Genomic DNA, 72,089 nt, shown 5'->3' on the forward strand with positions numbered 1-72,089 from the left:
ACAGCTAAGTGATAAATAAATGTTCCTATTCTTCTAGTTGACGGGCAGTAAATATTCAAGACAATGATGAGGGCATCATCCAGTGTGATATTCCGGATGGAAGTCCACACCACGTAAGTTAGTGTAACTCTTGTCTCTCACATGAGCTGAATTTTCAGGAAAGCAGAGAAGTCAGGCAATCAGCCAACGGTCTGTGTTGCTTTCATTACAAACCTGCAAAGCATTTAAATTTTCAGAAGAGAAAGTTTCTGCCTTCTTAAAACCAGCTGTACACCAGCCACTCTCAATGCTCCATGAGGCACCCAGCTCAGAGAATTCCACTTCCCCCTAAAGATCAGTCAGAACTGCTGGGAAAAGCAAGCACTTCAAAGTAACACAGAGGTCTGGTGAATGTTCGGCTCACTTCAGAAAGCATTTCCCTGATCAGAGATAAGGGGGGGAGCTGCAATATTCTGAAAGTTTGCAGAATCATGGCATTGCTCCCACCTGCTTTTCTGTTTCACCCTGAAACTTAAGTCAATCAGGAGGCATGCTTCGTGCACAGTTGAACACAAATAATGACCGTCTGGGAAAACACAACAAAACAATAGAAATCTTTACAATTATGATTTGGGTGCTGGAGCATACATGTGAAACAGATGTGCTACCAAAGACTGTGACTTCCAGAATCTTGAAAGTGTTATATAGTATTTCCGACTACCAATTGTGTAACTGGCAAGTTGGACTTCAAACTGTTTTCTCAATACAGTTGACCCTTGAACAGTGCAGGGGCTAGGGGAAGCAGCCTCTGGTGCAGTCAAAACTCCACATTAATTTTGACTCCCCAAAATCTTAACTACTAATAGTCTACTGTTGACGAGAAGCCTTATGATAACACAAGTGGTTGGTAAACATGTATTTTGTTTGTTATATGTAATATATACTGTATTCTTACAATAATGTAAGCCAAAAAAAGTTAAGAAAATCATAAGGAAGAGAAATATACTTATTATTCATCAGGTGGGAATGGATCATCATAAAGGTCTTCATCCTCATTGTCTTCCCATTGAGCAGGCTAAGGAGTAGGAGGAAGAGAAAGGGATGGCCTTGCTGTCTCAGTGATGGCAGAGGTGGGAGAAAATCTGCATAAGTGAACCCACACAGTTCAAACCCATGTCGTGTAAGAGAAAACATTTCTCTTTCCTTTTTACCTTATCTGTAAATGATAAATTCCCTTTTCTAGAATGACACTAGCTAAAATTCCAATACAACATCTACACAGCTACCTCTAAGGTCTCATCAACGGTGCAAGAGATTAACTGGACCTGGTAAAGATTCTCTCTGGCACCAAGGGACTGACACTGCAGGAATCCAGTTGGCCTCTTTTGTTCCACAGAGTAAACATAGCTTATTTCATTTCATCTCAATCACATACTATGGCAACTATGTGCATAGGTCCCATCTTTGAAGACATTCAAAAGGAAGATATTCTTATGCTACTTGTAGTTTGTTGTTTTCATTTTTTTTTTGAAGACAGAATCTTGCTCTGTTGCCCAGGCTGGGGTGCACTGGCATGATCTTGGATCACTGCAACCTCTGCCTCCCAGTTTCAAGCGATTCTCTTACCTCAGCCTCCTGAGTAGCTGGGATTATAGGTTTACAGTTGCAAGCCACTACACTCGGCTAATTTTTTGTATTTTTAGTAGAGACAGGGTTTCACTATGTTGGCCAGGCTGGTCTCGAACTCCTGACCTCAGGTGATCCACCCACCTTGGCCTCCCAGAATGCTGGGATTACAGGCATAAGCCACCGCACCCGACCTCTGGTTTATTGTTTTCTTAGAATATGATTGCCTACTCAAAACAATTAATTAAGACTATAGAACTGCTTTTAAAAGTTAGCAATGTGATAATTAAAGATAAATCATCATCATTCACATAAGAATTTAAAATAGTCCCAAATGAAGAGACAGCTGGCATTAAAAACAATTTCTACTTTTATAAGTTAAGTCAATGTCATAAGCAAAATAGTTTTCTTTTAAAAAATTATCTGTTCTCTATCTTTAGAATCTTTCTGCCAAATTCCTTTCCCACACTTATCAAGTCAAGTAAATCTTACACAGCCCACATTCTCCCACATCTAAATTATTTGGGTTTGATTGCCAGCCACATGAAATGTTAATCAAAGCAGATAGTTATCACTTGTTTTTAGATAGGGTGACACCTGGCATTTGTCTTTCCTCACTATCTTCTCAAAACCTCTCTTATTCTGATAATCAAACCTAACCCCTTTTTTATCTTCTTCAACAATGATCAATGGCTTCCCTCATTTTTGTTAATTTGGACTACTCAAAAACAAAAGTATCTACCATTTTAATATGATTATTGTAATTGAGGTGCAACTTGGTGTGATTTAATATAACAATACGTTGATATGTAGCATTAGGAAAATATAGTGCAGCTTTAAAATATATATATAGACAATTCATGAGCAAAAATGTGTAATGCCCATTCTTGAGGTTGACTTTATCTATGGATCCATCTGTATCTTCATTCTGTCCATAAAAGTCTCCTAGTTACCACTTCCCACAGCTCTACTCTACCACTCAATCCATAGGAAGCCCGTGTCCAACCAATGACCCCATTTCTCATCCTCTCCTAAATGGTCAAAATGACAACTTCCATTGGGCAGAATTCTTCACTTTGGTGTTGAATGGGTGTAATCGTAGGCAGACTAACCACCAATCTGCCATTTTAGAAAATCAGATTGCCCAGTTTCATCTTGAGAAACCTTAAATCCATAATTATATTTGAAAATAACTTCAAAACCTAAACGATTCCAGAGATTACTTGACTCAAACCATGAATTTTATGTTTGTGTATTTGCCTTTTTCTGTACATCCATGAGTGAGTTCAATTAGTCAAACTCCTTAGCTCATGTCAGAGTCTATTTGTCCATGAAGTTTCCTCACATGTATAATTTTATTCTTCCCTTCATTCTTGATATTATTTCCACTGCCCTCTTTTCTCAATGAGTACCCATGATAGTATGTCACGGAATATCTACATGTCTTTGAAAAAGTAGGCTGGGCACAGTGGCTTACACTTGTAATCCCAGCACTTTAGGAGGTGAAATGGGAAGACTCCTGCAGGCCAGGAGTTCATGACAAGCTGGACAACATAGTGACACCCAATCTCTATTTATAAAAATAAAAAGGAAAGAAAAAGCAGTAGGATACTATGAGTTTTACATGTACATAAATTATAAATTTGTGGTACTAACAGTTTTATTGTATGCTTTTTATTTCATTCAACCCTATGTTTGTTAGGTATAGGAGGAATGTTGTTCTAAATATATCTCATTCATTTTTTTCTTGCAATTAAATAGCACAATTAGGTGGTCTTCATTTGTCTGCTGTGATAAACTTGTGTAATTATTACTCAACTAAGACAATTTGAAGGAGAATATTTACAAATGAACAATTTTTAAAAGATGTAGATAGGGCTTAGGGAAACCACAAAGGTTATTTTGTTACCCAGGGTTAGAAGCAGCAGAGCTCCTTGGACCTCTAGGTTCAAAAAGATAAATGCAGAACATGGTTGCTAAACCCTGAAGAAAAAGAACCGTGCCAAAGTCTACACCTGGAGAGGAGCAGTGGCATCAGTGGAGGAGCATAACCAGCTTAAGCTGCCCCTCAGGTCTCTAGGGCTCTACTCATTTTTCTTCATTCTTGTTTCTTTCTATTCTTCAGACTAGATAATTTCAATTAGCCTATCTTGAAGTTTGCCCATTCTTTCTTCTACTAGCTCAAATCTACTGTCGAGCCCTCTTGCGAAATTTTCATTTCAGTTACAATAGATTTCAACTCCAGAATTTTTGTATGTGTTTTTAAAAAATAATTTCTCTCTCTTTATTGAAACTCTTTTTTTAACACATAAAATTTTAATTTGCCAATTATTTTACAATAAAAATATAATAATCTCACTTTTTTAAAATTATACTTTCAGTTCTGGGGTACATGTGCAGAATGTGAAGGTTTGTTACATAGGTATACACTTGCCATGGTGGTTCTTTACTGGGTGAAATATTATTCTCATACATTCCTTCAGTTCTTTAGCTATAGTTCCCTTTAGTTTTTTGAACATATTCAAAATATCTGCTATTAACAGTTTTCTGGTAACTCCAATGTTTAACTCCAAGGCTTTCCCAGGGACAGTTTCTACTGTGTTTTCTCCCTGCCCTGTACATGCGCCATAATTTCTTGTTTCTTGCATTTCTTGTGATGCTTTGTTGAAATCTAGACCTTTAAATAATATAACGTATTCACCCTCCAGGGTGGTAGAGTTGCTGTTTGTTGCTGCTGCTGATGGCTGTTTGTTTCTTTAGAGACTTTCCAGAACTACTTTTGTAAAATTGTTATTTTTGTTATATGAACTTTTTGTCATATGCAGCCACTGAAGTTTAAATGCCTCAAAGCAATAAACCTCCCAGATTTCACCAAGGAGCTAGTTTGTGTGTTGTGGTGTACCTTAAGTGAACTGCTTGGCAGTTTAAAATTCTCATTTAGCCTTTACTTCCTGCTTGCACAGAACTTCAAGGTTAGTCAAAGAAGAGAAATCAAGAGATTTCTTAGATCTTTCTTGGGCATACATACAGCTCTGCTCATGTGTGCAGGCTTCTAAATTTCTCAGATTATTTTAGAAAGTTTTCAAAGCCCTTCTATGGCTTTTTTTTAGTTCCCAGTGTTTTCTTTCTTTCTTTTTTTTTTTTTTTTTTTTCAATTCCTTTCCAACTTTTATTTTAGGCTCAGCCCCTTGTTTTCTTTTCAGCTGTTTGGTCAGCTTCTTGTTGGTTCCAGCTGTTATCACCACCTCAGGCAGCTTCAACGTTAAAAAATAAATAAATAAAAAAGCATTGTAAATATGTACAAATTTGTGTACCAATAGAAAAACATAAAATTTCCAGTGATTGTTTTCACAAATGCCTCAGGTAGAAAGCCATTCACAGTGAGTCAGTTCTGATAAGGTTAAATAAAAACAAGCCATGCAAGTGGGGATTTGCAGAGAACAGCCAGATAGATCCCATAATGACAATTCTCTGGGGATGGGCTTTTTAGGGAAGCTTTACATTTCTTCTGCTGTCTCCAGTGGCTGCTTGGCAACTGGTGTTCATGATGACTAACATTGTGAAACTGTTGGTTTTCAACGCCACTGCAGAGCTGGGGAGAAGCGGGTGGGAGTACACAGCAAGTGAAATGCCACGTTTATTGCTCCTTCTGCAATTCAGTAACTCTTCAATAAATATTCCTCACATTATTCCAAGCCTTTACTTTATTTCCAAAGTTCTGAAGAAGTTGAGTGGTCATTTTTTTTTTTAACCAGTGTTATTTTTATGGACAAGAGGCTTTCAGATTTCCTTATTTTGCCATTTCTAGGGGTGTCATCACTTACTAATTTTTGACTTTGAAATAGTTTTTAAAATTTCCACTTGTGTTATTTTTCTAAGGTATATTTTTTGAATAAAATAATCATATTGGTTGTGCTGAATGTTCTATTTATGACCCTGCAGATCAACTGTCAATTTTCCACACCTGCTTTGTGACTCATGAAGCAGGCCTTCACGGACTGCCCCAACCAGCCTCTCCAGCTCTCTGGTTTCCAGGTATCCTCTGGAATACCTGGAGATACACAACAGGAAACACCAGCATGAGACAGGAAAATAGGAGAAAAGAGAGATGAAGAAAACAGGAAGGAAACAGGTATTCTCCCAAATTCTTCCCTTCTAAATCATGACTTGGCAGTAGCTGCATCCTTTTGCAAGGTCACAGCTGCAGTTTTAAGTTGTTTCTGAGAACTATTCAGAGCTATGGGTGATGAAGGCTAGTCACTGTTGTTAGCCCCGAGTACTTTATTAACTTTTGTCACTTGACTCCGTAGGGGTGGGAAATCTCCACCTCCACATTTTTAGGGTCCTGTCCAGCCCCAAGAATTAAATAGGCGTAACACAGATCAACAGGAGAAAAGCATAGTATAAGTTTTACATAGCATAGGAGTCCTCATAAATAAATGAAGGCCCAAATAACCATTTAGAGTTTTATATACATATATATACACATATACATATACACATATTTGTATATATATATATCATGAATTGGACAAAGAATAGTAAACTTTGAAAATGTGGCTAAATTATGTGGGGAGGCCTAAAAGATAACAGTTATTCTAACAAGGTCTGTACACTATTTTCTTGGTCTTGACTTCTTGTCCTTGAAGATAAGGATGTTGCCTTGCCTTCTAGTGCAGGGGAGAGTGTCTTTCATATGGCAAGTTCATATTCTGCTTTTTAGAAACAGCACAATGGTCAAAGTGATCTTCTTGCACCTCTTGTTTTTCCAGTGTTTTTACATTGGCTATTTTAAATAGCTAATGTGCCAGAATAGTATATTTTAACCCCTTCAACTCCATTCAGACTTTGCAAATAGTTCTTCCATAAAATGTCTATTCAATAATATTTAGATGTAGTTAAGTATATTTTGTTTTGCTTAGGATTTTATGTTTTAGAAGTCTTAGTTAAAACTCATTTCCCAGCCTAAGTTCAAAGATTTATTTTCCAAAACTATCTGCTATAAGCTTTATTTTATTTTTCATTTTATGTAGATGTCTTAGTCCTTTCAGCATTTTCCACTATATATATAGAAGTAGGTACCTCTATCAGTTTCCTAATGTTGCTATAACAAATTACCACAAACCTAGTGACTTAAGACAATCCAAATTTATTCTCTCATAGATTTGAAAGAGAGAAATCTGTTACTACGCCAAAAGGAAGGTGTTATCAGGGCCATACTCCCTGTGGAGGCTCTAGAGGATAATCCATTTCCTTGCCTTTTCTAGCCTCTAGGGAGGCAGTCCTTACATTCCATGGTTCATGTCTCCTTTCTCCATCTTCAAAGCAAAAAGCGTCACATCTTCCAATCTCTCTGCTTCCATGTTCTCATCACTTTTGCTCTTACAAGAATCATGTGATTATATCATACCCATCCAGGATAATCTTCCCATCTCAAGATATTAACTTAATCACATATGCAAAGTCCCCTTCTGCAATGTAAGATAAAAATTACAAGGTCTATGGAGTGGGATGTGAACAACTTTGGTGATTATTCAGCCCACCATAGTATCTAGCCTTATTTTTCTCCATATGTGAACCAATTTTCTTAAAGTCATCAGTAAATCATTTTCCCCATTGGTTTGTAGCGCTCATTTCATAAAATCATTGTCTGATAATGCTTGACTTTATTTTTTAGCATTCTAGCCCAGTGGTTCTGCACCAGGGTCAATTTTGTCCCCCAGAGGAAATCTGGAAATAACTGGAGAACTTTTGGCTTGTCAAAATTGGGAGATGGGGGGCTGAGATACTATCAAAGATCTGGTAGGTAGAGACCCAGTGTTCTTACAATGCATATAACAGTCCCCAACCCCCACAGCAACAAATTATATGGCTCAAGATATTGATAGTCCTGAGGTTGAGGAACCCTGCTTGAGCCTGTTCCAATGGTCTGTGTGCTATGGCTGCCTCAGTGCCAAATTATTTTTGTTATTATGTATTTCTGTAGTACATTTTCATATCATTTAGGATCTAGGCTCCTATCTTTAATTTAAAATTAGGTAATATTATATAAATTCTATAAATTGTTGAATCCTTAAAAATAACCTTCTGGAATTTTATTTGAAATTTACATTAATTTCTTTAGATTAATATTGGAAGAGTATAGATTTTCATAATGTTAATGATGAGAGGCAACTGCAGATGGCCCTGAAGACATCTTTCCATCCCTCTATAAGTAGATTATCAGAAAGCTGGCTCAGCCTTTTACTGATGTCAGTATTCTTGGCAGGCAAGGCTATTCCCGTGACCCCTGTATGCAGATTTTAGTCATCCATATGCATAGTTCTTAAGGTTGCTTCTTGGCTGGAAGATTTCCTGATATGTTTCCTGATATTTAAAGAAACTAGGTGTTCCTTACTCTTTGTAAGGTACATAGTATAATATATGCATATATGTAATGAGGCTTGGGTGCAGAGCTTGTTCTTGCTCTTGCAGTGCTCTCAATTGTATGTCTGATTCATCAGCAAAAGTAAGCTCCAATCTGTTGGATCGTTAGCCAGTGTGCACACATTCTATCTACATAACCTACCTAAGCCACAGAATAATAATTGGAGACTGCATATGCTCTGCTACTGCTCTGTTGTAAGTTTTCCTCTAATATACTCAATATTGTGTCTGCACCATATGGCTTCAGTGGTATATGTTCATGATCCCTTTACGAAGCAGTTAAGTTAACCTCTTCATAAACATGTTATATTTCTTTGCTGATTTCAAATAATCCTATACATCTTTTAAAAGAGTGTGTTTTTAATAAAGTTCTTGTTCTTTTAGTAGGTAAATTACTACTTTTTATATATTTTTATTGCTATTATAAATTTTTTCTTTTTTGTTATATTTGCTAGTTAGTTTTAGCTTATCTAGAGGAATGCTTGGCTTATATAGGTTGATAATATGTACACCCTTGTAGCATTTTTGTATTAGTAAAAAGAGTATATTAGTAGGTTTTTTGAGTTTTATAAGTAGTTGGTTATATCCTCTCTAGTGACAGTTTTGTCTTTTTTTCACATGCTTTGTATCTTATTGAACTGGCCGTAGGCTTCAAACTCCCATACTGCATTGATAGTAGTAGTGATAACAGGTATTCTTCTTTTATTTATCCCCACCCATTTAATAAGAATGTATTGAAAGTTTCCAATTATACTTTCTACAGATTTACCACACAAAGGATACACTGCTTTAGCTTTTGTCATCCAAAGACAAAAATGACAACTGACCATTATATAACACACCAAATGGAATAAGAGGCCAAGTGGTACAAACTTAAATAAGTATATTAAATACTATCAGAGAGACAAGGTTGCACCCTGAAAACATGAATCAGGAACAAAAATTATTGAAACAGAAAATAAGCATATTAAATATCATGAGAGAAAAAAAGGAGAACTTTCAAAGTATGAATCAAAGACAAAATGTCTTGAAAAAACAAACAACCAGAGGCACTGCATAATAAAATATAGCAAATAAAAAATAAGTAATTCAAAAGGTAAATTGACTACAAGAATGGATATAGCTGAAGAATAAGCCAATACACTGAAACTTTATTGGAATTCTTCCATAAGATATCAATATGATATAAGGAAATGAAAAAACATAAATGGAAAATAAAGAGACCTGAAGGATAAGACAATAAATGCAAACATCCTCTCTCATGGAGTCCAAATAGAACAGAAAAAAATGAAAAGTAAATAAATAAAAAATTTACAAGGAAGAAATAGCTCAAGTAAAATCTATTTTAAAATCCTGAATTTGAGAAAGATGTAAAGCCTCTGTTTAAAGAGATTTATAAAGTGCCAAATTACATAGACTTTTTTTTAAATGAAAAGGAAAAATAAAACTAGACTTGTTGTGGTGCAGTTTAAAGACATTTAAATTGGTCAGGGCTCTATCAAATATGCGAAACCACTATGAGTATTTCAAAATAAAGAATTTATTATAGAATTAGACATTAAACAATTACAAAAGGATCCTGGAAATTAAATGCCAAAAAAGGAATTAAGGCATCAGAGAAGAGTCACTAGCAATCTCTATATGAATGAATGACTCAGAGGTGGAAGAAAAATCTGGACTTTAGATAAGTCCAGTTTCTGGAGAGTGGCTGCTACAAAGTGGACTGGCCTGTAAGTCCCTGAAGGGTTGTTGACTCCTTGTGCTGACCTGTGAATTCACAGCAAAGTATCTGTGGTGGGCCTGAGATCACGCATGGTCATCTGGGCAGCATTTGGAAAGAACAGTTGGTTATAAAACAAAACTCAAGATGGGATTATTATTTTTAAATCCAAGTCTATTTCTAATAATAATTTTACAAAAAGGTATATATCTCCCATTTAAAATGATTAAGAAATGTGTGCAGATAGCGCAATGACACTTGAATCATTCAGATTTATCCAATGACAACCTAATGGATGATAAGAATTTGAATTATCAATGTGTTTGAAAATGTAGAAATATTTTCTGATTAATAATAATTTTTTTTCTTTTTTCTTCAAATACTGTATCTTAGATTGCGACCTCTGGAAACAGATATTGAGACAGAGTTGCATGCAGAAGATTTATTGGGGAGCACTCTTGGGAGATACACCTATAAGGAACTTGATGAAAGCAAAACGGACACAGAGAGGCTGACTCATGATACAGCTGCATCCAGGACATCAGCTGATCTTATATGGAGATAGAATAAACCTTCAGAGTTTCTCAGATTGAGGCTAGATGGCTGAGGCTTTGAATCTCTGCTTCAGCCAGTTACTAGCTGAGAATCACCTCTGGTGGGAGATACAACATTGGGTCAGGCCGTTCTTGGCGGCCCAGTGAAATTCCCGTAAAAGGTACTTCTGTGAGCCATCAGCAGTTGACAATCCTAGCAGCTGGGGGATGGGGACACTGCTTGGAAAAGTGTCCCCTACAGCCCATCCTTTGTGCCATTTATGTTCACTTGTTTTTCTTAATAGTTTGCCCCATTTAGGATAGCTTCTTCAAGATCTGTTGCTGCAGTTGATCTTGAAGCCATAACTGATACTCAGTCATCCCCTTTCTCTGTCATTCATTCTAGATTCTCCTTTCTACAGCTAGCACCAAACCTGGTCTGGGTCAATTTTTTGGTGAGATGACCTAAACCCTTGTCTTGGAAGAGTCTGAATCCCTGGTTACCATGCCCATCTCAGGTGATGCTACTCTGAATTATGAATGTTACAAGAATTATAACACTTATAGTTTGTGGAATGTGGACAGCTCCTTGCATCCTGTGGTAGTACAATGCTTAAAACTTTCACAGGTGGTGAGCTTGAATGGCGTGCTGATAGAAGGGGCCCCACTGGCTGATACAGTATTTAAAATACTAGAAAGGAAACAGGGAAATTGTAAAAAGAAGGGCTGAGAATTGGGTGGCTGCTGCTGAACTGACTTGATTCATTGAAGAGACATAATTGACAGGCTTTCTATGATTAATCAACAATTAAAAGAAAAATGAGAAAGATTTTAAGATAAAATGATGACATTATCCCCACTCCAAGTTTGACAACCAACTCCAGGCATGAAAGCATACTCCAGCCCACCATTTGAGATGACATCATTTCGGCCGGGCGCAGTGGCTTATGCCTGTAATCCCAGCACTTTGGGAGGCTGAGGCAGGCAGATCATCTGAGGTCAGGAGTTTGAGACAAACCTGGCCAACATGGTGAAACCCCATCTCCAGTAAAAAAAAAAAAAAAAAAAAAATTAGCCGGGTGTGCTGGCAGGCACCTTCAATCCCAGCTACTCAGGAGGCTGAGGCAGGAGAATTGCTTGAACCCGGGAGGCGGAGGTTACACTGAGCCGAGATTGTGCCACTGCACTCCAGCTTGGGTGAAAAGAGCAAGACTCCATCTCAAAAAAAAAAAAAAAAAAAAAGAAAAGAAAGAAAAGATGGCATCATTTCTCTGGAACTTATTCCTTTATAATTTAATATGTTCACAACTCCCCAGTAAACTTAGAAGAAAACAATTTTTTCATTTTTTGTTGTAATAGCAGTATAGTGGTTTTAAAATTATGTCCATGAATTCTTTCAAACTCTCTCCTTCAAGAGGTAAAATTTAATTTTCACCTACTTGAATATGAGCTGGATTAGGGACATACTTCTGATGAATGAAATAGGGCAAAAATGGTGGCATGTTCCTACGGAGATTCAGTTATACAAGGATTGCATTTTCCATCTTGAGGAGGACGCTTGCCGGTTGTCTCCCCTGCTCAGATCACTTGCTTTGTGGGACTCAGCTTTTATGTTGTAAGAACACTGAAGCAGCCCATGGAGAGGTCCACATGGTGAGGACTCCAATAAATAACCATGTAATTGAGACTTCTTGGAAGTGGATCCTCTACCACTGGAGCCATAAGTGACTGCAGACCCAGGGAATAGCCGGTTTTGCAAACTCGTATGGTACTCACAGCCAAAACTGCTGAGCTAAACAACCCCTGGATTTCTGACCCTCAGAAAATGTGTGAGATAATAAGTGCTTTAAGCTGCTAATGTCAGAAGTAATTTGTTTTAAAGCAAGAGGTAACTAATACAACAGGACTCAAAATCTTTCAAGGCCTCTACATTCTAAGTGCAACTCATTCAATAGGGAACTTTACCCACCCATTTGAATGGTTCCCAAATTCATATCACTAGATGAGTTATCTCAAATAAGCTTTCACAATTTGTGTTGCTTTCCATTTGCCCAATCCACCCAGTACCACTTTCTACTTCTTTATAATTCTATTTTTGCCCAGGCTAGGAGAAGGAGCATAAATTTCATTACTGAGATTCTCTGCCGTATAATTGGGTTCAGTCAATGGAATACACCAGCAGAAAATCAGAGGGTAAAAAGTGGATGAAATTGGAGTATTCACCTCCTCTCTTGACTGATTGTCTGAGATTCTGGCAGGGGCTGCATCTCACGATGGCCATGTCTTCCCTCTGGCTTCCCCTCTTGGGTGACACCAGTTCTCATCCAGTTCATGAAGCACTGTTCATTCCCTTGCCCATTAAGGCCCAGGGATAAAAACAGCCTCGTACTGTTACTCATCTCTGGCTCCTTTGTCATTTATTGCTGGTTTCCTGAACCCTGCCAACATCTCTGGAAATAGCTCATTTATTAAATTATTTTCAGTGACATCTTCTTGTATGCATCATCTACTTCTTGTTGTGACTCTGATAAGTAGAGTCCTTTGAAATTCTTCACCTGAAAATCCCAAAGGTCATCAGGTCAATTTATCTAAAACTGGACTCAGTCTCAACCCCTAAACCTATTTAATTTCTACTGTCTATTTGAATTACTTATATAACCATATTGAACTGCCAGTATTTGATGATGCCTATCCAACAAGATAACATGAAAATATTATATGGTTCAAACTTAAAGCCTGAAAGTTAACTGTTTTAGTCTGAGTTGCCCCCTGAAGCAGTAAAAAAGAAAGTAGTTTATTTGGGAGGTTATCCCAGGAAATACCAACAGAGAAATGGGGGAGTAAAATAAGGTAAAGAAAGCAGGGAGTAGAATGTGACTTATCAAGCAAACTACCACTGTGGGCAACAACAGCTTTATCCCACAGGAGTTTTAGCCCCCTGAGGAAGTCTGAGAGATGGTATAAAACAAGACTCAGAGCTATTCCAACTAATGGGCAAGGAAACTAGGTATTTATCTACCTGATCTCCCTCCATCGTTTTTGAGGGGTCCAGTGTCCAGACACATTATCCCTGGAACTTCTGATTTGCCCTTTGTACCAGCAAAGTGTTCTCCACCAGCCAGGAAAAAACAAACAAACAAAGAGCTGTCACACAAGGTTGCAGGGATTCCAACAAGTAGCCTTGGACCCTGAGGAGGTGCGTGCTAAACAGATGCAGATAGGCGCCAACTGCTATGCTGCCTCTGACTCCTCCCTCTCACTCATTCTCCACATCTAGTCAATCACCAAGCTCTGGAAAACTTTTTTCCAAAAACATTCCTGAATCTATTCCTTCTTATCTGTTTATATTTTTTCTATTGTGTGTTCACAAATTAAGACACATTTAGTAACAATTTTTTAAATGCCACACATTTGTTATCTCACAATTTCAGTGGGTCAGGAGCCCAGGCACAGCTTCACTGGGTTCTCTGCTCAGGGTCTCACAAGGCTGCAATCAAGAGTTGGCCAAGCTGTGTTCCTTTCCTGAGCTCAGGGTCCACTCCCAAGTTTACATGGTTGTTGGCAAAATTTAGTTTCTTGCAGTTTTGTGTCTAAGGTTCCTGTTTTCTTGCTGTCTGTCAGCCAGAAGACTTTCCCATCTGCTAGAAGACATTTGCAGGTTTTTTTTTTTTTTTTTTTTTTTGCCTCAAGGGCTTCTCTCAGGACCTCTTACAAGATGTCAGATTACTAGTTCAAAGCCAGTAAGTGGGAGTTTCTCACCCCAGTCTACTAATACGAGCCTTGTGTAAATACATAATCAAAGGAATGATAGTTCATCACCTTTACCATACAACAAATACAACAAACGTTGTATTTATTCATTCTGTTTAGATTGTCTGTCCATGCTCAAGGGGAGAAAAAATTACATGGGTGTGACTCATTGTGGGTCCCCTTAGGGTGTGTCTGCCGTACTCACTAATAGTGTCCTATTTTAGATAGCTTCATCTTTCAACTAAAATGCTAAAACAGCTGTCTAACTGAATTTCCTTCTTCAAATATCATTATTTTCAAATCCATTGACCAAAAACTGCCAGAGAAGTCTGACATAAATGGAAATCTAATTTTGCAGCTCTAATCCCAAAGTATTTTGAAGGTTCCCCTTCAGTATAATGAGCCTCAAAGTCCTCATCAGATAAACCAGGTCCTTCATAATCTAGACTCTGCCTGCATCTCAAGCTTTATCTCTCCTCATGTAGACTTTACTTACTAACAACAAAATGCAGGCAGTTTCTTGCACACACCGTGCTGTTTTTCATTTTCTTGTCTTTGCTTATCAGCTGCCGCCTCTACCTGGAATGCCTTTCTACCTTATTTGCCACTTAATTTGTGTGGCTCAGCAAAAGCACCAAGAAATTGATGAAGGCCCCCAAGGTAACTTTAATAACCTTCATTTGTGATATTATTATATCCTATATATATCTTTATTATTGCATTTAACACTTTGTAGAAATTTTAATATTTCTATTCAATCTATTAGACAATGAGTTGCCTGAAGGTAGGAAGACTGTTTATCTTTGCATCCCATTGCACCTGGCACATATAAGTCCTCAACATGTTGTTGTTAAATTAATAAATGGATAAGTAATTAATTGTCATGATAGATTAAGTCACAAACTGACTATCTGAGGCAACTGTAATAGCAAAATATAGTTGAATGATAATTAAAGTCACTAGACATGGAAAAATATGATAAATATTAATTGCAATTTTCATTTAGATTGGTGTTGACTGAGCTTCAGTTGATTGTTTCAGAATCCTTTATCAGTGTTTATGAGGCATCTCCTGTGGGAAAAGGGATCTTCAGTGAAATAAGTAAATCCAATATATGCCATCTAATAAAGAAAAGATGAGGAAGGGATTAAGATCCAAGTCTGAAATGCCAGATGGATATCTGTATCTGATTTACTGATTCTCTAAGACCAGAACAAATTTTTGTCATCATGGCATTTTGCTAGGACTGGAGACACATGAGGCCTGTAGAAGTCCTATGACAAGGGCACTAAGGCTTCCCAAGTTCATGAACCACGTCTCTTCAACCTTGACACCAGTCTTAACAGAACAAGGCCACAATATATTTTTTGGTCTCTAATACCTTGTTATTAATTGTTCAAATGCTTTGGCATAAAAAACAGGAGGGAGGCCATTCCTTTATCCCCTGCTGGTTGTATCCCTCCTAAAGTTATAATCCCTGTGACAATACCCAATTGCAGAGGGCATTGCTTTGATGAAGCTCTTTAACCACAATCCTTTTACATACTGTTTGTAATCTGCACAGCCATACAATTATTCAGCCTCCCTTTCTTTGAGGGCATATTTTCACACTTCAGGAGCTCTTCAAACTTATAATTCAGCTTCGCTGGTGTAAAGGTTAAAAAAAAAAAAAAAGCCTTCTCAACTGCTGTTTAAAATCATGCCACTGTTGACCCTAATCTCCTTCTAAAGCCCTAAAATATAAATTAGGCCTGTATTCATTGTGTCTCAAAGAGATTTCTTTTCTGGAACTAGCTCTCACTGCCGTGGGGCCTCCCCAGCAGTTCACAATGGCCATCTGGTTTTTGTGCCTTCCCAGATGGGCTCAGTCAGCACAGATTCCAGGGTCTAGGAAAAAGGAGAGGAAAGAGACATTTGGTACCAGACTACATTTTACATTTACAATACAGGAAGAAATCTGCATCTCTTTTTCTCTCAGCTACACCATCACCTGCATAAGTTATTCGTGCTCCTACTGAGCTGACACTTTGGTTAACAAACTTCACTTTTTATAATTTCCCGATGAAAAAATATTTGAGAGGTAAAAAATTATTAAGTGTGACTGATTCCTCATGTTTAAAAAAATCTATCTAAAAAAAGTACATGGGTGCTTTAATTATTGGGAAACAGTAAGTTTGAATGATATGTTGTGTCCTGCAATAGAAAAGTGAAATAATGAAGAAGATTTATTGTGCATTCTATTAAGTAGTATTAGAAGACACTTATACAGGGTTTAAAATATTCCAGGCAATATCTTGAGTGATTTTCATCAGGATGAAAAACAGGTAAAATGGCACTTCTAAGATAATGGCTATTTAAAAATCTTAGCAACTGTACATTTTATTGAAATTTTGAGAAAATTGTACCTTGATATGCTATTATAAATAATAATACTGAGAGTGTGCTCTGTACACTTTCCCCAGTTTTCCCTAATGGGAACATTTTGAAACTGTAGTATAATAGCACAACCATGTTATTGATGTTGATACAATCTGCTAATCTTAGATTTCTCCAAATACATTTTACTTATTTGTGTGTGTGGTGTTTAACCTGTGCATTATGTTACATGTGTAGATTCATATATCCACCACCATAATCAAGAAACTGAACAGTTTCATTACTAGATAATCAAGAAACTGAAAAGTTTCATCACTACAGGATCCCTCCTGTTGCTCTGTTAGAACCACACATACTTACAACCCGCTATCCCTCATTTCTGGCAACCACTGACGGGTCCTCCATTTGTAAATTTTGTCATGTCAAGAATGTTATATAAATGGAATTATAAAGCCAATAATTTATATAAATATGTTATATAAATAATGTTACATAAATGGAATTATAAAGCCAATCTTTTAGGATTGGCTTTTCTCACTCAGCATAACTCTCTGAAGATTCATCCAAGCTGTTGCATATATCAATAATTTGTTCTTTTTATTGCTGGTTATCTCATTCAATTTCTTCTAAGTTGTCTAAATTAGTGTAAAGTTATCCATAGCATTTCCTTGTTAATCTTTTAGTAGCTGCACGATTTGTAATTATATCCTATATTTTATTCCCAATATTTATTATTTACGACTTCTTGCTTCGTATTTCTGTGAGTCTTGCTAGAGATTTTAATATTATTGATTGTTTTAAAGACTCTGCTTTCTGTTTCATTGGTTTTCCCCACTGTTAACAATTTTAAATTTCTTTGGTTTTTGCTCTCATCTTTAAGATTTCCTTTCTTCTGCTTTCTTTGTGTTAATTTTGCTCTTCTTTTTCTAGTTTCTAGAGGTAGAAAGTTAGGTAATTGATTTGAGAGGTTTTCTCTTTTCTGATGTAGGAATTTAGGGCCATAAGTTTTCCTCTCGACACTGCCTTGGCTGCATATTATGTATTCTGATAAATTGTGTTTTTGTTTTTATTAATTTTTATGTATGTATTTTTAAATTTTTCTTTTATCTAGGAAGTATTTAGAAATGTGTAGTTTAATTTTTATGTGTTTAGAGATTTTACAGGTCTCTTTCTGTTATGGATCTTTGGTCACAGAACACAAACTCTACATTACTTCAATTCTTTTAAATTTGTTGAGGTTTGTTTTATGGCCCAGGTTATTTTGGCAAATGTTCCATGGTTGCTTGAAATAAATATGTATATATTCTGCAGTTTTCAGGTGGACATTTTTATATATGTCAATTAGATCTTATTTTCTGAAAGGTGTTCAGATTTGCTTTGTCTTTGCTAAATTTTCTGTCTAATATTCCAATCAGTAGCTGAGGGGGAGAACTTGAAGTCCTGAACTATAATTGTACAAGTTTTATTTTTATTAGTATTATTATAGTATAGTGACAGAGTAATTTTTTTTTTTTTTTTAGACAGAGTTTTGCTGTTGTTGCCCTGGATGGAATGCAATGGCTCCATTTCAACTCCCCGCAACCTCCTCCTCCCAGATCCAGGTAATTCTCCTACCTCAGCCTCCCGAGTAGCTGGGATTACAGGCATGTGCCACCACGCCCGGCTAATTTTGTATTTTTAGTAGAGACAGGGTTTCTCCATGTCAGTCAGGCTGGTCTCGAGCTCCCAACCTCAGGTGATCCTCCTGCCTCAGCCTCCCAGAGTGCTAGGATTACAGGTGTGAACCAGTGCACCCAGCCCAGAGTGATATCTTATCTCTAAAAATAAAAAATACAAAAATTTCCATATTTTTGTCAATATTCTCTTTGTTCTCCTTTTCTAATTTTCTCCCCACTCCAAAAAACTGAATCAACAAATATACTCTGTGATCTTAAAAACTGTTGCAATCAAATCTTTTCCATTAATTTTTTAGTAAAATATAATTTTGATTCTTGTGTAGGTATAAAAAGTAATGAAAACTTAAAATTCTGGCCTGTATAAGATTGCTGAGATTATTCAACTACATATACATATGGAAATTTATTATTTTAGAAAACTTAACATAACAAATTAAAATATTGCAGAAAATGCTTACTAATTACGCCTCTAAATGTGTTATTTAAATAGCAGCTAATAGTCCTAAAATGTTGGAGGACATACTTCATTCATTACTAAATGTCAACAAACGACGTAAAAATCTACTATCTTTAAGAAAGAATCAGAATTAATCCAGAAATGTAAGAAAAGTATTAATTGCTATCCTTTAAATGAATGAGAAAAGACTTATGAAATTCTTCAGTTTAATGCTTTGGGACACTAGCACATTGAGTGACTTTATGCAGGATTGCACCCTAAGCAAAACAGGACATATGCCTTTCTGAGGCAGTTATACTCAAACATCAATTTCAACTTTAAAATATAATTTATTGTATTAGTCTATTCTTATGCTGCTATAAGGACATACCTGAGACTGGGTAATTTATATAGGAAAGAGGCTTAATTAACTCACAGTTCAGCATGGCTAGGCAGGCCTCAGGAAACATAGTCATGGCAGAAGGGGAAGCCAACATATCCTTCTTCACATGCTGGCAGGGAGAAGAAGAAGGAGAGCTGAGCAAAGGGGGAAGTTCCTTATAAAATCATCGGATCTTGTGAGAATTCACTGACTAACATGAGAACAGGATGGAGGAAACCAGCCCCATGATTCAATTATCTCCACCCAGTCCCTCTCATAACATGTAGGAATTATGGGAACTACAATTCAAGATGAGATTTGGGTGGGGACACAGCAAAACCATATCATTTATCAAGACTATTCTTTCAGGGATCACTTTTATGCTTTCTACTAGAAGTTTCTCTGAATGTGTAGAGCACCATCAACTATGGGAAAGGGGCACAGCGTTGTCTCCTAAGCATGAAGCCAGCTCTCTGTGTTGTGTTGCTGCAACTGACACTTGGTATTGATGATCATTCTTTCCCTCCCTCAGAAGAATAAGAGGGGAGGATGAAGTCTGAGAGGTAATTATTTAAATTAACTAATTAATTTAATCTAAGGCAGTTTATCAGGCAACAATATGTAGAGATTAAAATGCACATTTGTTTCTATCATCTATAGAAGATACATCTTCCACAGTTTTTTACAGAAGGCTGTCATTTCTCTAAGGATTCACAATGAATATTCCTTGGTTTATACAGTGTATACATCCAGTAATCAGATACATTACTTGACATGTTTTTAAATGTTAACTTTCTTTGACATTTTAATATTTTAATCAGGAATTTCATTTCCCTAGATAAGATAGCTTTCATTATGAAATTGTGCTTTTTCAGCTCATTTGAAGGTGGCATTGTGTCTGAACTTTAAGAACAATGACTGAAGATAAAGATGTTAAAAAATACATCAAGATACAACAGAATATCATATAAAAATTTTTATAAAGTTAAATGACATTAAATGAGAGTAGTAGTTTTAAAATATATCTACTAATTCTTTGACATGCCTTCCTTTAAGAGATGGAGCTTCATCCCCCTCCCCTTGAACGTTGGGTGGATGTAGTGGCATGCTTCTATCAAATAGACTATGTAGAAGTGATGGTGTGTGACCTTCAATATGAGGTCATGCAGGGCCTTGCATCTGTCTCTTCACTCTCTCTGGGATCACTTGCTCTGGTGAAAGCTGGTAATAGATACCATGTCATCAGAACACTCAAGCAACTCCATGTAGAGGTCCACGTAGAGAGGAATGGATGCTTCTTTTCAAAAATCATCAAGGAATCAATGCCTTCTGCTAGAGTCATGTAATTGAACCATCCAGTAAGTGGATCCTGTAGCTACAGCTCCAGTGAAGTTTTTAAGATGACAGTAACTCCAGCCAACACCATGGCTTGACCCTCAGCCAGAACCATCCAGCTAAGCTGCCTTCAAATTTTTGACTCATAGAAATATGAGAGAATAATGTTTTATGTTTTAAACTCCCAAGTATGTGGATAATTTGTTCTGCATCAATAAATAACTATTACAAATACCTTCCCTTATAGACCTTGACAAAAGATCACATCCTTTGATGTCCAGAAGTAAACATGAACTGACATGTGATAAATTCTGGAAACATTATCGGAAACAGAACTCCTTTCTTTTGACAAACCCAACGCCCCCCTACCCACTGCCCATTTCAGCTCACCAATATCTTTACATGAATCCACTCTCCTATGATTTCTTTCTCATCCAGATTATCAGATTAGAATAATAAATCTAGTTCACTTTTGCTTAGATAGACTTAAATCTGTCAAGTTCTCTTATTTCATTTTTTGGTTTTTCAATGAGATTCTACAATAGGGATATCTATTTCCAGAAATCAGATAACTAACTTTTCACTTACAAATAAGGTATTTTTTTATTTCCATACTTCTGAGTATTCTTGTTCTGACCTTGACACGGAATTTCTATATACCTGTGGTCTTTTTACAGAAACTGTCTTGATATCATATTTAAATACATAAAGAATGATCTATATCTTAACATTCTATGCATATATCAGCATATTCACTTTTTAATATAAATATTTCTGTAAAAGTTAATGTCAAATTACCTGGAGCAAGCAAACCTGCTGACTATTAAGGCAAAAACTCGGAGGCAAAAAATGGCTTCCTAAAGTGCAGAATCTTGGGAGTGACATAATTCTGTCACTGGTCAAATTGTCTTCTCAGAAATCTCACTGTTCTGTGCAAGGAACTCCCAAACAGAATATCCTATGAGTAACATTAACATCCCCTGTCAAATCCACTTTCTATATTTTTTTCACCTAACTCATCATAGGTTTTTTGTTTATTCCAGAGTGGCAAAAGTTTTGTAATGTACTAGGGCAGATAATTCTTACAGGAAAAAATAAACTTCATGTTTCTTTCTAAAATAGATACATATTTCTTCCACTGCTTATTTCACTAATGTTATTTGGCTTGGTCAACTACTGCGTATTGCAGGATTTTTTTTCTGGGATAAGTTATTTCAACTTCAAACTTGGAGGGTTTTTAAAAGAAAAACTGAAAACTATTTTTTTCCTAAAAGGGCATGAGAAGGTATAAGTTGTTTCAAATATCCAACTTATTGGTAAAATACTTTTAAAGTCACAAATGATGGCTATACTTAATTAGTTTTCCAAATTTTATAATACTCCAAATTGTGAGTCAAACACAATTTAACAAAAATAAAATGTTTGTGCAAATCCCTTTCCTTACATGCCTTCAAGCATCATACAGCAACACTGGAATGTGTTATGATAGAATTAATAATTCAGAGCGTGTCATTAGGAAAACTTCCCTGAAAGTTGATTTGAATATTATCTCCGTACTAAATTAGAATAAGGTACAACCAGAAAGCCAAGTTTAAAGTCACAGTGACATTTAAAAATTGCTAAAATTAAGTACTGTGGCAATTTCAAATTAAGATTAACAATATTGCCATCACCGGAATCACCCTTGACACCTAAGGCTGAACTGTTTCCTTGTGTTACCAAGTCATGACAATACCAGCTCCTGTCTTATACTGAGAATGAACATTTCAATAGGACTGACAACTGATCCTCAGGAATCCGAAAGGAAATATCAAATACGTGTTACTTATCCACATGTGAGTCTTCCAGGAAGACCCGGGGAATTTGTAAGGCTCAATATTGCTGGAAATTCACTTAATGTACACTGTCCTTCTCCCCAGTGTCTACAAGGAAATGATTTAGGGATACAGGTTGCCATGTCTTGATTTAGAGCTAAGATCTTAATCACAATAAAACCCCTGCCTTGGCAGACCTTTCCTATTATCTTCACGAAGACCTCAGCAATAACAGGCACTCAATTCCTCACAATTCTCACAGAACCGCCTTATGGTTTTTCTGAGAAGCCATTCTGTTTTTGGAATTTGCATTTAGACCAATTGGAGATAAGATCTGGTGCTTTAGGGATCAGGTGTTAAGAGACCCAACAAAAGGTAGAGCTGTCTGAGAGCTGTAGAACAGTGTAGGTTGGAGCAATCAATTTTATTGCAGTACACTGTTTCTCTTGCTGCTAACAGCTGCTGGGAGGATAGCAGGAAAGCCACCCTGCTGAGCAGATTTGAGTCAGAGGAAGGAAAATCCACCTCATTTCCAGGCTGAGGGGTCCCACTTTAAAAGACCATAAAGTTAAAGTCATTTAAATAGTAGCTCCAGGGGCACATTAACTTTGCCTTCTTATAAAATATCTGTTAATATAGATCTCAAAGACAAGTTGCTTGTCATTTTATCATTCAACACAACATAGCAGGTTTTTACATTTGTTTTCGTGCCTCAGACATTTGTGTTTACTGATACGGACACACAGACACACACACAAAGTTTGATTAAATGAACAAAAAAGAGCATGCCATCACCATTTATATATGTGGAAGCCACTATCCACATATAGCTAACACTGGCAATTTGAAATCTTTGCAAAACATTTAAAGTACTGAAATGAACATTTCATCATTACTGTTGGGGAAAAAAACAGAATTTATTGCCATGCATATTGCTGCAAACTTGGTGAAGCTTTAAATTTCCTGGATTGTGGATTTTGGAACATTTCTGCCCTGGAGGGATGCCTTAGAGGAGCAAATATGGATATAAATTGCTCTTTGAGAATTCCACTGAGTTAGATGACTGGATGCATATCGACTTGTGAGTACAGTCTTCATAGAAAGACCTGAACTGATTCAGGATTGACTGTTTCTGCTGCTGTCAGTTGGACATTTCCTTGAGAGATCCCTCGAGAGATGCAGCTTATGGGTGCCATACTGTAACTGTAAACTACTTGGGAAAAAAAGGAGAGAGTGGGATTAAAAACATGTCTGGCAGCTCAAGGGTCTGGTATGAATGCCAAGTAGCAGCTGAGACAACTGTGTTATAGCTTTACATTGCCAAAGGGAAGGAATTTTTTTTTAAGATAGCCCGGTTCTTGTCTACTTTCTTTAAGAATAGATAATGCAATGCTCTCAACAATGTAATTATTTTTGAGTTTTAAAAATAATGTATAACAATGTTTCATATCCAAGGCAAATTAAAAGACTGAATTTACAATCAATGTGCCTGGCTAAATGAAATTATATAAATCTGGCTATGTAACGTACAAACTATTAATGTTGCATCCATATGCTACTAGGATGGATAAAATATCTAGATTATTGTTTTCAATTATTATAGTACCTTGTATAGTATAGATATAGGTGTAGGCAAATTTTTACAGGAAATTTCTGTGTGCCCACAATGTAAAAATACCAGCATCATTTTATTTTAAGCAATCATATTTATTAAACTGTCAAAGCCATTGATATTAAATATTTAAATAGAAAACTAGAAGCTCATCAAAATAGCAAGCTGCCTTAAATATAGGATTATGTGATAATTATAAGAAACAGGACACTGTAAAATAACTTTCATTCACTTTTTGCAATTAAGAAAAATTGGTGCTCGCTTCGGCAGCACATATACTAAAATTGGAACGATACAGAGAAGATTAGCATGGCCCCTGCGCAAGGATGACACGCAAATTCGTGAAGCGTTCCATATTTTTATGCAAATCAAAACCACAATGAGATACCATCTCACACCAGTTAGAATGGCGATCATTAAAAAGTCAGGAAACAACAGGTGCTGGAGAGGATGTGGAGAAATAGGAACACTTTTACACTGTTGGTGGGACTGTAAACTAGTTCAACCCTTGTGGAAGTCAGTGTGGTGATTCCTCAGGGATCTAGAACTAGAAATTCCATTCGACCCAGCCATCCCGTTACTGGGTATATACCCAAAGGACTATAAATCATGCTGCTATAAAGACACATGCACACGTATGTTTATTGCCACATTATTCACAATAGCAAAGACTTGGAACCAACCCAAATGTCCAACAATGATAGACTGGATTAAGAAAATGTGGCACATCTACACCATGGAATACTATGCAGCCATAAGAAATGATGAGTTCATGTCCTTTGTAGGGACATGGATGAAATTGGAAATCATCATTCTCAGTAAACTATCGCAAGAACAAAAAACCAAACACCGCATATTCTCACTCATAGGTGGGAATTGAACAATGAGAACACATGGACACAGGAAGGGGAACATCACACTTCAGGGACTGTTGTGGGTTGGGGGGAGGGGGGAGGGATAACATTGGGAGATATACCTAATGCTAGATGACGAGTTGGTGGGTGCAGTGCACCAGCGTGGCACATGTATACATATGTAACTTACCTGCACATTGGGCACATGTACCATAAAACCTAAAGTATAATAATAATAATAATAATAATAATTACAATAAAAGAAAAAAAAAGAAAAATTGAAGTTAGGTATAATTTTTTTTAAAAAAATCAACTACTGGGGCTGGGCATGGTAGCTCATGCCTGTAATCACAGAACTTTGGGGGCCCAGGCAGGTGGATCACTAGGTCGGAAGATACAGACCATCCCGGCTAACATGGTGAAACTTCGTCTCTAATAAAAATAGAAAAAATAGCTGGGCATGGTGGCACACGCCTGTAATCCCAGCTACTCGGGAGGCTGAGGCAGGAGAGTCGCTTGAACCCAGGAGGCGGAGGTTGCAGTGAGCTGAGATTGCAATACTGCACTCCATCCTGGGAGATGGGGTGAGACTCTGATTAAAAAAAAAAAAATCAACTGCTGATATATTTATAAATGTATGTGATACCTGCAATGAAATTTTTTCAAATTCTTTTTTTAAATTTTCAGTTGCTTTGTTGTTTTATTGTGACACAACTGTTTTGTCTGTCAGATTTGAACAATTTGCCTAGGTGGAATCTTAGTAATTTCTTTGTGAAGAAAATCAAAAAAGTTATTTTAATACATACTCCACTTTCCAGCTTTGAAACAGCAATGTGAATTTCCAACAGAGGCTACTTCACTTTTAAAAACCCCTATCAGCTTTTGGCTAAAGTAAGAGCACCCTGTTTAGGGACGCTTCTCATGGAAAACAATCTGATATGATGTATTTGGTTCAAAAGAGGCATTATAAGAACTTGCTACCAACAGGGCCTGGGGATTGCACCATGAAGGATAAGTCAGCATTCATTCATCTACTCTGGCCATCTGCCCTTGTCTTTACATCTCTTTATATCTGCCTGTCTCTGAGTCCTGTAACTCATCAGCAAGGCAGCAGCTGTTGGACTTTTCTTGCTGAAGATACTGAAGGCTCAAGCCTGAAGCTTCACAGAAAAGGAAATACTAATTTGTAAACATCATCACCCTTCAATCACTTTGTGCCTGAGTCATGGGGAAAACCCAAAGTGATTTGTAAACACACTAGCATACAGAAGTGTTCCCTATTTCACACCTTTTGTTCCATCTATAGGGAAAGCAAGGTCCAGATGCTTATGTAATTCTCACTTTATCTCCACACATTTTGAAAATTACACAGGATGAAGATGGAAAGCATCATATCTGCTTGGGTAGATATGATGCTTACCATATGTGCCAGATTTCAGGTAATTCTCATCAAGCATTAAAATATTCCAAAAATTTCAACATTTGGAGCTAAAAATGCCTCTTCCATATTGACTCTCATGCCTGGAAAGCCATGTGCTTTCCATTTCATGTCTTCCTTCATTTGGAAAATACAGTCCGAGGATTTTGGTAGAAAACTCATAACTCTGAGGCATACCATGAAGTCTCCTTTGATCGAATTAACATGATAATTTAGACTCGCATGGCACAAGCATATTGTTTTGCACATGATAGGTGCTTATTCAATGCTGATTTTGTTTAATTTAGCTCAATGATAAATATCGTATGGTTAATGAAACTGATCATTGTCATTCTACATCCATCAAGAATATAGGCTCACTGAAGTTTAAACTAAAAGTTCATGTTTTTTACAAAATACTTGTGAAACGACAAGCAAATATTTTCTTATAAATAATGAAGATCATCTCAAATGACTGTAGATACAATGACACAGACATGCATAATAAGAGAACACACATGTGACACAACTTCAAGGTATTCAAAACTCATCTAATCTCATGTATGTCCTCAGAAGCTTTATCTTGCACCAGAAATATCTGCCATTTTTCTCATTTCTATTATTAAATATATTGCATTTTCAGAGGATTCTTGTGTAAATTAAAATACATTAAACAGAATGTGTAACAGTTTATCATTTTAGCCTTCATGATTTCTTTTGGAAGATTAGACTTTTTTTGGCTTTCTTCCATAGATTAGGAATATGGAAACATATAACAGGATGAGTAATTTTTGATGAAAGTGTGTGTACTTTGGTAAAGTTCTAAACACAGTATATATTCTGAAATGGCATACATAATGAGGTAGTAGAGAGCTGCCCTTGGGCAGCCAGAGGGCAAGCTCATGAGGACATTGGGTTTCATTTAGAGGTTATTCAAAAAAATGAACAATTACAAAAAGAAGTTTTCTGCTATGTCATTGTTATGGGTTGAATTGTGTTCCTCCTCCAATTCTTATACTGAAGTCCTAACCCCAGTGTTTCAGAAGGTGACTTCATTTGGAGGTAAGATCTTTAAATATGTAATTAAGGTAAAATGAGGCCATATGCATGAACCCTAATCTAACATGACTGGTATTCTTATGAAAAGAGTGGATTAGGACACAGATGTACAGAGGGAAAACCATGCGAAGACACAGAAGGAAAACAGCCATCTGCAAGCCAAGCAGAGAGGCTTCAGAAGAAACAACCCTGCTGACAACTTGATCTTGTACTTCTAGCCCCTGGAACTGTGAGAAAATAAATGTCTGTTGTTTAAGCCACACAGTCTTTGTTATGGTAGCCTTAGCAAACTAAAACCATCTTTTTTTTTTAACGTGTTAGTGACAAAGAAAAGCCATGCTCTTAGGCCTACCGGCATCTTACAAAACTAATGACTTCAAGCATAATTTAAGATAGTTCAATAGAGTCAAAGAAGTAACACAAAAGACATCATAGACTCGAAGTTAAGAAAAGGAAGGGAATGAAGGGAATGACAAAATATGAAGAAGGACTCCAAGAGACAAGATCAGAAAAATTGTGAATGTGATTGCTTAAATCAGAAGAAATGAGACAAGCAAAAGACGTGTGAGGAAACAAACAGTGAGTGGCCACAGTGATAATACTGTGCTGTAATTACAAATGACATAAAGAATATCAAATGAAATCAGATATGATGTCTTCATATTTTGAAGAATGGATATCAGGACAAGGTAGACAAATTATACTTTCAAGAAATGTCATTATAAGACAAGTTTTTTACAAAATTTATTTGGAGTTTTCGCAGAAAGATCATTTGGAATCAGTGAGAAAATTGGACTATAACATATTTTTAAAGCATACAACTGTATTATGTACTTATCCCATATAGATCATCAAATTGTGGCTTAAAAGAGTGCAATCAAGAAAAGAATTAATTTGAATATATATGTGAATATAGTCTGTGGCATACTCATACTGTATGCTCAATTCTATGCTACTAAATGATTTCCAAAAACAGATTTTATTTTCTTAATTTTTCTGATACTTACTTGCCCTATTTATGTTCCTTATAACAAAAAAAGAACTGACAAATTATGGCATTTTTAAATGATTTAATTGATAATTCCATAAGCATGACAATAGGACATGAAAATCAGTATGAAAGCCATGGTAAAAATAAACAGGCGGGAAATAAATACAGTGCTCTGGGTTAATTTAAATGAAACAGTTTTTGAAAGATTTTTTTAAATATGATTAAAGTAACTTTTCTTATAAAATTATTTTCCTAAGTATTCCTGAGCAAAAAAAGACATAAAAGTAGTTAGCTAATCCTAGGAGAGAAAAAATTGACATCATCTCTTTATCTCAGAGCTCATTTCTCTATCATGGCAGTTTACATCCTCTAGTAGGTGATTTTAAGTTTTCCTACTAGGACTGAGATTATTGTCTCCTTTTGAACTTCCAATCTTCAATAGATTCTCTTGCTAAATATTATATTTTCTATATCACCAAAGGGTTAATTAGGAATGTTTTGTGGAATATGTCATTTTGGAAAGTTGAGAAGGCATTGCAATCCAAGATAATTAGGAGGAAAAACAAAAAGAAGAACTAGTGCTGAATGTTTGAAATAAACATTATTCTCAATCATCTACATGTCTTATGAAGTTATTATAATGGAGCTATGAACTTAAACAGAAAAAGTGATTGGGTATGATGCTGATGCTGCTGAGAAAATTGAGGATGATGCAAAAAATCTAGCTATAATAACATGATTACCAACTCGACCAAAAATCTTGGGATTCCTGAGATAGCCTATCTGTCTTTTTAAGGGTACCATTGTTCAGAAGCCTATCATATACCTGGAAGTATCTTAGATGTCTCCCAAAGATAATCTTCGACCCTCAAAAGCAACACCATAATATGGATATTATTTTCTTTGGGGCTAACTGGTAAGTACAAGAAAGATTGTCATCATTGGGAACATTGTATATCTTTACTTTTTCCTGGGAACCATTATTGATTTCTCACTAGACCCACTTTATAGAGTATGAGGGTTTCACTCATTTTCAAAAATACTCCAGAGTTTTAAAGGCTGACTTATTTTCTATAAGTAAGAAAATATAATTTTGCATCCCCCTATTTTGTTCACTGTGTGGCTCTACACAGCATAAACAACTGCAGCTTGAGCCTGAAGATTTCACTGAGAGCCTAACCTCTCAGTATAAACACGGCTCAATAAGATCTAGGACAGAAGTCATTCTTGGTGCGTATCTAAGTGATCCATCATGGGACTACTGAAGTTTCCCTTAAGACAATGCACTTCCTAATAAGAATCATGATTCTTATTCTCAAGTATGTTTTTTAATGGGCTATGGAAGCATTGTTTAAATGGGCTGTTGAAACTATAATGTGTATTCACTTTTTAAAAAGCACTTTATAGCTTCATGAATGCACTTAAATAACACACTAGATTATACCCTTAAAAACCTTCCTTGAGCATATTTATAACACATTTTGAAAACTCTCATCCAATTATTACCTTTACGATAACATTTCTGTCAAGGGGAATTTCTTGGATGCAAAACATAATTTTTTTTCAAATTTATCTTATTAAGTTGTTTGGATTAAGACACTGTTAAACCCTTTACTGAAATTCCATAATGGATTGGAAAAGATAATTTCTCAAAGTGCCTCACCAAACCAGAGTGTGTCTGAAAGCTGAGAGAGTCAGGATCCATAAAATCAAATTGATAAAGACTAAACTGATATTCTTGTAAGTAAAGATTATCAAATTTACCTGCAGCACCTATGAAACATTTTTAAACTGCAATAAGCTTCAGTTTCTTCCTAGGAAAATTTATGTTATCGTGATTGTTTTCACAGTTTAAATGTATTTCTCTGAATCATCATGAATATAATCTAGAATTAATCCAATGCATGTACTAAGAATAGGGGAAATAATAATAAGATGGCTTTATTTTGTTTCCATAATTGCAGTCCACTTCAAGTAACTAAACAAAGAAATGGGACCTCCAACGACAATTAGGCCATATGAAAGTCTCAAGATGATGAGTGCCTCATTCAGCTTAAAGATACCAAAAATAAGTAGGCTGGCCAAAATGAGAAGTTGTAACTACATGACAAATATGTCTTATTTTTGGTGTAACCACTAATGCTGCTAAATATTTAAATGGAGAATATGTGTATATGTACATATATATCAAATTGATAGATGTATAGTCAAAATATTTTGATTAAGTGTTAAAAGATTAGATTTATTAGAATATTGTAATATAATTTAGTAGAATTTTGCCACATTTTGGCCTAATTACTTCTTTAAAAATAACCCAAGTAGAACTCTCAAAATCTCTTTGCAAGTGATCAAATAAAAGAAAGTTGTTAATTTTAACAATTTATTTTCCTACTAATGCTAGTATATCATACAGAAAACTACAATAAGGAAAAAAATTCAATTTTTAGATTGAAAAAGAAAGGCACAAGTTAAATATTTCCCTTTCTATCAAAGTGTCATGAACTTGAAAGGATTTGCAAAGTGGAAACAGGTGTACTCAACTGTTAGAGTATTTTTAAAATTGTTTGACACGTTATAATAGTGGGATCCAAAACTGAAACTTGACATTACTCTAAGCATTGGAAGATCATAAATCACTTTAGACAGCACACCGTGGTCTTAGTTCTTTCACACTGAAAGTATTTTGTAACTGTGATATTAGTATGCATTAGGAAAACAAAAATAATACAAAGTTTAAATAATAAAATAAAAATTTAACTTTTTCCCTATATATGCTATACATGAGACATAATTTCATATTGTTTGTAGAGCAATTAAAGATATTTTTCTGCATTTGCATATTTAGATATTTTATTAAAGGCTAGACATTTTTTGTGTCAACTTAAGGTAGACTTCATGCACTTTCATGTTTCATAGTTGATTTCAGTGATGCATAATTAAAATTGCAAAGGAATGAATACTTCAGACAGAAAATTTTATATTAAGTTTATTTTTTGTAAGTAAGAAAGGACAATTGCATACAAATGCTAAGAATTTCACTTTTTGGAATGTCTTTTTTTCAAGGATTCTAATTTTTTATGGGAATAATCTTATAACAACTTTACTTATCCCCATTACCCCATAGTGACACTGTGGGTATAAAATAATCCAGGTCAGAAAAGTAGCAGACATAATTGTAGTTCCTTCTCCAGCTCTCTACATTCATGTTCTCACTCCAAGTACAACTTTTTGAAAATTAACAATTGTGCTAAATGCTTAAGATTGTTTCATAATGCTTTATATTGATTCAAAAACAAAATGTACTGGCTTTCATTATAAGTAACAAGAATACATTAAACCATTTATTTACATTAAAAGTAGATATTTTAACATGAGCCAAAAATATTTAATCTTTAAAGAAATTTAGTTAAGCAATTTGCCTTAGGTTAACCTAAAACATATATTTGATGACATTACTCATGACATATAGGTTATATCAAATTCTCAAAGAAATTTAGCAATTTTATTATTTAATTTTATTTTTGTCAATGTTCACTTCTTTGGGATTTTCCCCTCTCTGATTTTAAGAGATTTACTCCTGGATGTTTGTTCAAGTTCCTCATTTCTTTTTAATTCTCAGGTCCACTTCAGTCAGATAAACATATTATACCAAGAATAAAATTCAGTCTTATAGCTATTTTTAACATTGAACTATAGTTTCCTCATGCTCGATGATACTAACGATACATGCTATAATTTAATGTTTTCTATTTTCTAAAGAATCTCTTCCTGTTATTAATTTTTCAAGATCTGAACACATTTCACAGATTGAAGGCATCCAAACAGTCTCTAGCAGGAAAATATATAACACACAATCCTTTAAAAATACTTACAATAACAGCTGCAATTTATAACAACAAATGAAAGGAAAGATGAAGGAAATATACAAATCATAAACTTCAAGAAACACATAAATCTTTATGAAGTCTTATCATAACTCAGGCAGAATGTTATCCTTTCAAAATCTGCTAGATCACACCAGACTTTATATCCAGTTTGAAAACTCAGGTGCTTTGAAGCTGTTATCTTTGAAGTCCTCTTAGCGTTGGGGTTTTGGTCAGTCCTCAGATCACAGCAATTTAGGCATTAGTTCTATATGGTCCTATCGTTTCCCTATGCCAGTTACTGTTTCTTTTTCCCTTTAATACAAAAGCACATAATTTTGTTCCCCATGATAAATAATCTGAAAAATTTAAACACTGTTGCATAAAAAATGTTAAATGTATAAGCTATAATAAAAGACTTGGTTGATTTGCACAGAAAAAACAACCTCTTTTCTTTCAAACTACTGTCTTCATTTTTTTTCTTTCCTTTAAGAAAATCACAGTCTGTACTGTACCCTTCAAACCAACTCCTCCTACTTGGGTTTTGTTGCTTGCAGGTAAGATTTTGGCCAGAATATGCAGACTTTCTGGTCTTCTCATGTTCATTTGCTTATTCTTTCAAATGAAAATTGGTTCGAATGTCTACTAAGTGCCAAGCAGTATTCTAGGTGCTAGATACATTAGTGAACAGAATCACAGATAACCAAGAAACTTATATTCTAGTTGAGGAAAGCCATCAAAAGTGAATGATTCTAAGGAAAAAAATAAAAATAATCAAGCATGGTAAAGAAGATGAGAAGGCCGGTGTTAGCAGTGGGAGGCAGCAGGGAGGGATGGAAGGGGCAGGCAGGACTCAATTACGGTGAGGGCAAACCTCATTGAAATGGTGAGATTTAAACAAGGAGATGAGTTTAGCTAAATAGATATCTGGAAGACGAACATTTCAGAATAGATAGAGCAAAAACCTTAAAATGGGAACATATCTGGTAATGGTCACACATCAAGGCAGCCAATGTGCTAAAGCCGACTGAGCTTGTGCAAAACGGTTGGAAGAGCCCAGGTGGGGGAGCGGCAAAAGACAGACCATGACAGACCATGTCCGCCACTTTATTACATATTTTAAAAGGATAGCTATGTATCCAGGCAAGAGATTGTGGTGATTCTGAAAAGGGAAATAACAGTAGTGGATATGTTTTAAAGATGGAGTCATCATCATTTCCTGAACAGAATGGATATAAAATGTAAGAAAAAGAAAAAAGATAATTACTGCTCCAAAGGTTTCCTCTTAAACAGCTACAAGAATGGAAGTAAAGCAGATTTTCAGGGAGCAGGAAGGAAGTAAAGGAGCGGTATAAGGAAAGAATATTTGAAATTTTACAAAGTTTTAAACATGCTGCATTGTGGATGTCTATTAGACAGTGAAATGGAGATGTTAAGTAGACAACTGAATATACGAGTTTGTGGTTTGAGAGCACAGTCTGGCCAAGGGCGTTAAAAATTCGGAAGTCATCAGCATTTAAATAGTATTTAAAGTTATGAGACCGGAGGAGATGACCATGGGTCTGTAACAGACACAGACACACACCCATACACACACACACACATACACACGTACACACACACACACACACGCACACACGCACACAAAATCTAAAATCTGAACTTTGGGCCATGGCAGTGTTTTAATGGGTCAGGCAAAAAAGAAGGAACCAGCAAAGGCAACTGAGAATGAGGAATCAGTAAATTAGGAATGAAGTCATCAAGCGCAGAGTTCCGGTAATAAAATTTTAAAATATATATAAGGAAGGGAGAGAGAACAACAATATAAATGCTGCTGATAGGTTCAATACTTCCAGTAAATATGGTTAGGTACTTTTAGAAGTTAGATATATGAAAGGGGTTCTATTTTGTTCTGAAAAGTGATGATCAAGCTACCAACTAGCAAAACTTTTAAAGGAAAGGGCTATCAGAAATCATTATAGATAGATCATGATAGGGTTTCTAGCAGTACTCTACCGTATTCTGAAACTCTGATTTTGATAAAATATGTCATTACACATATGTGACAGTATTCAAGTTGGATTTCAGCAGCCAAAACTTCAATGATACTGGTGGCTACTGAATCTGAATGTACAATTTTTAACATCCTCCAAATGCTTTTTGCTCTTGAATAGAAGAGATTTTGGAGTAAAAACAATCTTTAGCTCATTCTTCATTCTCTGAAACCTTAGAGGCTGTTCCAACATATGTTCAATAGCATATTTATGGCTGTGACTGACTCCAGAAAACTGATTGTATTTAATCCTCTCATTATTACCTTTGGGAATAGTACACAAGTACGTACTTTGAATTTTTTTCTATTCCTGAAACCAAAAGGATCGTAACAAAGCTTTGACACAATAAAGGATGTCTGCCAAATGTCAATCATTTTCCAAAGGGGTCTTTGGGGGAAGTTACTGATGAAAACACTTCTAAAATGCTTTCTAAATATTAATAATGGAGCGTTAAAAAAAAACACTAAAGGCATTCTTAGACCATTTGGAAGCATGAATTTATGCTTGGCACACAACCTTCACTGATTCTCTCTCCCCATGGACCATCCTAAGTCCAAGATGTCCAGACAAAATCTTGCCATATCAGCAAATATTACATAATTAGATTTTGTAATAGCCCTTCTAGATTTTACTTTAAAAGATTTCTCAATTAATACTAATCACTTAAAAGGCTCTTTTTAAAAAGGAAAACATGAATTCTATCATAAAATCGGTATAACTTTTGGTAAAATAAAGATTATTTTTTAATAAAAATCATGGATATAATAGAAAAAAGCAATAGTTACATTTGAATAGGAGGCATTAATATCATTTATTAAATATATGGTACATTCAGACACTGTCCAAAATCCTCAGTATACACATCTCAATCAATTGTCAAATTATCCTTTGCTTTAGATACAATTATTATGCCCACTTTATAGAAAATCAGTAATCTTGCCCAAGTCACACTTAATAGTGTAAGTGAATACTGCCCCTTGGAAAGCCACTGTGACATTTGTAGCTCCAGAACATTAGTGTCAGTCCTGAACTTGACATTTAATGTTTATATCATTTTGAAAAATGATTCAGTTAGCCACTCAAGAAACTTAATTTCCTCTTCTATAAAAGTGATATTATCTTTAATTTTAAGTGCATTACTGTTGAAAAATATAAAATGTAAAATTTCTAATTAAAATGGCAAAATACAAAATCCAAATACTGCTGAAGTATATAAAGTAAAATTTTTAATTCTTTATTGTGGCAGACATTGTATTATTTAGACCTCTCCAGAGAAATGAAGCCAATAGGGTGTGTATGTACAGGTAGATTAACCTTAAGGAATTGGCTCACCTGAGATTTGGACTCACTGTCAAGTCTAAAATCTGCAGCACAGGCCAGTGGCATGGAGACCCAAGGAAGAGTTGATGTTGCAGTCTTGAGTCCTAAGGCAGTCCAGAAGCAGAATTTCTTCCTCTTTGAAGGACTTCGGTCTTTATTCTTAAGGTCTCCAATTGATGGATGAAGCCAGTCACTTATTTTGCAGGGTTATCTGGATTACTCAAAGTCTACTGATTTAAATGTTAACCACATTTTAAAGATACCTTTGTATCAACATCCAGACTGGCATTTGACCAAACGACTGGACACTATAGCCTAAGTTAACACATAAAATTAACCATCAGAGTCTAACACTTGTCAACTTGGCAACCACACACATATCCTTAAACCATACTTAATTGCACTTGATTATTAAAATTCTCCTTTGCTGAAGTCATACTTTAGCGAGCATTCACATAGGACACACATATTTTTATGTTTTTCTCCTATTCAGAGAGGTATATTGACATATCCTTTCCCCAGACCTCCTTGTCATCAATTTTCTGATTATGTTACTTTCAAGTTTCTAACCATCCATCTGAATCATTGAATCCATGTACAATCACATATCTTGCCATTTCTCTTTCCAAGCAAAATGAATAACCAGGCACACTGCTTAAATTTCTGCTCACTGGAAATTTTTTTTTTATTATCATCCTTCATGGATGTTCCAGAAAGGGACTTTAGTGCTGCATCTGTCTCCTTTCAGGCGGTGCTGAATATCATCCAGAACCATCTGTGACCCAGGCCCCAGTGTTCTCTTCCTGTGTCAACTGATCACAGGGAACTCCTCATCAGGCCATAGGTAGAGGCTGGGAAAGACAGGGCAGTGTAGCAGGAGTGGGGACCATGAGCATTCGGTCTATTTCTTTAGACAGCTTATGCCTTCGGGACCTGCTTGAGCCCAGTCTCATACATTTCTTGCATTTGATGATGGAGTGCTACTGTGCACACTCAACTTTATGGCTTGGTGGGCCCATTTCATGAGGGCAGCCTAAATTGCATGGTAACTTGATGGCCCTTGTTTAAGTGATCAGTCTCTACTGATTACTTACAGTACTTACAGTACTTACAGTAGCTTACAGTACTTACAGTAGCAAGCCAAAAGCTGTTTTTCAAAAGGAGAGTAGTTATCCACAGAGGATAGCAGGATTTTGCTCCCAAATCTGAAGTGTTTGCACTGTAATTCACTTACAGGGGCCTGATGAATGCTTCAAAAAAAATTTTTATCTGGCACTGGTACTTTGTGCACCAAGAACATGCTGGATAATATGGTCTAAGAGGCGCAGCAGATGGCATAGCACTATGACCTCCTACAGACACTTCTGTTCTAGGCCCCACTCAACACTAACAGCTTTCTGATAACCTGGTAAGTCATCTAGAGAAGCACACTCAGGTGAGGAAAACATTGCCTCCAAAATCCAAAGAAGCTCACTAGGCATTGTGCCTCTTTCCTGGTTGTAGGAGAGGCGTGTTGCCACAATTTATTCCTCATCTTAGAGAGAATATCTTTACGTGTCTCATACTACTGGATCCCTAGAAATTTCACTGAGGCAGAATTCCCCTGAATCTTTGTTGGATTTATTTTTCATCCTCTGACATGCAAATGTCTTACCAATAAGTTTAGAGTAGTTACTACTTCTGACTTACTAGTTCTAATCAGTATAATGTCATCACTGTAATGGACCAGTATGATGTCTTGTGGAGATAAAAGCAATCAAGTTCTCTGAAAACTAAATTAACAACCTAGGGCTGGGAAATGAGTATACTCTGAGGTAGGACAGTAAAGGTATATTATTGGCCTTGCCAACTGAAAGCAAACTGCCTCTGGTGGTTTTTATTAACAGAGATGAAGAAAAAAATTATTTGTCAAATCAGTAACTACATATCAGATACGAGAGGATGTGTTAATTTTCTCAAGCAATGAAACCATATCTGGTACAGTAGCTGCAACTGGAGTCACTGCCATGTTAAGCTTAGAACAATCCAGGGTCATTCTCCAAGATCTATCTATTTTCTGTTTAATAGGCAAGTTGGTTGGGGATACAGTGAGAGTCACCACTCCTGAATTTTTCAAGTTTCTGATAGTGGCACTAATCTCTGTGATTTTGCTTTTGAGTTACTATCTTCTTAGGAAGAGGAAGTTCTAGTGGCTTTCAGTTGGCCTTTCCTACCATAAAAGACATCACCTTATAGGTCAAGGAAGCGATGTGTGGATTTTTCCAGTTGTTGATTATATCTATGTCAATTATGCATTGTGAAACTAGGGAAATAGCCACAGGATAGTTTTGGAGACTCACTGAACCCCACTGTGAAATGGACATGAGCCAAAGCATCACCTTCATAAACTCCTACTCTGACTGGTGGATCGCCATGGCATTTAGTGTCTCCTGGAAATTGTATCAATTCAGAGCCAGTGTCCAGTAATTTCTGAAGATCCTGATTGTTCTCTTCCCTGATACACAATCACCCTGCATGATGAAAGGCTTACATCCCTGTTGGGGAAGGCTGGAAGAATTATTGGCAGTGTAGCTGGGTGTTTCCTCAAAGTTATCCCACCTCCCTTCTTGAAGAATTTGGGCTTTATAAACTGACTCAAGTCTGAGAATTGATTGAGGGGCCATGACTGTCTGTTCTTATGATTCAGGCGAAAATTTTGTTCACTTGACTGTAGTCCTTATACAGATCAAGTACGAATTTAGTAGACTTCCAATTTATTTCACTCCTAGGAAAGCGATCAACTAGCCAACATCATAGATCTCTGTGAATCTGGGCATGGTTTTCAACACTTTCTCCTTTAGGACTACAGAAGATAAGGTTTTCTTTTGAGGCAGACAATATAATCTTTCAGGTAATTTATGCAGTGCTTTAGCTGGAAATTCAACCCTTTGAGCTCACAATACTTTTGTGTATCCACTTTTTCCAACGCAATTATGAACAACCAGCCAATTCATTTTACTTGTTAGTTTGATAAAAATCTTCTAAGGTATCAAATACATAGTCACCCAAAAACTTGCCTCTTATAAGTATCTAAACAGGAATATCCAATGATGATATTTTGCATATTTCTATGGACACATCACCCCATGGCTATTAGTGTTTTTCCTGCTAGAAATAGTGCCTTTAATAACTAATAACTAAAATAGTCTTATTTTAGTTACTGCTTTGACTCTAGTGTCCATTATAATAACCACATCTACCTTTATTTTAATGATTAAGTATCACCACTTGGCCTCTGACACAGTGAGATCCAATAATTTTCATTGAATTTTAGTTTCCCAATTTAATGGCAGCAGTTCACACTGTAATTTCTGACCTGCAAAGAAGAGTGATCACGGAGCTCTTCAGTGAGGCTGAAGTTCCCCTTACAAGTTTATTTCTCATGTTTGTGGCAATAAGTATGTCCTCTGGACTCTTCCTATGGTGGGTGAGGAGGTCTTGCATGATAAATTCGCTCTTCTATTCCTATTTTCCCAACCCTTTGGATTCTTTTTTCTACTGTATATGAAGGCAGTTCTGGCATGTTAACTAATTAGTGTAGGTCACGTTTTATTCATGTTTCAGCTAACCAACTAAACAAACTGTTAGAGGCTTTTCTAACCCCCCAAGATGCAATATTAAATCAACAATCTCTGTTTAGTTGGCTTAAATCAATAAATTTGGCTTGTTTCAACTTTATGTATTTTCTACCAATATCCCACACTCTTAATATTCATTCCCACACACATTTTCCATATTTCTATCTGGATAAATTTTTCAATCATATAATTTTGTTTAGAGTGCAGCACACCTCATGATCACAATTTATATCTGCCTTAGTCAATTTTGGTTGCCATAAGAAAATAGTTTAGATTAGGTACCTTGTAAACAATTGAAAATTATTTCTCACAGTTCTGGAGGCTGTAAAGTCCAGGATAAGGGCATCAGCAGATTGAGTGTCTGGTGAGGGCCTATTTGCAGGTTCATAGAACAGCACCTTCTCAATGTATCCTCATGTGGTAGAGAGAGAAAGGCAGATCTGGAGCCTATTAATAAGAGCACTAATCTTATTCATGATGCCTCCAACCTCATGACCTAACCACCTCCCAAAGGCTCCACCTTCTACCACCACCACATTGGTGATTAATTTTAACTTATTTAATTTTGGGAGAACGCAAACATTCAGATCATAGAAATACTTCACCTTTCAGGGCCTTCTGGAACTTGAGTCTAGTTATAGACTAGAAGCAAAGCAGGGTTCTGGAACTGTGTCTAGAGGTAAATCAGCAGTATCTTATAAGCAACTATCTCAGAGAAGATCATTACAGTTTATTCAGGCAAATTAGTGTTAATCTCCTCTGGGGGACGGGGGAGGTGAATAGCTACCTCTACTGGTAAAGAAGACCCAGCAGAATTTAGAAACTTAATGTCCTCATCCTCATCAGTATTTTATAATACAGTATGACCACATTTTCACTTTTCAGGATCTTATTCCTTCCCAATCAATGCCCTCAATTTACCAGTAGATACCTTATGAGGTTGGGAATTAAATTTGTGTTATATTTCAGCCACTAACAGAATGAGAATCTGGGTATGGTTTTCAACACTTTCTCCTTTAGGACTACAGAAGATAAGGTTTTCTTTTGAGGCAGACAATATAATCTTTCAGGTAATTTATGCAGTGCTTTAGCTGGAAATTCAACCCTTTGAGCTCACAATACTTTTGTGTATCCACTTTTTCCAACGCAATTATGAACAACCAGCCAATTCATTTTACTTGTTAGTTTGATAAAAATCTTCTAAGGTATCAAATACATAGTCACCCAAAAACTTGCCTCTTATAAGTATTTAAACAGGAATATCCAATGATGATATTTTGCATATTTCTATGGACACATCACCCCATGGCTATTAGTGTTTTTCCTGCTAGAAATAGTGCCTTTAAATCTAATTGAATGAGATAACTGATTCTAGAAACCCCAGAACCAGTTCGGAAAACTCATCCTTAAGATTTAGTTTTTCTAAAACCAATCTCAGTACCAAAATTTGTATTAGTCTGGGTTCTCCAGAGACAATCAATAAGTTCTATCCAAAATCTGCAGAGCAGACCAGCAGTATGGAGACCTAGGGAAGAGTTGAGTCCCAAGGAAGTTCAGGGGCAGAATTTCTTCCTGTTTAGGGAAACTCAGTATGTCTCATAAGACCTTCAACTGATTGGATGAGGTCAACCCATGTAATGGAGAGTAATTTAGGTTAGTCAAATTTTACAGATTTAAATGTCAATCACTTCTAAAAAAATACCTTCACAACAACATCTACACCTGTGTTTGACCAAAAAACTGGGCACCATAGCCTAACCAAGTGAACACATAAGGTTAATCATTGTACTATCCAATGTTTATTTTTCTTTTCATTTTTCTTCTTACCAAGAGAACCTACATTTTGTGAAGAACAGGCATAAGCCCAACTAAAACAACTATATCTCCTAACTCTCTTCTATTGATGGCCAATGAGATTTCATCAGGAATTTCTGAGTACAAATTCCAGGAAAGACCTTTAAAACTGTGCAGAATCTATTGGCACAGATTTTTGTCATTTTATTTTGCTTTTCTTCATGCCAGAAGTGCAGAGGCTATGTGTGTGAAGGGAGGTAGGAAGAAGGAGGAACTATCTTTTGAAATAGAAAATGATAACATTGAGAATGAATGCCTCACAGAAAGTATGGCAGAGCAGAAAAATAGAAGGAATGTGAGCCTCTGAGGTCAGAGTATACCTGCTCTCAACTGTCAATTTCTGGTCTTATTCAGTGTGAGAAAATTTAAATTTGATTTGGTTAACCTCTTTAATAGGGTCTGTTAACGCACAGACAACCTACACCAGACACTCGACTATTTCATCAACAGCCTTAATAGTTTATTTTTAAATATTAGTCAGATAAACGTTTTATCTTCTCTTTGAGGAAATACATAATTATCTTATAATCAGGGTTTTCTTATATCTAGAAATATAGCTTAGCTGCAAATAATGTTAATATTTTCTTTGAATGGTGGTTGTAAATATTAGTTAATAAAATGCAAAAGGTTTCTTTTGCAAAGGTAAATTTGCATTTTATTAAATAACATTTACAAAAAAGTCAATAATAATTTTAAATGCCTATAAAGGAGAAAGAAATTAATTGATAACTTGCTCAAGGTCCCCTACTATATGACTGAACCAGGACTGGAGTTCAGGTTCTCTGATATTCACTTCAGTGCTGTCTCAATTTGTTACATTAATTTTCTAAGAATTAAGGCTCTTCAGAATTTTTTATTTCTTAGGTAAATGATAACCCGATAGCTAGGTCACAAGAACAAGAGAGGAGAATAACAGAGAGGGAGACTATTAAGAGATTAAATAAGTTATTAATATATAATTTAGATATATTATTTCTTAATCACACATAATTATATAATTATTATTTCTATAACTTAGGGAATTAATATAGGGGTACAATTTTATTTACAGTTAGAGAAGACTAACCCTATGCTAAAAATGTTCCTTAAATAACTCTTTTCAAACAAGATATCTTTGAAGTCATGAGGTCTTTGTATTGTAGGGTCAGGAAGGAAGATCAGGAGCTCTAGAACAAATGCTGTGGATATTTGTTGCTAAAAATGTCCAAGAAATATCACTTTGTGCAACATATTAAACTTCGTGTGAAAAATTAAGTGCCATGGGAAGATTGTTTCTTAGATTATTAGAAGTACACAAAATTTGAGACTATTAGAAGCCATTTCATCAAATTGCATTATTCCTAGGGATCCTGGATTCCACAATATTAGAAAGATGTCCTAGGTTCTATCTCCCTGGCTCATTTCTCATAATATGCATGAGACTATAACTCCCACAGAAAGGTGATAGCTCTCTGAAACATGAAAATTAGATAAGAAGGTATATGTGACATAAGTCATCCTTGAGCAAAAGAGAATATAAATAACTCCTTCGAAGAAAAATGAAAAGCCAGAACAAAATTTTCTATCCACAAGAAGGTCCGGCTAAGTCCAAGTTAAATTAACAGAAATATTTCTCCTTTTGAAGGGGGTGAATGTCCCACATCAGGTACCAATCCCTGTTCTGCACTCTGAAGTTCTGAATAAGGAAGGGCAGAAAGAATTGGAATGAAGAAGTATACATACAGCAACTAGAGTAAGCATTTTGAAATAAAAGATTGTTTCATATGCTGCTTGAAACCTTGTCAATAGCTTCTCATTTTACCTAGAGTAAAAGCCAAAATGTTTACAATGCCTAATAGGGTCCCACAGGATTTACCCCCAATTTCCACTACGTCACTGACATAACTTCTTATTAGTTACTGCTCCAAACCAAAACACCTCTAAACTATTTTTAAACCACACTTTATTCGTTCTGATGAATCCAGGATTCAGCTGTGCAGCATCTGCAGTCAGCTGGTAGGTCAACCAGGGCTGTCTGGTCTAGGAAGGCCTCAGCTGAATGACTCGGCTCTTGTCCCATAGCTTGGAAAGGGCTTGTTTCATGGCAGAGTCAGGGTTCCAAAAGAAAGGGACTTTTACTAGCCACCCTTTGAATCTATTTTGCTGCTATACCATTGTCCAAAGCAAGTCACATAGCCCAACCCAGAGTCGGTATTTTGCTAGTCAGTACTATAAAGGGTATGGAGAAAGAAAGCTTAAATTATTATAGCCTTTTTAAAAAATCAACCACTCACACTTTTTACTACTGTTTTTTTTTTTTTTTTTTTTGCTCACCTAGCCCCAATTATACTAACTTACAACACACCCATCCCTGTATTAGAATCTTAACTTGCTGGTACAACTGCTGGAAATGTTGTTCCCTAGATATTGACTTTTTACTCTATCATTTCCTTCAAGTTTTTTTTTCTAACTTTTCTTTCTTAATGAACTCTTGTCTACATTATTCAATAAGACACATTGCAATGATTCCTCTACTTGTTCTTTCTTTTTCTCACAACATACCTGAATTTCTAACATAGAATTATGGGAGTTTTGTTTCATATATGTATTTTTTTTTATTAGTATGGTGGTTTGTTTCTTTCTTATCTATCTCTCTCTTAGTAAAATATAAGCGGTGAACTTTGCTTATTTTATTTAATGATGTATCCTAAGCCTATTAATAGACTGCCTGGAGCCTGATAGGCATCAATACATATTTGTTAACTATATTAACATAGATTTCTGCTTCTGTAACTTAAATATAAGAAATATGAACTTTTTATATCACAAAGTGCACAACAATCAGGAACTGAATGAAAAAATAAACTATATAATAAATAATAATAAATTACAATAAATATAATAAATAATAATAAAGAGCTCTGCTTAAAAACGTAAAGTCTCTCAAAACAAGTAGCCTTAGGATTGGAGAGAATCACAGCAGGTGCAAGCCCAGGAGGTAGAAGCCAAAAAAAAAAAATCATTTTATCCAAACTTCTTATTCAACTAAGGAAGATAATTAAGCCCAACGAACTTAAGTCTATTGAAAAATGTTGAAAAGTCAGCTAGTGGCAAAACTAGGATTAGAGCCAAATCTTCCAATTACCACCACTATATTCTTTTCACTTTCTCAAATTGACAAAATCACTGCTCAGACAGAATTTATAATGCTTAAATAAAAGTGTGAAAGAAGAAATTTCCAAAGTTATTGAGTAAGTAAAACCATAGGGCTTTGAAAATTAAGTTTGGAGTTTCTAATTTCAACAAATTGAAATCCAATAGGCTGATATATTTGTTTCTCAAAGAAAGCATAGATGGCTGTGGTTTAGCTTCTCTGTATGTAGAACTGTAATAGAGGAAAGAGACACCTTACTGAATCTAAATTTACAAACTTCCTGAGCTAAATTATTGGCCTTTACCAGTGCATGGGAATTTCATTTTCAGAATCAAAATGAGCATAGTAGAAACTATTCTGAGAAAGGGAAAGATTGTATCAACAATGATGTGAAGGAAGTAGAAGTTATCACTATATGGAGATTTCTCTTTAGTCTATTTTTCTCTTGAATAGTTCCAAAGAACTTTTTTTTTTTCTATTTAAACAACCAGAGAATTAATTTAGCTCAGAGAAAAGCATCTAATAATTGTGGTTATGTTTCTACAGACTGACTTTTACCAGTGGAGTAAAATTCTCCCACAGAGTTTTATAGAATAAGAATCTGGGTCAGTGTTTTATATTACTGGCCTCTCCTAACAACAAAGTAATGTGATACTCCCTCATTGCTGGAACCGAAGACCAGGAAGTTAATAACTTTGTGACAAAGTTTATAATTTTCTTTCCCAGGCATTTTACTGTCTTTGTCTTGTGACTTCTCTCCCCACTTCAATGTTATAGCTAATTGAGATATATTTCTATCTGATGAAGGCTGAATGAATCTTCCCTGGTGAAAATTTTATACATTTATAGCTATTAGTGTCCATTTATTCAATTCCCACTTCACTGGGAATGAATTAGTTATTAGGTTTTCTATATGAATTGGTAACAAAAAGTTCATAAAACTAATCATTTAAAGGTCAATGTTTATACAGTATTTAAAAATAAAATCTAGACAATCAGTTTAATTCCCTACTTTGCATCAATTAAGGAAATATTCTTATACTCAGCAATCACTATAAGTCTATTCTTTAAAATAAAATTAGAATTTCAGCACTATCTGCAAATTCTCTCACATTGAAAGTTAATTACATTGTCGTTAAAATGATTTGTTAAAGCTTGAAAATGATGTGTGTTATAGTAAGAAGACAGTCTTTCAAACTCTGGTATCAGACTGTTTCCATTTTCAAGCAAAACATTGCTTCATTTATTCAAAGTAATTTGGCTAACTAACTGAAATGGCAGGACTCGTTACCCCCATGATTGTATGAGCATGTGAAATTGTCCCTCTGGGCCAGGCACGGTGGCTCACGCCTGTAATCCCAACACTTTGGGAGGCCGAGGTGGGTGGATCACCTGAGGTCGGGAGTTCGAGACCAGCCTGACCAGCATGGAGAAACCCCGTGTCTATTAAAATACAAAATTAGCCAGGCGTGGTGGCGCATGCCTATAATCCCAGCTACTCGGGAGGCTGAGGCAGGAGAATTGCTTGAACCCGGGAGGCAGAGGTTGCAGTGAGCCAAAATCGCTCCATTGCACTCCAGCCTGGGCAACAAGAGTCCATCTCAAAAAAAAAAAAAAAAGAAAAAGGAAAAGAAATTGTCCCTTTGAGAGTAAATAGTTTAAGATAACTATTTTCTAAATTTTAGAAACTAGCAAAATCCTCCTTTTCACAGTAGCATGCATTCTTACTTGAAAAACTCTACTTCCCTTCCAAGTACTTCAAACCTTATTTAAATGTAAATAGTATCCTGATATATGTTCCTTCTATGTACAATTCTCAAATGGAGACATAAGCAGTTTAATACACATTTAAAAAAGAAAGAGTCTGATATTCAATTTATTAACTGGAAATTGTGCTAAGTTCGTGACCTTCCTGAAACTACTTTACTCCAAATATATTTTGTACAATATAAATAAAATTTTTGGATTCTATAAAAAGGAAAGCAGACGTAATGACTCACCAAGTCACCAGAAACATAAACATGGTTGTATTCTCAGCCTTTTGGCCAGTTTTTACTTGACTCCATGAGTCTCAATGGGTTATCAGTAACATTTCAGTAAGGGGTTAGATGCAAAAATAATTGCAGAAGATTTTGCAGTGACTTCCCAGGAAGGAGAACTGTGCCTAGCATTTTCAAATCATGTGTGAATCATTTATATAAAGATGCTAGAATTGTCTTAAAACTTTGAAAGATTGAAAGTCCCCTTCAGTGCCATATTTTCTTCTTGGCTGGGCAATGAAGATTTTTGTATTCAATATAAAAATATTCCTAAACTCACATATCAGGTTTTCAAATTATCTAACTTCTTAGTTCTTACAAAAATGGTTTTTAAAAACCCTCATTCTTTTCTTTAAGAGTGTAAATTGTTCTAAAAAGTAAATGCCATAATAAAAATGTCAGCATAACCAGATCAGCTTTCAGCTTTGCCTTTGAAATTTTTTTAAACGCCTTAGCAACATGAGAAAATATTGTGAATTTTCTATATCTCCCTGTTTCTATGATCTGGAACTGAAAATGTTAAGATGAACCACTGCAGACTAGAAACATGGAACATATTTCCATTCCAAAAGGACAGTAACCAAAAGTATATTTTTAAAAAATAGAAGTCTACAAACCTGGGTCATCTGGTCGTCCTTGCCTTGAGGCATTTCACACAGAATGCAATTTATTCTTTAAATTGAATAACAACCTCACAAGAGAATAACACTATAAAAATAGATGATACCCCTGCCCTGTAGGACCTCAATATTTCTTGTTGCCAAATAAGAGAAAGTACTCAAAGAGAGAACAGAAACCTATAACCAGAGTGGGAAATAATTCTGAAAGTATGTATTTCTCTACAAATGAGTAACAAGAATACAGGGAGAAAGAAAATCAACTCGACAAACTGCTTCAATAAGGAACATGCAAACTACATGGTCAGCAATAATCTTTAGGACAATAAGCCTACCAGTTTCATATGGAAGGGGAACTGGAGCTCAAGATCTTTGGGACAAGCAGGATATGAACAAATGTTTGAGAATTTACACATTTATTTTCTTATTTTTTATTTTTAAACGGAAAGTTTTGTGGCTTGCAACACTAGAAGAAGCCATTAGCAAGTTATTCACAGGCTCTAGGGGTTAGATTGTCTTTTTTTTAACTAACAAGTATTTTCCACTTCATTGGTCATGATGGTACGCTCAGTAATGTTGACCTAAGACTCTACATGTAGAATTAGTGATTATAAAATTTTATTTTACAGTGACACTATTAACATTAAATAACAAGAGCTAATACTTATTAAATGTGCACCATGGGTTGAGAGGATGCTATTCTAAGCACTATATTTTTTAGCTCATGTGATTCCTTATAAAGTAGTTATTCTTTAACCCATTTTGTAGATGAAATAATAAAGTACAGAGAATGTAGTGATTTACCCAAGTTACACAGCTAGTAATATTAGAGGTGATACTCAAACCCACTTAGGCTTACTCCCAGGCGCACCTGCTTCAACACACCACTGCACAGTTCATTATTCCTTAGAAGCTAGGTGAACTCAAATTGAAGCCTAAAACAGATTCTAGCTATTTATAATTAATTCTCTTTATTGCTTTTCTTTTGTGATCTCTTACATTATTGTTTCTTCTGTTGTATTTTAAGCTCAGAATACAGCTCTGCCATGTAAAGATTGGACAAATGTTCATTTTAATAGAGGCCATAAAGATACCACTAAATAATCCAACATCTTCCTTTCTTGCCTGTATTTTGGGCAGTCCATCTGGGTCCAGAGTCTTACCAATGACTGGTGCAATTATTTGGCCATAGGGCTAGGACCGTGATTCATTCTTGCCATCCCGACTTTCCCAGTCTCCCTGTGGAGTGGATACCAATTAGGGAAAATGACTTAGAAATATAAGAGGCACTCGTTTGACTACATTGCTTACTGCCCTATCATACTAGCTTAATTCTATGACTTTTCAACATGGACGTAGAACAAGAATATTGTGTCTTATAAAACACTATGCCTGGCCTAACTGGGTGCCCTAGACCTGCCTAAATTTGGAAGATTTGTAGCTACTGAAGCCCAGTTTATTTGTCTCTCCCTATTAGCATGTGTTAGTGAGAAATCACATGAGCTAACACAAATTGTGAAAGTTAACGATCATCTTTTTCACATTTTGTGACACTTTTTCCAACCTTGAAAAATATAACAAATAAATTATGAAGCAACAAAGAAAAGAAGGAAAACATCTTTTGTATTAATGTATGAGTGTGTATACTGCGTTTGTGTCTCTTCAGCATGGTGGGGGAGGTGTGTGAAGTGAGGGAAAGGTACTACAATAAAGCTATTTAGAAGAACGTGTATTTAGTGAAGAAGGAAATGAAAAGTAATACTAAATCTAACACTCAAGTAGATAAAGCTTAGACCATCTTCACAGGAAATAAATGAATAGTGCTAATAGCTGGATCCAATTTATAAGGCACTAAACGGATATTATAGGAGGAAAGGAGATAATTAATCTTCAGCTAGAACAATGAAAGATCAGCTGTGGTATTATCACAGTGCCACCTTCCAAGACTCTGGAGGTGTCTTGCTTTCCAATATATTAATCAAAGATTCTCCAGAATTAAGACGTTTAATTATTTGCAAGGATTCTTTGTATATTTTTTATCTCTGCATGAAGTCACTGATTACTGTATATAAAGTTTTCCTTTATCTACTGCATTGAGACTATAATGACAATCTTAATAGTCTCTGTGTATAGGAATGAAGATATTTGGTTTCAAAATTATTTAACAAAGCTGCAGTTTTCATGATTATTTGATAAATATGTGGTTTCACATTTATTAAACAAAGCTATGGTTTTTTGGTGATTATCAGAGTACTTCATCTATATTTTTAAAATCTTATAATTTATAGCAAATAGCTTTATTCTTCTTTCAGTTGATACAAATAAAGTTATAATAGTTGTATGCAGGAAAAAATGTCCAAAGATAATTTCATTTTGCAGGATATTATTTTAAACATGTATAATATTGGGTATAGACAATAGTTTTGTATAATCTATACAATTTCTACAGTATTTACAAGTGCATAAAGCAGGATGAGAGAGTGGAAGGTCACAACATCAACTCAAGGGCATTCTTTACCTTGCAATATTTAATAAGTTTATTTTTAGATACTTTGTAAAAAAAATCTCTACCATCATAAAAGTGACATCATCATCAATGTGAAATTGGTTGGCCATTTTCCAGCGAACAAATTTTAAAACATGAGTGTCATTGTTGAGTTTTTTCCTGCTCCTCTTATACAGACACTTTCCCATTCAGTTTCAAAAGACTATCTCTAAAGACTCTAATAATTCCACTCCTTTATATTACCTTGACCCTGCCCTCTAGTATATTTCACAAGTATAATTTTATTTTCCTTTTAACTGTCTCTCTAACTTCAATATTTTCTTCTCTGACATATTATTTTACAATAGCCAAGAAGTTTTATCATATGCAGATTGATTATGCCATACTTTTATACATGAATCTTTCAAGTTTTCCCTTTAACTTAGAGATAAAGCCCAAACTTCTTAGCGTAAGTTATGATACTTGGCATGGGGCTTGTCTTGGGCTGGCCGCACTCACCTACCCAGTTGTACCTCCTGTGACATTCTCTTATCTGTACTTCATTTCAGTGAAGCTACCAAATATTTCCAGAAGTACCCTGTAGATGTTTGCCTTTACTCACACTTCTTATTCATGTAATTTTCTACCTCTCTCAACTGTATTATCCTTGGAAAACTTACACTCTACTTTCAAGACCAAAGTAAAGACAGATGTTCCTTACCTGATTCTTACTACTCTCTTCAGAGTTAGTACCTTAACTGAAACACTTCCATATCTGTATTCTTGTTAAAGGGCCTTATAATTACTTTATGTGCCTGCTTTCTAGCTTTTGTATGTCCCCAAACAAAAGCAGTGTTCAATACATTGTAGGTGCTCAGTTGCATTATATATCGCAATGCCTTACTAGTAGACTAGCGTGCCCCAACCACTTGTAAACTCAGTTGCCAGAGACCCATTACTCTGTACTCATATACTTAAGTCTAGCAAGCCTACTGTTTTCACATTCTTCTCCATAACAGCTCTACTACGATTCATGTTTTTATTGAATAAAATTAAATGGAGTAATTTTGTGTTAAGAATATTAAAAGAAAAGGTTATTAATTGTAAGAAGTGTTTGTTAGAAGATGATTATCCATGAGTCTTTAGCATGTCTGCATATTTTGAAAACAGAGGTGTGTACTGCCCTCTTCTTCCAAACTACTTTTTCAAGTATGTTTACATAGAGACAGCCTTGGGAGATAGCATGTCTCTTCAGAGAAAAAGGTGGATTCATCATCCAGCATTAAAAAAAAAAAAAAAAATGCCTTCTTCTACAGCAAAAGTTGGTCAGATTTGCTTGCAGCCCATCATAAAAGATACAGGTTCTCTAAGCTTGGTGTCCTTTACATGTGACATAAATCACCTCTGTGAGATTTTGTTGCAGCGTGGGAGAGGGGAAAGGTGCACCATTGTGAATAGGAGGGTCATTTTTCCTGCTAAGTGCCCCCTACTGTTCTAACCATTCATGAATTTCTAGAGGCTGAGTGACTGTCAGGAACTAAGATTGAATCGAGCTACCCCAATAGTGATGTGGTTGTCATTGTCCTCTAGGCAGGGGGAAGTAAGAATGTTATCATGGCATTGGTGCAGCAAGCATCACAGCCCTAGATGAAAGGCAGTGTGGCTGTGGCTGAGTCAAAGATTTCTCAGAACTGAAATAGATGCTGTCAATAATGGTGAACTCGCCACCTGATCTAGTTATTGAGTAGGCCAAAACATTAAAGTATTTTTTAGTTAAGGCATGGGCTCAACTGAAATCAGTTTCAGCCAATTTACAACCAAAGGTAAATTTTCCATGCCTAGTGATGTGACTTCATTTTATCTTTTCGTATGCTCCATCTCTCTCCCCATCTTTACCTTAAATTCAGTTGCTTTGTAGAGAAAGATAATTAGAAGTAGGATCAGGTTTTCCTGTCCTCAAGAAGTACCCAAAATCATATGTGCTTGTGTAAATACACTGGAAAACTTCAAGGACAGGAGAGACTCAAACTTTATGGCTCTGTTGGACATAAGCACCCAAGTCACTGCCCTACAGAGTCCTGCAGGGAAAGGAGACGGCAAAATTCAACTGCTGCTGCCGTTTGGACAGGGTTTACAGTGAGGGAAGAAAACTAATCTGACTTCGAAGATGGAGCCTTTTGGGTCAATTCAATGGACTATTGTTGACGCTCTACATCTGAATGTATGGTAGGATTGATGTATTCTATGTTTCTACTTCTCCATCCCATAAGCACCATAGGGGCTTCTTCCAATCAAGAAAGAGTCACAAGTAGTGGGACAAACTCCCTTGCAATTTTCTACCAGTGATTGAGTCAGAAATTAGCATGCATGCCTATAAAGTAACGTCCAAAGCTTTTACTATATAGAGGATGTTCTGAGGTTTGGAAAGTTAGAAACCCCATCCCAATAACCCTTACTGTAATGTTTTCACACCAGTTCAGCAGGAGTTACTGCTAAATCCTGACAAAAGTATGTAGGATCCTTCAAACCCAATACTTTCTTGAGATTATTTAGGTAGACTCACAATGCTCAATGCATTTAGAAATCAAACTATCTTTTCAGATTCCTCATGACCAAAAAGGAGATAGTGTTTCCTCACTTGAGGAATTCTACTTAATTCTTTATGTCAGCTAATCTACAAGTCAGCATCCTCTGGGTGGGGCTCAAACAACAAGTTGTACTGGAACCTGCCCATCCAGCTACAGAACCCTCTCCACTTTTGCAGTCCCACGACATTAATGTCCTCTTTGATTATGAATCTCTGTGACTGAATATTTTGTGTATTATAGGCTGAAGCAGAGGAAAGCAGCCTTCACACAGAGGAGCACCTCATGATTCTGGGCTCATTGTCCCTTTGGTACAGCTACTAGGAATTTTTTTTTAAATGCAGCTATGAGGTTGCCACTGAGAACTTGCCCAAAATCAGTGTCCTAACTCACAGAAGCTTTATGATTCTCTGGCCTGTTATTTCCATTTTGAGGTGAGTCAACTTGTACTCAATAAGTAGAGAGGTCAGAAGGGGCCAACAAGCCTCATCTATCAAGTGGAAATGGCAAAGTCAAGAAAGCAGTAGGCTGGGCTCCAGCAATATCTCAGCATTACATTAACAAGTGGCAACTCCCTCTACTTCCTGCAGCAAAGCCACTGACTCATCATGCCCTTTACTCACAAAGTATTCTGTAAAAGCCTAGTCTTGATTCACTGATGAATTTGGTTCACTCATCTAAACTGAGTCAAGTTATATCCACTGGTCTGCAAAAGCTGCTCAACCTCAGTACCAGCTCTACATAATCAAAGCTGGACATGGTTACTCTGCTTAGTGGGGAGAATTCAAGGCCATTCTTATAGCCCTGGCCAGTACTTTTCTTGAGAAATCTTGACACTTAATTTACATTTATATTTCTACAGACTCTATGGTTTTTTTGTGGACTATTTGTTCTGCCATTGGGAAAACTACAAGCTGGCAGATTAATGACATCATTCTTGAGGACTACAAACAAGTTTGTAGAAACAAACAGCAGCTACTTATCAAATTGCCTGAGTTGCTCAGATAGATTCCTGTGATAAAGGCCCATTATCTGACAAGTCTGACTGAAATCAGATTGCTGATCAAGATGCATTATCCAGATTGCCACAATTTCTGCCTGCATCCATGATCGTTCACCATGATGGAAATGCATCCACTATCATAGATTTCACACAAAGTAAAAGATTCTGTATTTATGATGCAGAAGCTACCAATGCATTTGTGACTCTTGCTAAAAAATTGACTGTCTTATGGTAAGATGTATGGCACAGGATATTCCTCTCACCCACTTCTGCAGATTCAACTTCATCTCAGAGCTATCAGTGTTGCCTCACCACTGTTAACAGATTTTTATGTTACAGACTTGTTCTTCCAGTGTACTCTGGCTACAGCTTTCTGGCTTTTGAAACTAGTGAGTGATTACGATGTTAAGCCTGTGGACTTCCCTCACTTCTGCTACCAACCCTTAGGTGCAATAATTCACTAGAATGATTCATATCTAACTGGAATTTCACATTCTAACATGCGAAAAATGTTATATTCACAGCATGGTTTATTACAGGAAAATGATACACACTCAAATCGGCCAAGAGAAGAAGTACATAACATAGAGTCCAAGAAAGTTCCCAATATGGAGCTTCCAGTTGTCCTTTCCATATGGATGTATGGGCAGTGTAGCTCTTTCAGAATAAATGTTACAATGTGCATGGTATATTTTTCACCAGGGAAGCTTATCCAAGCCTTGGTGTTCAGAGTTTTTATTGGGGCTTGATCTTCTAAACCTGGTTGACCACCCACATGGCTGACCTCAGTCTTCAGCCCCTCAGGAGGTTGACAAATACCACATGACCCAAAGTCCCCACCCTAAATCGTACTGTGGCTCAAAGCCCCCAGGTAAATAAAGACACTTTTATTAGGCAGGACATTCCATGGACTTGAAGATTACCTCTAAAGGACCAAGGGCAAAGGCCAGACCTCTCTTTCCAGATCATCTATACTCAATGGTGTACCTCTGACTGCAAAAAACATTCAAGGGTTGGTTAGGAGTCAAGATATTCAATGGACCTTCTACACTCCCTGCCATGCCTAAGCATCTGGTATCACTTAGTTTTAGAATAACTTTCTCTAAAATCAAATCAAAACATTATCTGTTTTTAATTTTAACTTATTCACCCTTTCTGATCCACACACCATAGTCAGGTAGTTTGGTCACTAAATGAGGGCATCCCAGACAGGAATAATCCCCTCTCAGTTACTTCCTGGGTGATAATGATGAAAAAAAGAATAAGGGGTAGCTAGATCTACTTTGAAAATTTGAGATTCTTTCCTGACCAATTCTGGCCATGATGCTACTTTGTTTTTCCAAAGGAAACCCCAGGTTGGCTTGGTTACCTGTCTCTGTGATATCAAGAGAGAGACTTGGCTGCCCATCCAAAAGAAGATTCAAACACAATTCAGGTCCAGCTACCTGGATCTCTTGTTGTCTTGACATGGTCTTAGAGCATCAGGATAATGACTATTGGTACTACACTGCTTACTGAGTTCCTACAGTAGCCCATACGGGACAAAGTGGGGTACATATGGGTACCTGAGAGTTTTATAAAAAATGCCCTTGCCTCTTTTGCACATGATCCTTTTGGACAAAAGGGAACAGTTTGAGTAGGGGATGATTGGAAAAAAGATGTCATTATGGCTACCGGAATATGCACACTGATTTTTGTGGTGATGAAGGGAAAGCAACAAACTTGGCATCTGAGGATGGAACAGATTTCAGGGAGAATGCGGAAGAGGGAAGATGAACAATCATTTTTTTCTTCTGTAGAGCCTTTCACATGAAGAAAATATCCCAGTGTAGATCTTCAAAACTTAACTTTATAGGTCAGTTATCCCTCTCCAAATGACTCGACCATGATTTGGCTTCCACTTCTCTTAATTTTCTCAAAATATCTATCAGAAATAGAATTGGTTGGCTGTAACTCCCAAAATACCAGCAGATGTTTTCCCAGCCATTCAGTGGGGCAGAGAAATGCCACACAGCATGTAGTGTGGGAAAACTGGTGGTTCCTCTAAAATAAGGCATACACTTAATTATGCAAACTGAACTTGGAACCCTAAAGCCTACAGTCTAGCCAAGAGACTACATTGAAAATACATTAAACCTGTGCCCCAAGACTCATGTAGATTCTACATGAGGAGCACCATCAGTTGTAAACAACACTGTCTTTCCAGGGGCACGATCAGGATTCGTTAATGCCTGTGGAAGGCAGGCATTAACATGCTTCCCTCCCAAAAGCATGGATGTCTTTACTTTAGTGGTGGTCATAAGAGACCATCAAGTGTTTAAGGGACCACCACCTCAACCCAGGAGGGCATGCAAATCAGCCTGAACTCACTGCTTAGGGTTGATATAAATGAGAGGAGTGTCCTAGACTCTGTTCTTGCAGGACAAGGGGGAAGCTGGGCAATCTTTAGTACGTCTTTCTGCACTTTGCTTAATGCCTCAAGCCAAGTGAAAAGGTCAATACAGAAACTTAAAAAGAAACCATTTGGCTTTCTAAGGGATACCATAATGGCTTACGAATGAATGGTTGAGGTAAATAGTGCATGTTGGTCCTTCTGCTTGGAGTCTTGTTGGGAATAACCTCAACTGAGTGTTGTGTGAGACAAACTAAACAGATCTGGTCTCAGTTTCTTTCAGTCAGATTAAGTAGAGTGTTGTACTCTTGGAAATATCTGCCATAGCAAAGACAACATGGAAACAAGAGATGCAAGTATTTGGAGATAATTCTCCATAGATATCTCTCACAGCTACACATTTTGTGAATAAGCACACTAACTAATTTTGTTCCAGACTACTTTCAAGGATGTCTGTAGAGCAAACAGCCTTGGTAGATATATTGTGTCTCCCTCTGAGATAGTATTAACAAACACTCTAGTATACTATCTCCCTACAGGGCAAAGATTGCACAGGTCTGCTTTAGCTCATTATAAAATATCAGGAGTCTCTAAGCTTGGGGCTCCTCAGCTAAATTCTGTGCATGTAATAAACCTAAACCTGAGCCCTATTGCATCTCAGCACTGTAAGAACTGCGGGGGGAGGGAGCACTGGTGCATATATCATACTGCTTGCTGCACTATGAGTAAAACATCCTTTGTCCTGACACAATACCCTCATGTTTTCTGCCAGAATTCATACAATAGCAGGTTAACTCATTAGCTTAAAAGTTGAGTCAAATCTCAGACCCTTATACAATTATTGATAATGATCAGCATATTGAAAGCAAAGGTGTATTAGCTAGCATGTGGAGTAGGGAGATATCCCGAATAAGGGAGAAAAAACCCACATATGATTTCCAAACTTTTATTGTTTGTTTATGCACTTTTTACCCCAATGGACAAACTTCCCCTCTCCATTAACAGAGGCAATATAAAATAACACAGTTCTCACTATCAAACCTTCAACTGAGAAAAAATTCATGTACTGTTTTTCTTAATTTGCAATTAATTAAGACAGGCATGCTTTCAGTTCATAGTTGTTATGTGGGAAATTTCTATTTTTCAATCAAATATTAATATACTAAATACAGAGTATTATTTATTTAGGAAAATACCTTGTAGAAATTATCATTACAGTGGGATTATAAATCTTAGTCTATTGCTTTGCCAAATGAGCTGTACAAAATGTGTGTCTATAATGAATCATTCATACCATTTCAAAAATACTAGAAAAAGAAATACTACAAGCAGGATGGAGTCCCACGTCAGTTCTATTGAACTTCATGAGTGCTGTATATTTCTGTATTATATACAAATATGTGATCATTTAAATTGTTCTATGTGTGCCTATTTTGAAGGTATAATGTGCCAGTAAGAATGTGGGTAGTTAAAGGCTGTTATGCTTTAGATAATCCATATCCATAAAATTATAAAACTTTTGTAATCTGGATCTTTTCCAGAATTGCTGCCAATTTAAAATGTACTTCATCTTTTGGGAATGGATAACAAGAATATGTGTTCTGCGACATTTGAGTATAAAGTCCCAAAGGGGACATGGGCCTTGGGAACAGCTGTTTTTTGGCCTGACTTCTTGTAAATATTAAATCTAATTTTTCCCCAATTACAGCCAGCACATATGGATGTAATACTAGTAGGGGCATCTCATTTAAAAATATCAATATAGTTAATATATGTGGGTTCATTTAAAGTTTACAGTCAGAACAACATGAGGATAAGGATTCAAACTTTCAGTGTCTGCTATTGGCAAATATCCAAGTGAGATAATTCAGTTGGTTGCTGTTTTTATATCAAACAAGTCTTATAACTGATTCTTATTACTCTATAATAGTCAGAAATATTTTACAAATATAATTTAAAGAATATTTCAGATCATAGAAATAATCTGTCCTCATATGCATTCTTATGAAAATATTTGTGTTAATTATTTTAATGAAACTTCAACATTAGAAAATTATTTCACTTCTTATATATCTGCTAAATTTATATATATTCCAAAATGATATTTAAAATCCAAATTTTTAAACACTGTATTAGTTTTAAATTTCTGAAGTACCATTTTGCTGTCACATTCTAATTAAACATCAGCTTTTTAAAACATGATTCATGAATTTTAAAGTATAAATTCTATGTCACCAAATGTTATTGTATATGTTTGCATTAGACTTTGTAAGGCAAAACTTCATTTGATTAATGAGTACCTGTTTATGGCACCAACAGTTCAATGAGTCCATCATTCTTAACCTGATGACAGATAAGTCTGTTGGATTGTTGAACTTTCTAAAAGAAAAAGAGGAAGAGAGGGAGGGGAAAGAAGGGGAAAAGAGAGAGAGAGAAGGAAGCAAGAAAGGGAAAAAAGGAAGAAAACAAGGAGAAGGGGAGATGGAAGGGGGAAAAGGAAAAAGAGAAAGAAGGAAGGAAGGAAGAGAGGAAGGAAGGAAGGAAAGGAAGGAAGGAGAAAAGGAAGAGAGAAAGGAAAGAGGGGAACTAAAGAAATACAAAAATGCTATAAACAGTCATCCACCAAATAGGGGATATTATTTAATATTTATTATTTAATATTTATGGTAACTAGAATAGGATTATAAAAATAATATGCTTCCCATCAGAAGTCATTGATCTAAGCAGAAATATTTAACTTTATGTTTAATTACCCATGCCCACACTTCTGAATGGCATGGAAGTTCAGGTGTACAGATAATAAAGGAGAAAAGAATATACTAAACGAGAACATGGAGAGAATTTGAATGTGTTCCAAAGAACTATTGCCCATGAAACCCGTGTTTGATTAAAATTTCCTGTTAATCTTTAAAACTAAGAGTATTTATGATCTTGATCTTGACATTCAGACATGGAATAAAGAAAATTACCTGCCCACTCCTTGAAAGAAAACATGTTTTCTTCTCATCTTTTATATCAGAAGAATTCATTTCCTTGGGAATCTGATATTTCTTTTTATGGTCACATTACCTAGCAAACATCCTTACACAGAATAAGTATGCATCAAATGCTTGTGTTATAAAGGCATTTTTAAAAAAGAGTGACTTTTTATACATTTTTTTTTTTGTAGCTGCGGTCCAAACTGCCAGTGCTGAGAGCATAGTCAATAATTTATTTTTCCTGTGAGTCTGGGCATAATTCTGGATGTCATCATCAGTCACTGTGTGTGGACTAGAAGCATCAGGGTAGTAGTTAAAAGTATGATCCTCGTAGCTAGACTGGCCTAAGGCTAAATCCTGCTTTCTCCATTTCTGTGTAGCCTTTTGCAAGTTACTAAAAGTTCCCATGTCTCAGTAGCCTTACTACAGGATTACTGAGATTTAAATGAGTTAATCCACATAAGGCACTCAGAACATTGCCTAAAACATGGAAAACACTGACAAACAGTAGCCGCCATCATCATCATCATCATCATTTTATAATTTTTATACCCAACACTGAACTGTGTACACAAAACCTGAGAAGTATCTATTAGCTTTCTCTCCACTTACAAAAAGAGATAAACTTTCCCCCAAAATATAGAAAGAATCAGTTTCTTGTGCCATAAAAGGATGCAGAAAAGAGGGAGCTTTTTATTTCCCTTTTCTCAAGCAGACAAACCCTTTTGCGTAACCTTAGTAAAACTGACCAGTCAGATATGACCTCCAAAATTCCCCTTGAAAATCTTCCATGCACCATATTCTTCTGCCTATTCCTGGAGATAGTTACTGATTAGTAATCAGTATCCCATTTAATGAGAAAAGATTTCTCACAGCTTTCTATAACATGTCTCACCCAATGAAGTCCAACAGAACTGGGTTCAGGTCAGAAAATAGTTTTCATCATTTTTTCCCAGCTTGAATTCAAGCATATGCCTTCCTACCAGGGGCAAGCTTGACAAGACAGTGATGCACTGCATTTTATTAATTAAATTCCCTTGATAAATGCATTCCTGGCAAAGGCAATATGAGGGATATTTTTACATGGATATTTATCCTTAATTTTGTGTTTTGACCCATAATGGACACACGCACATACACACACACACACACACACACACATATCCATTATCTGATGGCCAAGAGAAGCATATTACACTCTGTAACCTGACTAGATTATTATTCTCAACCATGTGCTGCCACAGAAAACAGAAAAAAGTTTAGGCTTGCAGAAGCAAAAGACTGATCTATGATGTATTTAAGAAGTAAGTAGCCCTACTACATTAATAGAATTCTAATAAACCTCATCCAGGCTTATATGGAACTTGTAACGACAGTATATTTAAGGGAAATTAACTCAAGATATGTAAATTGATTGAGTGCTGAACTCTACTGCAGTTATTAGGACTAATTTCCCCCTTCTGAATCTTACACTGACATTTATACCATTTTAATAAGAACTCATTTTGAGTCTCATTTTAGGGGAAGGGATTCTATTAAGTGAAAGTAACCACATATGTATCCAAGCAAATGCCAAGGAGAGCAAGAAACAGATTTTAAATGGAAGTTAAAATTCATAACAGTAAAGAATGATGGTAATACCTCATATTTGTATAATTCTTTTCTTTAACAAAACCCTTTCAAATACTCTGTCTCTTTAGTTTTCATAAAACCCTTTGTTAAAGAAAGATATTTATCTGGAGTTCAGGCCTGACATCCTATGGATTTCTATTGCTGTTTGACAGTAGAATCTTGTAAGTTGGGATTTTATCAAGGCAACTTTTAAGAATAAACCATGAGAATTTAATTAGTCATTTTTAAATGTTCTAGAAAAGTTAGTTGGCATTGGCACTAAAGAACATTACATTCCTACAATTCTTTTCCTTTTAGAAAACACGACTAATTTGCATGACAGGCCAGGTGGTCAATTTGCATAGATAAGACCAAAGAAAATGTGTGCTACACTCTGGAAGGTTGAGAGACACAGGAGGGAAAGGAATAATACAGAGTGTGCCTTTTATTTTTAATCTTTTATTTGCTGGCTCAGGCAAAGTCTAAATGGATCAGTGAGGGCCACAAATCACTTTGTTCATTTTTTCTAACACCTGACCTCTTTCAAATGAAAAAGATAGTATTTATATTTTAGATATACTTAACAAAGTAAACAATAATAGAACAAAATAATAGAAAAATACAATAGAAAAAAATAGTTGATTTAAAAGTTTAACTGTTTTAACTAATCAGAATTTTTTCTTGATTATACTTACTTTATTCTTCCATTTAAAACATATTATGAATCAGATTTATATCAGTTGCAGAAATAATACTTATTGTTTGCATAAAAAATTGATGGCAATGAATAGGAAAATACCTCAAGCTTCTGATAATAAAGCTGATACAATTGTTCCACCTTCCTAAAATGGACACTAGGAAATGATAATACAAAATGTAATATAAACTGTAATCAAAATTGAAAAATGTAAACTGTAATTTGCTATTCACAAAGCATACATTTATATACTATATAAAAAACAATAAAAATCTAAATTATAAAAAATAAGCAATGAGGCAGAACTTTGGAAAGAATTCAGAATAAAACAATTATTTAGAAATGAAGACTAAAGAAGAATACAAGAGAAATGAACATAATAGGCAATGCCTTATTTTAAGCAGAAGGTCAAAAGAAATGAAGAGAGATAAATAGGATTAAAGGAAAGTGATGATTATTGAAGATAGAGAAGATTCAAGGAACAAATAATAGGAAATCCTGAAGAAAACAAACCAAGGATATTACACAAATACTAAAAACTGAGTTCTAAGAAAAATTTTCAGACACTTTAAAAATAAATTTGAGATTACACACCTCATATGTACACACTGAACATACCTTTTACCTGAGACACCGAGACATATTCTAGGAAAATTACTAGACTTTAAAGAAAAAGAAAAAAGTATTTGGATATTAAGGTAAAATGAACAAAGGAAAGAAATTCTGGTTCTTTTCAGACTTTTTGGTGCAATGCTTTATGCCAGAAGAAAGGAAGTACCATATTTATGCTACTGAATGAAAGAAAATTTGAACTGAGGATTGTATATTCAACAAAACTGACTTTCGAACATAGATGTATCTGTTCTCTGCCAGGCCTATGAGCCCAAGCTAAGCCATCATATCCCATGTGACCTGCACATACACATCCAGATGGCCGGTTCCTGCCTTAACTGATGACATTCCACCACAAAAGAAGTGAAAATGGCCTGTTCCTGCCTTAACTGATGATATTATCTTGTGAAATTCCTTCTCCTGGCTCATCCTGGCTCAAAAGCTCCCCAACTGAGCACATTGTGACCCCCACTCCTGCCCACCAGAGAACAACCCCCTTTGACTGTAATTTTCCTTTACCTACCCAAATCTTATAAAACGGCCCCACCCCTATCTCCCTTTGCTGACTCTCTTTTCGGACTCAGCTCGCCTGCACCCAGGTGAAATAAAGAGCCTTGTTGCTCACACAAAGCCTGTTTGGTGGTCTCTTCATATGGATGCGAGTGAACACTATCTGATTTGGATAAAGAAAAAGGAGCATTAACCTTGACTATGCCTTTAGCTCCAGCCACCTTTTTAAGAGGAAATTGCTGGGCAGGTGGGGGAGGGCTAGTCATGGAACAAAACTGTAAGCAGTACTGGGTAGAGGAACAGAGGTTGAGGAAGAATTGGGACCTAGCTTGGCCTAGCAAGGAGGGGAGAAGTCAGATGGGTCTGTAGAAAAGGAAGATTAGAAAGATTCAGTGATGCTTGGGGTGGGGACTGAGGGGACAGGCAGGAGGGAAAGAAGGAAGATTTGGGATGAGTCGCATTGGGAACAGAGAGTAGGGAGGGACCGATGTGTAAAAGAATGCCTGGACATCAGGCATCTCAGACCCCTTGCCCATTTTATGACAATAATTATTTAGATCTTGTAGGATGGAAAAATTGAAAATGCCATTTTCTGGCTATTTGGAACCACTGTTGAGTTTGTATTGTGGTCAAGCGGCATCGCAGAAGAAAATAAGGCATTTAGGTTTTAGGTCAGGTTTGAGTTGAAGAGGTTTTAGGTTTTTAAGAACACAGGCTAAGGGAGAAGAAGGGGGAATGGAGGGCAGAAGCTTGCCCATAGTGAAGGAGGCAAGCCCAGAGAAAAGAGAGAGTAGAGACAAGGCGAGAAGGGGTGGGAGGTTCTTGCCCCCCAGAAAAGCAGAGAAGGGGTCTGGACACAGAAATAAGGGGTTGGGGCACAGAGATAAGAGGTCGGGGCATGGAAATAAGGGATCAGGGCACAGAGATAAGGGGTTGGGGCACAGAAATAAGGGATGGGGCACAGAGATAAAATGTCGGGGCATGGAAATAAGGGATCAGGGGGTTCTTGATCCCCAGAAAGCAGAGAAGGGGTAGAGACAGGGAGAGAAGGGGTTGGGGTTCTTGCCCCTCCCCCAGAAAAGTGGGACTTGCCCCTAGGGGTGAAGGACCAAGGCAGGTGTCCCTGCATAGTAAGGCACCTCTGAAACGTGAGTGAATAATCAGAGAGGCATCCCTGCAATGATTAAACACCAAGGGAAGGCTGCTTTCCTGAGTCCATGACCGGCACTGGAGTTTTGGGTCCACGGATAAAACTTGTCTCCTTTGTCTCTACTAGAAAATGAAAGGAATTGAAATTAAGAGAAGGGAGAGATTGAAGTGTGGCGCCAAGATTGAAAGGAGAAAGTGGTTGAGGGATAGTGAGAGAGGTTGGAGAAGAGAGTAAGAAGAGGCCGCTTGCCCACTTTAAAATTGGTGAGATGTTACTTGGGCTGGTGGGTCTGAGGACCTGAGGTCGTAGGTGGATCTTTCTCATGGAGCAAAAAGCAGGAGGACAGGGGATTGATCTCCCAAGGGAGGTCCCCCCATCTGAGTCACGGCACCAAATTTCACTTGTGTCCATGTAAAGAGACCACCAAACAGGCTTTGTGTGAGCAACAAGGCTGTTTATTTCACCTGGGTGCACCTGACTCAGCCCGCCTGCACCCAGATGAAATAAACAGCTTTGTTGCTCACATAAAGCCTGTTTGGTGGTCTCTTTACATGGACGTGAGTGAAATTCTCAAAATGCAGAAATTTAAGGAACAATGTTTCTTTGAGCTCCTTCTGAGGAATCTACTAATGAACAGCTTCAGTCAACGAAAATAATTAGAGACACTGGTGGTGAACATTATACACTCACATGTAGACTTAAGAGTAGCTAGCAGTTAAAAGAGATGAAGTATAATACATAACAGCTGCACACTCTGACAGTGTAGACATAGTATGACTATTAGAAATAGGAAATGAGGACCACGAATACAACAAAAATATTTAACTGTTTTCAGTCAGTATATTGGTGGTATTAGTACTGTTATTCTTAGTAGTTAAAATATAAAGTGGATGAAACAACTGAATAATTCTATCATCCTCTGAGCCCCTATAATTAATGATACTGAAAAAAACAAATGGAAGAAAGGAAGAAAAAGAAAGGAAGAAAGGGAGAGTTTAATAGAAAGAGAGACGGGAAAACGGGAAAAAATTATTCACCTTAGGAGAATAACAGGAAACAAGAAAACAAATTTATTGAGAAAACTAGTATAAATTATCCTTGGCCAACATTCTGGAGAAGTTTCACCCTTGGCATCCTAGGCCTACACCCTAGGCTTAGTCTACTTTCTAGAGGACATGAACCAAAGCCTCTCTCGCTTTTTTTTTTCCCTCTGTCACCCAGACTGGAGTGCAGTGGCATGATCTTGGCTTATGGCAGCCTCACCCTTTCAGGCTCTAATGATCCTCCCAGCTCGGTCTCCCAAGTAGCTAGGATTACAGGCATGAACCACCACGCCTGGCTAATTTTTGTTTGTTTGTTTGTAGAGATGGGGTTTCCCCAGGTTGCCCAGTCTTCTCTGGAACTCCTGAGCTCAAGCAATTTGCCCACCTCAGCCTCTCATAGTGCTGGGATTACAGGCATGACCCACTGTAATCAGCTTAAAGCCACTTATTTAGTTCTCACAACAATCCCATAAAATAATTATTATTATCTCTATTTTACAGGTGACAAAAATGAAGCTTCAAGAAGTTAATTATTTGCATAAACTCTCACAGCAAGTAAACTTAGCTATGTTTTAAATCCAGTTCTTTCTAACTAAAGCTCAGCGATTTTATCATGGCACATATGCACAAAAACACAAAATACAAGAGGAATGAAAAGACTACTTTCCCAGTTCCTCCAGTAATTTCCACTGACTTGAATTTTTTAATTTGTATTAAGGTGTAAAATACATATGTAAATGTATAGCTCAATAATTTTACAAATTTTGTGCATACATATATATGGCTACATGGATATATATATGGATTACATAAATATATATATGTGCAAATATATATATTTGGGGAGAATATTGACTATGAGGAGCCACGACAGCCTACTGAGATGCTTAACAATATTACATCAATAATTACATGGATATATATATGGATTACATAAACATACATATATGGATTACATAAATATATATATTCATTTTGTGCATATATATGGCTACATGGATATATATATGGATTACATAAATATATATATGTGCAAATATATATATTTGGGGAGAATGTTGACTGTGAGGGGCCATGAGAGCCCACTGAGATACTTAAAATTTTCAGTATTGCATCAATAATTACATGGAGATATATATATATATGAATTACATGAATATACATATATATTAATTACATTAACACATATATATGAATTACATGAATATACATATATATATATCTCTCCATGTAATTATTGATGCAATACTGAAAATTTTAAGCATCTCAGTAGGCTCTCATGGCCCCTCACAGTCAACATTCTCCCCAAAGCTAACCAAACTTCTCTCAAAAATATACATTTTGATTCTTCATGTGCTTTATAAAAATGGTATTGATTACATGCTCTATTTTGTCTGGTTCATTTTGCTCAACATTGCATCTTTGAGATTCATCCTTGTAGTTGCATCTATGTAGTAGTATCCATGGATTTAGTCGAGTTTGTTATTTTCCATCGATGTATTCTATTGTATGAATATGCCATCATATATTTATCCACTTTTCTGTTGATAGACATTTAAATTGTTTCCATTTGAAACTATGGTGAATAAAGCAGTAATAAACATTCTTTTGTATGAATTTTGATGATCATAAGCATTCACTTTTCTTGGGGATATTCCCATGGTATGGTTTATGGATATTCTCAGCTTTAATCAAAGCTGTAGTATTTTTATAATCTAAACAATTCTGTGTTTGGTCCAAATCACTATAGTCTCTTAAAGGCATTTGACTTGCTTCCCGTTATAGGAAAACTTCAAACTTCTTACAGGCAAGTAGGAAAAGCCCTGGCTGCACTTTTTGCTGACTACTTTTCCAGGTTTATCTATTGCACTACTGGTATTAAACTTTACTCACTGAAAAGAGAACTACTTGAAATTCCTTATACTGTTACCACACTCACATCATTGCTAGCGCTGAGCCTTTCGCCTAGAGAGTTGTTCCCCTCAGTGATCACTTTGTCACATCCTGTTCATCCCTAAAGATGTATTCATGCTTCTTACTATTCTATCACACTGCAAGGTCTTTCAGAATATTCTTTTATTCATCTTTATATTCTTAATCTCCAGCATAATATCTGATACACTTAAATAAATGAACAAATTTTTCTGGGAAACATTCAGAATCAAATAATTTGAAACAAAGATATCTTGCCTAAAATTACAAATATATTGTACCAGCTGTCTCCCCTGATTCTAACCCTAACGGCATGACTCATCTCTCAAGATACAATAGAAGATTAAATAAAGAGAAAATTAAATAAAAAATTCAATAGACTAAATGTGAATATCTTAAATCTTTAAGATTAATCTATAAGGATATTCAAAGTTTATGATCACTCATTTTGAGCACAAATATAAAGTTAAAAATCTTAAATTGCTCTGTACAACTTTCCATGATCTTAATAATTTCAAGATGATGTTCCAAATGGAGCTTCCATAACAAAGACTATAAATATTATATTTTCATAATTTAGGATTATGATTTCTGTACATCCATAAAAATTGATCTGGAACTAGATTGTACATCTGGAAACATTTTGTAAACTGGATTAGAATCTCATGAGAAATCAAAATGCATTACAGACCTAGTCTAAAATTTTAGCTTAATTATACTTCTCATTCCCCATAAGAAGCCATGCTTTAAAATTGGATTGTCATCAAAGGCATATGGTTAACCAAATGTGTGAAGAAATACAATGTTTCAGAGTAAAACATTAGCAATGTATGTACAAATGAAAGTGTTGTGTGTGTCTATACCAAAGTAGGCATTTGCTTTAAATAGTTACCACTTCTCTTCCTCATCACAGAACCATTTCAGTTTTATGGAGTGTTGAGTTTGGGAGCTCAATAGATAAAAATTTGTATTAGCCAAAAAGAAAAAATCTTGATACATTAAATCTCTAGTACTTTGCATGGCAGTTTGCATTCCAAAGGTCCAAGGGAAAACCATATCTTTCCTTCTCTATGTAAGGTTTACAGAAGATATCTGCTTTTTAATTGATTTCAATTATTGCTGCAAGAAAAAAAAATTTGATGTCTGGGCAACATGCTTTATTAGCTGATGTTAAACAAACAATTAATTCCATGTGTTGATCCAAGGGTGGAAGGTCAAAACCTCTGCCATTATATAAATATGATGAAATCTTTGTTCAAGAATCAGATATTACAAAATATATTTTCATCTTATATGTAACGTAAATGTTTTAAACTGTAAAATATTATAAAGAAATACATATAGGTTGTATTTATGAAATGACTTGTAAAGAGATTTTGCTTCCAGATGTCAAAATGATCATCTCATGGAACTTGGAGAAAAATAGAATGATGACAGTTTACTAATGGGTTCTAAAGTCTTAGGCATTGTCTTAGTATTTTAGTACTTTTTAATCCTTACTCATTTTAAACAACTTTTCCCATATAGATTATTATTAAACTAGTTCACTGAGGGAAATTTTAAAATATAAAAAATCAAAAAGAACAAGGAAATGTTTATCTCTACTTCCTTCCTTCTCCATTGTTAACCATCTTTGTCTAAAAAGATGGAAGCTAGGCCAGGCATGGTAGCTCATGCCTGTAATCCCAGCACTTTGGTAAGCTGAGGCAGGTGGAACACCTGAGGTAATGAGTTCAAGACTAGCCTGGCCAACATGGTGAAACCCCGTCTCTACAAAAATACAAAAATTAGCTGGACATGATAATGGGTGCCTGTAATCCCAGCTACTCGGGAGGCTGAGGCAGGAGAATCATGTGAACTTGGGAGCTGGAGGTTGCAGTGAGCTGAGATCATGCCATTGCACTCCATCCTGGGTAACAGAGAGTGACTCTGTCACACAGAAAAGAAAAAAAAAAAACTGGAAGCTGTCATTAAAAATATAATAAAGGTCAGCAATTTCTTAAGAATTCTGGATTTTATGAAGAAAATAGACAGAACCGAGCTTCTCCCAATAATATTTGATCAATTCTTCGGTATCTCTTAGAATAATTATACTTTAAGCAATTGCAACTGAAAATTCTAGAGGTCTGAAAACTCTAGGATCATAAGCCATGTGTATATGGAACCAATTAAACCCAGGAAGTGGTGATGAATAACTACAAAATAGGAAAAACTCACAAAGATTGTTAAGAAAGAGCCAATGAATAAATAAATTTCCAGAACATCACCAATGTCAATGTCAGCTACTCTCCTTGGGCAAACACCTTCAGTAGAGGAGAACTGAGTAGTTTATTGGAGATGTTTCAAATCTTGATCCAAGATTTTGCACATACTAGAAAACTGTAGGGCTGGGCTTGAGAAAGAAGAGGAAGAGTAAAAGAACAATTTTGTGATGCTGCTAAATCCAGTTATTATTTCCTCTAGCCTTACTGCTTCCCTTGTCTAGGGTTTAGGGACCAGAAGGAAAGGGAAAGGATGAAAAGAGAAGGAAAAGAAAAGATAATGGAGAGAAGGAAAGGAGAGAAAGGGAAGAGAAGAGATGTGGTGAGGGAAGGGAAAGAGAGAGGGATATGGAAGGGGGGAAGGAAGGAAGGAAGGAAGAGAGGGAGGGAGGGAGGGAGGGAGGGAGGCAAGGACAAACAGTGGGAAGAAAAGATGTGCAAAGATTTCTGCTGGATTTCTCCTGAAAAACTACTGAAATTACAACAAAAAAATGAATGCATCAGAGGTCCAAGCACAAACAACCAATCACAACAGAAACCTGAAAGAAAAAACCACCAGAGAGACTACAGATTGTTTTGATCTATTCATTATACTCAGGAAACATTTATTTTTTTCCTTTTCTTTCTCCTGTGTTAACTTGAGAAAATCATCACTTGCCACTTGGCCACAGAAGCCATATGCTCATAACAACTTAGGCCACCAATATCGATAAAGTAATTTCAGGTTATTGCAAAAATCCTGTCAGTGTGAGAAGTGGATTCCAACATACCCAGGCTGATCTTCTGCCCTTCAGTATTCATTTCTTAATGCCATCTTTCCCCCAAGGCTGGTGGATTACAAACTAAGGAAACTGCCTTCTCTCTTTCTTTCCAAGAATTTAAAAGTGGGTCACTGACCAAAAGAGTGGTCTGATAATAAGCAAGTGCTCTTATCATCAATGGTCCTCATCTGTAGATGACAAGTAAGGGTTAACAACAGTAGTTCTAGTACCTGGAACTCTCCACTCTGAGCTTCATCCCCTTCTATTCCCAAAATTTACCAAGAGAGACACAAACTAAAGTTTGACCCTCAGTGTTTTCTAATATACATTATCAGCAGAGTAGCTGATAAACCCACAGGCTAATAAACAGAAGAATAAAAAAATTAAATTATATATAATAATATTGTTAAATATATGATGAAAAATGCTAGCAATATTAAATAGGAATAAGAATTTGAAGAATGAATCAAACATTAGGTACAAAAATCACAATAGTTTAAAGAAAGAAAAAAGATTGAATAAACAGCATGATATACATAATTTAAAAGCAAATTACTAAGCAGGAAATAATATTTAGGCAATCTTCCAGAAGGTATAAAAAATTTAAAATGACACTATGTGTAAATTAAAGAGATATACAGAGTTCTAGTGCTGGTATCTAGATGATGGGAATCTCTAAAATATAGAAGGTACAAAAGAAAAGAAGAAACATTGAAGATAAATTTTCTAAAATTAGAAAAAGGTGAAAGATGCCAGATTGAAAGGCTTCAGAGTGATAAATAAATCAGATAATAAAAAACCTCACTTTTAGACACATTATTGTGGTATTTAAGAATAGCAAAGATAAGAATTCCAAAGTTTACCAAAAGGAAAGGCAGCTATCATCTACAAAATGATAAAAATCAGCTGACCTTAACTTCTCTGTAGCAAGGTTTGACTGTATTTTAAGGAAATAATGTTATTGTAAAAATTATACATCCAGCCACCTTCTGATTTAAATATTAAGGAATGCCGAATCCTCTCAGGCATATGAAGCCTCAGATAATTTGCCACCATAAAGTCACTGAGAAAACAATCTTGAAGAAAGTACTAAAATAAGAAGATAAATAAAAGTGGTTGTTGTAAAAATTTTATAAACTCAGCATTATCAAATATCTTGACAATATTTACAATCTAGAAGGCTGAACCAAAGGAAAAAAAAAGAGAGTACATCTGTAATCAGCCAGAAATAAATTCTGATAAACAGCCACACTCTGGTGAATTGGTCATTACACAGGACAATAAATGAAATCAATAGGCTAAACTATTAGAACTATGAAGAAATTGACCAAGATTTCCTGATATAAATCAAATTGCAAAATTCAATAGAATCTCTTTTTACAAGCAATAAAAATTTTAAAATATGATAGAAATGTGACATTACTTTCACACTATAAATTTCTAGAAATTATTTCAAATATAATGCTCAAAGCTCTGAGGAATTTCAAAACTCTGAGGTCAGGCATAGATGAGCTGAATAACTGAAGTGATATTTCATGTCCTTGGGTAACACAACTTAAAAGTTGTCTAAATTAAATTAATCTATAAATTTGGTACAATCCTAATACAGTAGTAATTTTTGAATGCATTCACACTAAAATTTATATGGAAAACAAAGGTCTACAAATAGCAAAGTGTATATTTTAAAAAAGAAAAATTTGACATACCAGATATTAGTACATACTATACTATAAAGCCCTAGTTAAGCAAAATACTGCATTGACAGTATATTATTGGCACAAGAATAGATAATGGTCTAATATGATAAAATAGAGAGCTCAGATAAAAACCCATGAGCAAAAACACATGATAAAGGTGCCAGCACAACCACCAAAGGGCAAATGGCAAATTTTTTAAAAAAAGAGTTGGGACAGTTGGCATTATATAGAAAAAAATAAAACAGGACTTCCATCCACATCACATGTAAATGTAGACTAAATATATTAAGGATTCAAATGTGTAATATAAAGTTATGAAGTCAATAATAGAAAATACAAAAGAATAACTTGGGGACAGATAGGTGGGAAATAACTTCTTAAACCCCAAAACAACATACACATACACAAGACACAACTTCTCAAACTAGACTTAAGGGTTTTGTTCAAGAAAGGACCTCATAAATAAAGATCAGAGAAAATGGAAGAATGAAAGTTTTCACTAAAACTATCAAAGGTCTAATACATAGACTATCCTGAGAAAATCAAAAAGGTGAAAACGTAAATCCCAGTTGAAAACTGGGAAAAGTATATGTTCTGTCAAGTTACAGACGAGATGGTCTACAAAACCAATTAGCACATAAAGAGATGCTCAGATTTAATCAGAAAGATGTGTACTGAAGCAATGAGACATCGTTTTATGTCCATAATGAGCAAAATTAAAAGCTAGATAACGCCAAGCATTGGCAGGCTTGTGGGATCACAAGAACCCTCAGGAACCACGGGTAGAAAGGTAGATGGCCTAGACATCCGAAGATGAATTTGTAATACAGTGATAACATCAAGGAACTGTGTCGTTATCGTATGGTGAAGACCCATTACAGTGCACTGTTAGCCAGAAGCAATGGAGTATATTGCTCATGGCCACAAGGAAAAATTGTAAGAACATACTTATGAATTAAAATGGTAAGAACACTATCTATTCCGTTACTATTTTCATAAATTAAAAATAGACATATGTGAAACAGCAATATACATTTTGTAAGAACATAAGAGCAGAAGGATATACAGTATGGTGTCTTTTGTGGAGAAAGGTGGTGAACAATGGGAATAAAGGAAATCCATCAATGACTAAGATACGAGCAGGACTTTGTTCAGACCAGTGCCTAGCATATCATATACACTGAGGAATATGGTGAACTTAACCTTCTTGTGTAACTTTTAAAAATAGGAAGAAGAAAAAGTGTAAGACAAAAAAAGACCTATAATACTATAAAACTACGAAACTCAAACAAAAATAATGCAGAGTAGGGGTAGTGTTCTCCACCTTTCTACCCTCATGAAGAAATGCAGAGCTCAGCCTTTTGAGAGAGCAGGTGTGATGCTATACTTCTTTCTTGTCTCAAGCACTTACCCTGAGAAAATTGAGACTTATTTCATTTGAATAAGAATATCCTGTGATGTTAATTTCCTTAATGGAAATTGTAGATTATAATAAACACAATGATGATGGTATATTTTCTTTTTCTATTTTTTCCTTTCTTCAGGGCACAAGGATCATTATATAACAGAATTTTTAATGATTTAAAAACTTAAAAATGCATATTCTTGAACTATCTAGTCATTCATTCCTTGAACAAACACATATTGAGGGCCTATTTTATATATATATATATACAGAAATTTAATAAGAAAACAATGTACAACAATAAATTAAGATGAATATTTTCATATATTAAATACAGATCATTAATAAAGAAATCTTAATTCTCAATTTGAAAGTACTATTCTTGATTTATTAGGCCATGTGTACTTGTATATAGAAAATGTATGCAGTTTACACCATAATTGTGTCTCAATGCTACATTGTCATTGGACCAAAATTAGCCTTT

General features: G+C 35.8%; 2 non-coding genes across 2 annotated transcripts; both read left to right on the plus strand.

The window, feature by feature from the left end:
- The first annotated feature begins 19,257 nt into the window (after positions 1–19,257).
- On the plus strand, positions 19,258–19,469 carry LOC112132974 (small nucleolar RNA U3). The gene has a single exon (XR_002914664.1). It is a non-coding gene; the product is annotated as a small nucleolar RNA U3 (small nucleolar RNA).
- A 4,450-nt stretch (positions 19,470–23,919) lies between these two features.
- On the plus strand, positions 23,920–24,026 carry LOC112132786 (U6 spliceosomal RNA). Its single transcript, XR_002914508.1, has one exon. It is a non-coding gene; the product is annotated as a U6 spliceosomal RNA (small nuclear RNA).
- The last annotated feature ends 48,063 nt before the right edge of the window (positions 24,027–72,089 follow it).

The sequence above is a fragment of the Pongo abelii genome, chromosome 2 (assembly GCF_028885655.2).
Source record: "Pongo abelii isolate AG06213 chromosome 2, NHGRI_mPonAbe1-v2.0_pri, whole genome shotgun sequence".
Taxonomy (NCBI): Eukaryota; Metazoa; Chordata; class Mammalia; order Primates; family Hominidae; genus Pongo; species Pongo abelii.